Source organism: Odocoileus virginianus, chromosome 28 (assembly GCF_023699985.2).
Source record: "Odocoileus virginianus isolate 20LAN1187 ecotype Illinois chromosome 28, Ovbor_1.2, whole genome shotgun sequence".
In the NCBI taxonomy this organism is placed as follows: domain Eukaryota; kingdom Metazoa; phylum Chordata; class Mammalia; order Artiodactyla; family Cervidae; genus Odocoileus; species Odocoileus virginianus.
The window spans coordinates 40628480-40697968 of NC_069701.1; the positions used below are offsets into that span (position 1 = coordinate 40628480).

The 69489-nt window shown below is 54.1% G+C and overlaps 2 protein-coding genes across 3 annotated transcripts; one reads left to right on the forward strand and one right to left on the reverse strand.

Annotated features, from left to right (window-relative positions):
• The first annotated feature begins 22444 nt into the window (after positions 1-22444).
• CCND1 (cyclin D1) lies at positions 22445-34901 on the forward strand. Its single transcript, XM_020900357.2, has 5 exons — positions 22445-22810; positions 24393-24608; positions 25136-25295; positions 29109-29257; positions 31609-34901. The coding sequence occupies exons 1-5, from the start codon at positions 22613-22615 to the stop codon at positions 31771-31773; spliced, it is 888 nt and encodes a 295-aa protein (XP_020756016.1). The 5' UTR covers positions 22445-22612; the 3' UTR covers positions 31774-34901.
• Positions 34902-43459: 8558 nt separating this feature from the next.
• On the reverse strand, positions 43460-50691 carry LTO1 (LTO1 maturation factor of ABCE1). Of its 2 annotated transcripts, XR_011484426.1 has the most exons (6): positions 50519-50691; positions 49109-49214; positions 47964-48034; positions 45113-45230; positions 44047-44855; positions 43460-43979 (listed from the first exon to the last, which is right to left on the reverse strand). XR_011484426.1 is itself a non-coding variant. In XM_020900359.2 (5 exons), the coding sequence occupies exons 1-5, from the start codon at positions 50566-50568 to the stop codon at positions 44787-44789; spliced, it is 414 nt and encodes a 137-aa protein (XP_020756018.1). In that variant the 5' UTR covers positions 50569-50691; the 3' UTR covers positions 43460-44786. The 2 variants fall into 2 exon arrangements, 1 of the variants encoding a protein (XP_020756018.1); XM_020900359.2 differs by having other exon boundaries at positions 43460-44855.
• Positions 50692-69489: the final 18798 nt, after the last annotated feature.

Here is a 69489-nt window from a genome sequence, read left to right on the forward strand (position 1 = left end):
GTTAGCTGTTTTCGCTCCTGGGGACATCCCCACACCTCCAACCTGAGAGCCGCCTCCTCTGCGTGTCCTCTCTGTCTCTTGATGTTTACCCATTGTTTTGTGATAGTTTGTATAGAAGTCAAGTGTCCATCTGGTTGGATGCTCCAGGCAGCGTGAGGTGGTACCCCAACACCCAACATGCAGGCTTCTCTGGTGGCTCAGCGATAAAGGATCCGCCTGCAATGCAGGAGACGCAGGGTCGATCCCTAGGTCAGGAAGATCCCCTGGAGGAGGGCACGACAACCCCCTCCAGTATTCTTGCCTGGAGAATCCCAGGGACAGAGGAGCCTGGCGGGCTACAGTCCATGAGGTCTCAGAGAGTCGGACAGGACTGAGCGACTTGGCAAACATGCACCCCACTTCGCAGAGTGCAGGATACAGGAAGATGCAGGAAGATGTTCGGGAGTCCTCGGCTGAGTCCCTGACCCAGGGTTTGGGGGGCACCATGGCAGAGGGCAGAGGAGAGGCTGAAAGGGGGCGGGGACATCAGGGGGGCTCCCTGAATGGGCGAGGAGGACACGCCCCTGCCCCTCTGAGACCTCAGATCTGGGAGTAAGGGGGGTCTCTACAGCTGGTGCTTGGGTAAGCTCTGCCCCCCCGCCCTGAAATCTTCAAAACTGTAAAGCCATAAGATACAACAGAGAAGCGTCCTGCATCCATGCTCTGATCCCCCACCACATACAGCCCCAACCAATGTTTTTAGAAAGTCCTATTTGAATCTCTGCACCTTTTCCAGAGGGCAGGGCTGGCAGTCCCAGCCCGCCTGCAAATGGAAACTTTGCCGAGAATGCTGTGGTCTGGTGACCCAAACAAGCCCATTTGCAAATTGGCAGGTGGAATTGACCCCATGGAGATAAAAGGCTTGATTGGGGAACATTTGAAGAAGTTGTTGAGATTTTTTTTTACTGAGTGCAAAAAGCAAGAGAGGGCAAAAAAAAAAATCAAGTTAATAAAAATTGTACTGAATGAAGTTAGACACAATGGTAGTATTTTAAAGCAACAACTTCCACGGAGGCTTTTAAAACTGATTCTTACAAGCTGCTTTTCTCTTTCCTTTTTTTCTTGCTTGTTTTAAACCGTGCTCAGTGAGAAGCCTTCTAAATTGCTGTTGACCACATTATTTTCAATTCTTGAACCACGATTTTTTTCCCGTGCCTGGGGAGGCTCCATCTCTGAATTTACAGACAGGCTGGTTCCCAAAGGACAGCTGCTGTAATTTAGCTCTAAGCTTCCTCAGTGTGAGTCTGCAGAAGCAATTTAACGATAACTGTGATCTCAAGTGACCCCGAAGGCCTTTGATGGGGGACTTAACCCTAGGAGCCCTTGTGATTGCTCATCGGCCCATCTCCACCTCTTCCCAAAACGAGAAGATGGGGTGAGGAAAGACCCGTTTGTGGCAGTAAACCATTTGAGATCAAGAGGAGGGCTGTGGACTGAATGTCTCTGTTGCCCCAAAGTTCATATGTTGAGGGCCTGGGGAGATGGGAGTGAGCTTTATTCACATCGCACCAGAGAGAGTTTGAGAGGTTTACACTGTTCTGGGAAAGGAAAGAGGCGGGCTGGTCCGAGGGCTGTCTGGGTCGCCAATGAGCGGCCCTTGTTGGCCATTATGAGAATGGAACTGCGCCTCCATGCTAGCTGTGGGCACAGGCATCGTGTGCGCGAGTCCAGCCCCAAGCTCCCCCTCCTGCATCCCCCACGCTGGCATCTAGGTGCCACCCTGCCAGAGGAGCTGCCACTTTTGTGGACCATGTGGGAAACAGGGTAAGGGTGTCTCCCCACCCTTGGAATGGTCCTCCTTTTTATTAATTGGAGTAGAATTGCTTTTCTAACTAACTACTCCAGTTAGTTTCCGCTGTATGAAGAAGTGAATCAACTCTATGGGCACATCTATCTCCCCCCTTGTGAGCCCCTTCCCAGCCCACCCCCTCCCACCCCTCAGGTCATCACTGAGCAGCAAGCACCTACTACGCAGCGGGTTCCCACTGTTTTACACCCAGCAGGATATTAACATATATGTCGATCCTGATCTCCCAACCTGCCCCCAGCTCCTTTCCCCATGTCCGCATGTCCGTCCTCTGCATCCATGCCTCTGCTCCTGCCCTGCAAAGCGGTCCATCTCTACCTTCTTTCTAAATCCCTTGCATGTGTCCTCAGGCACTCGGTCATGCCCAACTCTTTGGGACCCCATGGACTGCAGCCAGCCAGGCTCCTCCGTCCCTGGGATTTCCCAGGCAAGAATACTGGAGTGAGTTGCCATTTCCTTTTCCAGGGGATCTTCCTGACCCAGGGATCAAACCAATGTCTCCTGCATTGCAGGCGGATTCACTACAACTGTGCCCCCTGGGAAGCCCACATGCATTAATATAGGATATTTGATTTTCTCTTTCGGACATACTTTACTCTGTATGACACTCTAGTCCATCTACCTCTCTACAAATGACCCAGTTCTATTCCTTTTTATGGCTAATACGGAATGCCCTCCTTTAAATACAGCCCCATCTTGCCTACCAGGTCCAACTGTCTGTACTTCCGGCTGCTGTCTGCAGGCCCTGAGGTCTGCCCTGGCCTCCGCTGCCCTTTCATTTTCACACTGTCCCCAAACCAGAGTGAGTTACCCCTCCTCTGAGGGCGGAGAAGCCCCGGGCTCCCTGTGTCAAGGATGTGCTTGCCCTCTGGAAGGAGAGGAAGGGAACAGAAAGGAAGCTCTCATTCCTTTGGATTCTTCTAGAACAGCCTGAACACAGATGATTATCACCATATGGAACCTTCCCTGTATGTCTGTCCACCTGTCTGAATCACGGAAAATTCATATCCTTCAAGGAAGAAATAGTTCTTCTTCCATTCAATAGACTCTTATACATATATATATGGGTGGGGGACAAATTAGGAGTTTGGGATTAGCAGGCATAAACTTCTGTATACAGAATAAATAAGGTCCTACTGGATAGCACAGGGAACTATATTCAAGGCCTTGTAATAAACCATAATGGAAAAGAATATGAAAAAGAATATATATGTGCAACTGAATCACTTTGCCTTACCCTAGAAACTAATACAGGGTTGTAAATCAACTATATATATATATATATATATAGAGAGAGAGAGAGAGAGAGAGAGAGAGAGAGAGCGCGAAAGAGAGGGAGAGAGAGAGTACATTATGTAAGTATAATACAAATAGAGTTTTGAGTCAAACTGAAAAGAACAGAGAAAAAGTATAGTCTAGCCTCAATCATAAACATAGACTTAGGAATGCAAACGCTAAGGAAAACTAGAAAAATCCAATGAAGCCTGAAGTTCAGTTTACAGCAATGTCCTGATGTCAGTCTCTTGGCTTTGACGCACCTGCTGTAGTTATGTAAGATACTAATAACAGATACTTCACGAGGGATATATAGGAACTCCCCATGCTATCTAAATTATTCTTAAACAAAAAGCATATTTTAAAATTCTAAATATGAGCAAAGACTTTCAGCACTTAGAAATATGAGTGTCTACAGCAACCAAACAGGGTTTGTCCCAAAATATTGGTGGCAATAAAGCAGGAAAATGATTCATCATATCAGCATAAGAAATAATAAAAGGTAATTGAATTATATCAGTAGATATCAATGAGCCACTTTGGAAAAAAATCATTATTTAAAAAGTTGTAACAACTAAAATTTTTTTATTTTAAACATGATGAAGTTGTGGATTTAGAACCAAAAGCCGATATCACTTAAGTAATAGGTCATGAGCCTTAAAGATCAGTCATCCTGTGATGTGTCCTGTCTCATGATTATTCCTATTTTAAAATAAACCTAGAAGTACCATAGAAAGCTATTTAATAAGGAAAAGAAATAAACATAAAAATGTAGAAAAAGGAGACATACAAGCATTCTTTCTCTTGTGGTCATGAGTGTAAGGGCTTCCCTGGTGGCTCAGAGGTAAAGAATCAGCCTACCAATGCAGGTGGCGAGATGTAGGTTCAACCTCTGGGTTAGGGGAGATCCCCTGGGGAAGGAAACAGCAATGCATTCCAGTATTCTTGCCTGGAAAATCCCATGGACACAAGAGCCTGGCAGGCTACAGTCCATGGAGTTGCAAAGTGTCAGATATGACTTAGTAACTAAACAACAATAATACCATAAGTATAAACCTAGGAAAGCAACCAGTAAACCACTCTGGACAATATGGTATATAAAAAAACAATGTTTACCAATTGTGTATTGTTCTAGTATCAGGCAATTAGAAAAATGCTTATAAAATAAGAGATCCCAAGAGCAATAAAAAAAATCAAATAATGCACTTTTAATAATTTTAACTTAATTGTTTAATAATTTCCTTGCCATTTACTTGAGAATACACAACATAGAAGGCTCTAATAGGAGGGAAAAAAAAGGAAGGCAAAAAGCAGAAGTTTATTATGCTCTTGAGGAAGAAGAAGCACAGTAAAGATGATGGGTCAGTGGGCAGAACTCAAATGTTAAATATTCAGGAAATTTACAAGACATTTGCCACATCTCAAAGAGCTTGAAATCAGCCATGTTGGCCACGATGGGTGTATTTACACCGAGGGGATCACCAAGCATCATGAACCAGGTCTTTCCTTCCTGCAGAGCCATTTTCCTAAACACCACCATGTTTGGTAACGACAAAAGATTTTTACTGGTACTCTTAGCAATGTGATTAATTGACTTTGAAATTCCAAAATTCCAGGGGAAGCATGTACGTGCCCCTGTGCTCGGGAATGTATATATGCGCGTGCATGTGCATGGGTGTGACCACTTAAAAAAATTAAAGTTAAAAATTTTTAACTCGTGTATGAACACGAGGGTTTCACAGGTGGCTCAGGGATAAAGAATCTGCCTGCCAATGCAAGAGATTCAGGAGACGCAGGTTCAATCCTTGAGTCAGATTTCCCTGGAGGAGGCGTTGGCAATCCACTCCAGTTTTCTTGCCTGGAAAACCCCATGGACAGAGGAGTCCATGGGGTCGCAAAGAGTCAGACATGACTTAACGACTAAATAACAACGAAAAAATAGAAAATCCAAAAAGATCTATAAAGAATATTACCAATGCGAGCTGGGTGGTGAGATTTTAGATCCTTATTTATTTTTCTTTTGTTTATTTTTATTTTCCATAACAAACGTCTATTGCTTGTATGATTAGGAAACCCTTTTTCTTTTCTTTTTTTCAGGTTTTAACACGCTAGAAGAAAGCAGAGGAGTATTTTTTTTCCCATCCATGTAAAAGAAATTCTGACTAAAAAAATGGAAACATCTCATTGGAGACAAGATGGATGGGTTTGATTATGTAAAAAAAAAGAAAGTTTAACTTCTTTCATTATCATATATGCATGATAAAATTTTAAAAGAGCAATAGCATTGGAAAAATGTGTAATAAACAAATAAAAGTTAACTCACCAGGTATAAGAGGTATCCATATGAAACATACAAGATCAATATCCAGTTTCAACTTAATAAGTGATCAGAGAAGGAAATACAATTAAATTTATACACCAGAAAATTATGGTGACACATTGTCACACAGGAAAATGCAAAGCGTCTCTACTAGCAATTAAAGAAATAAAACTCTAAACAATACGAAAGTATTATTACACCCCTGTGAGTCCAGCCGAAAGAACCAAAATGGTAAGATTCTCTTGGAAGAGCTGAGGGAAAACTGTATTTTTGCAAACAGCTGATGGTGGGACCTGTCGTAATCTGGTTATGTCTGGTGAGGATTCTGACTGAGAGGATCTGGCGAGGATGTCTGATTGAGAAAAAGAGACAAGCTATTTATATTCTCTTATATCATGTTGGAAAATATGCTATAAGGCAGGGTTTCCCAGGAAAACTTCTGGAACCCAGCCAAACAAGCATGTTTCTACCCTGCAGGACTTTTCAGTGCCTTTACATGCAAGTGGACGCCACGAATTCCCAAGAGTATGTGATATTTATCCAAGTAATGGGCCCTCAGAATCTTTTTTATGGTAACTTTATCAGCATCCCACAGCACACGAGGCTACTGGAAATCAGACAGAAAATAAGAGAAACGTTTTGTCTGAAGATGTCATTTCTTAAAGTGAAATCTTTGAGACAGTCTCAATTTACCCAAACACGGGAAAGGTTGTCCAATTCACTTGTACCTGGTAAGAAATCTTTTACGTGGAAGTTCCCTCTTGTCTGCCAGGTAAGATAAGCAGGCTTTTTCGACTCCTAATTGAAATCATTGAGAAAGACTTGAATAGGACAAGAGCCCTGAACTTCAGTAGGGTTCCATTTCCTGAGATGCGTTGCTCAGGGATCCTTGTTTCATTGGGAAAACCAACTGGACTCCATTATCATCTTGTCCAGAGATATTATCAAAAATCACATGCCTTACTGCAGGCAGACCGGAAAAGTATTCTCGGCTTTAGATGTGTGCGTATCTCGGTTAACCCTCAGAAAGGGGAAGAAGCAGAAGCCTGGTTCCCCATTGATGGTGTCAGCTCAGCCAACTGACCCCTGATTAGATCTTAGTTCGAGTTAGGATCAGAAAGTTGCACTGCATAGACGCATGCACATCTTCTTCAGTCTCGTATTCTGCCAATGTGTTTGCCTTCGGGTTTCCTAGAAAGCATTCCTATTTGAAAGTGTCCAGTCTTCTCCCAGCCACGTGGAAGGAAAGAGGAAATTCACACTGCTTTGGTCACTGGTCAGGGTGGGGGATTGAACCAAAGAAATATAAGTGGAAAACCGGAGCATCAAAGATTCACCCACAGGTAACGTACGTTTACAAGGGCAGTGGTGATAAATGCAGCCCATGTGACCCTGCAGGGACAGAGAGGCTGGGGACCCACAGCCGTGGACAGCACTCCCCCCACCCCAGCCCTCACCTCTTTCTTGCTAACTCAGGAAGCAAGAGAAAGTACCAAAGTGGTCACTAGCCAGAGAGAACCCATGTGTTCCCAGCAACATTCAAGTGACCTTGGCCACCAGGAAGACCTCTTGGGGCAGACCCCAACCTGGGATGACCCCCGAAGGCCGTCACTCTTCAAACCAAAGACAGACCTGTTCCCCTTCGTCTCACTCACTCCTCATTCCTTGACCCAACACATCAGTGCAGAGCCCCTCAGTGTGCATGACCCCAGGACAGGGTGAGTTTTCTGTCTCCCCTCCTGCCTGCAAATGTATATGGTCTAGGACACGGAGAATCTCAAAGACCCATGTCCAGCAAAACTGAAGCTGGCCAGCTGTGTGCATTTAGGACGAGAAGGCAAATGAGACTTGCATTTCCAGGTTTCCAAAAGCAGCCACTGAAAGGGCCGGTCTCCACGGCCCAGGAAGGCTCAGCCTAGCCGGCCTGTCGCGGCTGCAGGAGAAGGGCCTGGGTGCCACTGGCCTTGATGGCCGCCCCTGGGGGCCGTACTCCGCGGCTGGTCACCAGCGGAGGTTTGCGAGTTTATCACATTAACTGTGTCTGATCCCCGAATCCAAATTACAGGCCAAAGCCACAAAACTGTCTCCCAATCAGAGGCCTCCTGCTCAAGGCCCCACAAGCACCAACCCCCTTAATCAGGACCCAGGGGACGGGCCAGGCACTCTGCAATGGGGAGCACACTCATTTTTCTCCCAATTTTGCAGAGCTCCTCTGCATCCTCCCTCTAATTTTCCCACTCGGGTTCTTCTGAGGAGGTTTTGTGCCTTGGGAGCCGGAATCCTACGGCAAGCAGAACAACAGCAGCAACAGCAAACGGCCAAGCCAGAGCCCTGGCGGGCCGCCAGACCAGCCTCCACCCCTCAAGGGCTCCTGCGAGCTGGGCGTTCATGTGGCCCTGATGCTTTAGTCCGGGCATCTGACCACGAGACGCTCGAAAGCTATGAGCTCCGTGCGTCTGCGTGATTTCCAAAGAGCTACCTTTGCGGGCAGAACCCCACCTCCCTGCATCCCAGCCCTGCATCCAAATTCAGAGGGAGACAGCTTCCCTGGAGGACAACCTGGGTTTCTTTTTCCCTTGAGCTCCTGGCAAGGCCAGGATGGTGGTGGGAGGCGGCGAGTGGTCACAGATTCTAAAGGAAGCAACCTGGGCACAGCCACGTGGGTGGCCCCCGCAGGGTGAGCGGCAGACCGCAGAGCGGCCTTTGTGCACAGCCCTGGGGTCGCGCGTGAAGGCCAAGCGGTCATGCATTTGGGCCCGGAGGACCGCTGCAAAGGGAGGCTGAACGCCAAGGGCAGAAATAGAGGACGCAGGGCCTCAGGTGCGGCCCGCAAGGAGAGTGGGGAAGAGGAACAGTTACACCCAGAGCAGTGGAACAGTGCTAACGTCAAGCCAGGCGATCACTACAGTAACGACGCACACCTTACTCTCAGTGGTGGCTCTGCGTGTCTGCATAGCTTTATATTAAGTCCTAAGGACAGTAGTATCAGTCCTCAGACTTTATTCTTTACACCGTGCTGGTTTCTGCCTGTCCATGTAAACTTCAGAATCAGTCTGTTGATATCCACAAAAAAACTTGCTGGAATTTTGATTAGATAGCCTTGGCTCTCTAGACCAAGTTGGGAAGAACTGATATCTTGAGAAGTTTTTTTTTCCTAAACATGGAATTTGTTTATTTTGTTCTCTAATTCTTTTCATCAGAGTGCTGTAGTTCTCCTCAGATAGATCTCATACAAATTTTGTTAGATTTATTACCTGAGTATTTTATTGGGGAGGGGGTATGCTAAAGTAAGGGCTTCCCATGTGGGCACTAGAGGTAAAGGACCCACCTACCAATGCAGCAGATGTAAGAGATGTGGGTTTGATTCCTGGGTCGGAAGATGCCCCTGGGGGAGGGCGTAGCAACCCACTCTAGTAGTCTTGCCTGGAGAGTCCCACGGACAAAGGGACCTGGTGAGCTACGGTCCGCAGGGTCACAAAGAGTCAGGCATGATGGACGTGACTTAGCACGCATGCAAATATAAACAATATTGTGTTTCCAGTCTCAAATTCTACTTGTTCATTGCTGGCATTTGGTAATCAGGACTGACTTGTATACTGCAACGTTGCTACATGCCTTTGCTTTTTAATGACTCAACCCAAAATTTTACTCATCACTCTTACACAGAATTTATTGGCTAGGACAAGTCACATGGCCACACCAGCAGCAAGGGTGACTGGGAAATGTAGTCTTTCAGCGAATAACAGGTGCCGAGGAAAAATCCCATTTTTGTAGGGAATGAATATCAGAGGACGCAGTGATACCTGCCCCCTAGCCTCCTCCCCAGGCAGTCTCTCCTTGCATGATTCTGTCTACACAGTGTCCTTGTTAGGATTCCAGCCCCCTTCAAGATGTCTTTATTTGTCCTAGTAGACATCAGGTAACACACGTGCCTCCCAAGTTCAGTTCAGTTGCCCAGTTGTGTCCGACTCTTTGTGACCCCTTGGACTGCAGCTCTCTAGGCCTCCCTGTCCATCATCAACCCCTGGAGCTTGCGCAAACTCATGTCCATTGAGTCGGTGATGCCATCACCAGCTTCCAAGGACCACTTGAATTCTTAGAGATAATGTGGCCCTGCCCACATCAAGGAGAGGACAGCCGCCCCTGCTTCTCATTCATACTCTCAGCAGCAGCCCGGCTGTCCTCAGAGGGAAGAGCATTTTACACATTAGGCTCTATCTGCAGGTTCCTCTTTGCATTTCCTCCTGCCTTCAGCCAACACCCTGCATCTTAGGAGGCAGAGTCTGGATCTCCTTTGCTCTGAAGTGGTCACGACCCAGTGGTGATCATACTGGCTATTTGTTTAGAGCATCGTCTACCCTGGGACCCATCAAACTTTACCTAAGGCACCAGCTTCCCACCCCTTTGTCTGCTGGAGTCCTGAATTCAGGCTCCTCCTGACCTGCTACCTGGGATGGTCCTTGGTGACAGAGAGAACCCCGTGAGGCCGCTTCCTGATGAACCACAGGGAGTCTGGCTCAGGTGTCGCAAGGGCAGACAAAGGGCCCGAGGGTCTGCAAAATGCCTGGGTATCCTTTGGAGTTGTTTCAGGTTTGATTCTTTTTTTCTGGCTTTACTATAAATATTTGCTCATAAGAGGATAAAGTATATGGAAAGGACATGATAGAACATAGAAGGAAGGCGGAAAAAATCAACCTTATCAACCCCTCAAGGCTCAGCTCCTTCCATTTTGTGATATGTCCTTCAAACCAGCTATGTATGTCTGACAGTTGAGCTAGTGTGCTACCTGTGCATCTGTATCTTGCTATATTTCAAACTCTGGATATTCCATAATCCACCATCCTGTATGATTGGACATGAGATCATTTCTAGGATGACTCTTGTAAGTTTCTTGTTTGGCAGTGAAGTCATAGGTCTTCATGCAAGCTGCAAATGTGCTCAATCATAGCGTTCTTCTCATCCAAGTGTTTGGTTGCGAGCAACTGAAACTAATGCTGATGGGTTTAAGCAAAAAAGGAAAACCAGATGGAGAAAACGGGCAGGGACAGGGGAGGTAAGGCCGTGTGAATTCCGAGCAGACCGGGCCGCGATCCTGTCTCGGGAGGAGCCTGCACCATCCCCAGCACTGGACCTGCCCCGGCCCAGACCCTGTCAACAGACCCTGCGACCTCAGCCATCGCTATGCCTGAACCCGGATGCCTTCCAGCCCGACAGTAGGGAGTTCCTGCCTCTTCTGGTCCTGTCCATCACCGGTTCCCATTCAGCACAACCTCCGCTGCGGCTGAGGGGACAAAGCAGAGGGCCGCTGTGTGGACACACCCCAAACCTCTCCCCGCAAGGGGGGCGGTGATGAGCCTCTGCTCCGAGATGAGCGGTGTGTCCTGAGGGCTCTGCAGGCTGAGATCTACAAGCCGAAAGAGAGAATAATCTTGGACCTGCTTCCAGATTCTTCCCTTTCCTCCGTCCCAAGTCTGGAACTGTGTTTAGGAAAGTCTGGAAGTGTGTTCAGGATTTTACTCTCCTTTTACAGGTTGAACCCTCTGGGTTACTCCTGGGATGCTAAAGCTGTGGGTTTATTTGGTAAGAGACAGAGCTGATATAGCCCAGATGACTGCCAGGGTGAGACCCTGGGGAATGCCTGGGGAATGCCTCACCCTCACCCCCGTCTTCACAGTGCACGGACCTGTGCATGGCTAATTAGGACACGTGCCCATCCTGTCAAGTTTCTCAATGTCACACACACACACACACACACACAATCTCTGACGCATTCTTACTCATGGTTCTAGACCTTAGGACCTCCCTGAAGAGGGAACAGAAAAGAGGAAAGAGAGAGGACAAGAGATGGAAGGGCCAGGCAGGAGGTTAAAAACCTCTGAGAAATCCTCTTTGGATATGTCTGGATCTCTACTCAGGCCCAGAGAATAACACGCCACCCCACCAAAGACTGACCCTTCACTTGATTGTATAGAAAAGACAACCCCGGATACACAGAGAAATGAAAACATGAATGTTGAGACTAGCATTATGCTCACAGTCCAAACACAGAAGCAACCCAGATGAATACATAAAACATGGTACATCCATACAGTAGAATATTACTCAGCCGTATAAAGGAATTAAGTACTGAAATGTGCAACAAAACATTGGTGAACCTTGGAAACATTATGCTAAATGAAAGAAAGCACAAAAGCCCCCATATCAGAGGACTCCATTTATGGGAAACAGTCAAATTAGGTAAATCTATAGCAATAGATAACAGATTACTGGTTTCCTGGGGTTTGACGGGGTGAGGGACAGAGGAAAAGGGTGTGTCTATTAATGGGTTCATGGCTTCTTTAGGAGTGATGAAAATGTTCTAAATTAAATAGTGGCAATGGTTGCAAAGTTCTGCAAATATACTGAAAACCACTGACTTACACACTTTAAATGGGTGAACTCTATGGTATATAAATTATATCTCAATAAAGCTGTTTTTAAAATGGTGAACACTGAAGTTTCTGCTACTGCTAAGTCACTGTTTCTAGGGATTTCATAATTTGCCGTTCCCTCCCCTGGGTTTTAGAGTCCGACAAAGCCAGAGGCACCCCAGCTTTGTCACAGCTAATGACCCTGTGGGCCTCGACTTCCTCATCTGTAAAATGGGGGTGAAGTGACTGTCCTCAGAGGCTGATGTGAAGATGAATCAGCTGCTCTCTGTAAAGATGTTGTGTGGGTATAGAAGACTGTGTGTGTGTGCGGAAGGAGAGGGGTTCCTAACTTTCCTTCCTGCTCCCACCTTCCTGATCTCTGGACTCCCCACTCCTTCCCACCACCTCCAGGCATCGCAGTCACACCTTCTTTGCCACCATCCTTATCTTTCATCTCCTCTTTCCAAACAGCCTCTTTCTATGACTTTGAAACTTGCACGGGAACTTGCTGGTGGGTGGACTCCAAGCTTGGACTCATCAGCCAGGAAGGGCAGGAAAAAGGGATGGGTGAGGCTTGGTAGGGGGCCGAGAAGAGCCTCCCAGTTCTCCCTCTAGGAAAGCCCAGATTCCTCTTCCCGGAGAGCTGCTCTAATGTCACCCCCGTGGCCCCCGACCCGGCCCTCTGCCCTCCGTGACCCGCAGTGGCTCCCTTCCTGCTGTTGTAATCCCAACCTGGGAAGCCACAAGGAATTCTGAGACCTGTTGTTTCCAATCCATCCAAAAGCACAGAGCAAAGAGTGCATTCAGCCAGGGCAGGGCAACAAACCCAGCTCCTGGGTATTTCCTCCATGTCTGGAAGGCTACCGACTTGGCCTAACAACTCTGCTGCGTCCCTGCGCAGAGCGGGGCACGCTCCAGCTGCGGTGCGTGGGCTTCTCATTGTGGTGGCTTCTCCTGTTGCAGAGCGTGGGCTCCTGGTGCGCACGCTTACTGATCTTATTGGCAGTTACAGAAGCTTCCGATTGAAAAAATGGGGAGATGAGTTGGTTGTGACGTAATGAAGGGGCAGTTTTTCACACCTATAATTTTCAGATTTATTGTGAGTCTCAGGGCTTCCCTAAAGAATCTGCCTGCAATGCAGGAGACCCAGGTTCCATCCCTGGGTCAGGAAGATCCCCTGGAGAAGGGAAGGTCAACCCAGTCCAGTATTCTTGCCTGGAGAATGCCATGGACAGAGGAGCCTGGTGGGCTACAGTCCACGGGGTTGCAAAGAGTCAGACATGACTGAGCGACTGCACTTTCACAGTTGATAACGGCTGCCTCCCTGTGCCATCTGGATTCACCCGCCCGAACTCATTTAGTCTCTGTGAGAACGCTGTGAGGTCAACACTGTCCTTACAGGGACCCTCACATCCACGGGTTCCCCATCGTGGATTCAATCAACCATGGGTCAAAAACTACGCCAAGAAAATGAAAATTCCAGAAAGCTCCAAAAAGCAAAGCTTGAATTTGCCACAAAGTGGCAACTCTGACAAAGCGTCCACAGCGTGATCAAGAGACAACTTCAAGTGTATGGGAGAGGGGCTTCAGCGGTCTTCAGGGGGGCTTCAGTGGTCCAGCGGTTCAGAATCCGCCTTCCAGTGCAGGGGACTCAGGTTTGAGCCCTGGTTGGGGAACTAAGATCCCACTTACTGTGGGGCAACTAAGCCCGAGTCTCCACTAGAAAGCCTGCATTTGGCAACCAGAGAAAGCCTGCGTGCTGCAGGGAAGACCTGGCACAGCAAAAAAAAACAGAAAAAATTTAAAAATGAAGTATAATGGGAAGCTGTGCGCTGGTTATATGCAGACACCACACCTTTATAAATAAAGGTCACAAGTACTGGTGGATTGCGGCATCTGAGGGGCTTCTAGAATCGGTCCCCTGTGGATAATGACAACGATTTATCTCTGTTTCCCCCCGGTCTCAATCTGCTTTAAATGGTTCAGAGACTCTGCTTTTCAGCCAAGTGTATACCCTGCAACTTCTCCTTGCAAGGTTTCCTTTATGCTGTTCAAACATCTAGGACATTGTCTCCTCTCTCTTAGCCTTTCTCATTCTTAGATAAAGCCTTTCTCTTTCCTTCTCCCTAAAATTCTAACTGTGGGACTTCCCTGGTGGTCCAGGGGTTAAGAAGATGCCTGCCTTCCAGGGCAGGTGACGTGGGTTCGATCTCTGGTCAGGGGACTAAGAGTCCACATGATGCAGGGCAATGAAGCCCACTCACTGCGACTCAGGATCCTGGAGACCACGATCCAGGTCATACCCAGGTCTCCCACACTGCAGGCAGACTCTTCACCGTCTGAGCCACAAGAGAAGCCCAACTAAGATCCTATGCAGCTAAAAATAAGTAATATTTCTAAAGGAAAATTTTAATCACAACCATGCCGCTCATGACTTTTCCCTGTCTGTCTCTGCAAAGGAGTGAAGAGGACACGGATAGTGGTTGCCTATAGAAGGCATCTGCCTATTTGGCCACAAACTCGCATTTAAAAATAATGTTTCCATGTATCGTTTCTCAGGCCCCCAGTGGAAAGCCCTGGAAGACACACACCATAACTCAGTTATGTTTGGGCCCTGTCCCCCTGCCCCTAAATATCTACCAAAGTCTGACACAAACCAAGACCTTATCAAACACAAAGATTTGATGGCAGAGTTTAAGCTTTAAGACCCGTCCCATCTTTGCTCTTCTTCCCACCTGTAGTGGGCTGAACGGTGGCCCCCAAGAGTCATGTTCACCTCTTGACCACCAGAGCCTGTGAATTTGACTGTATTTGGAAATAAGATCCTTGCAGAAGTAATAAAGTTCAGGATCTTCTTGGATTATCCAGGTGGCCCCTAAATCCGATGACAGATGTCCTTATAAGAGACAGGAGAGGACAAGACGCACAGAAAAGAGAAGGTCTCGTGAAGACGGAGGCAGACACTGGATTGATGTGGCCACAAGTCAAGGGACACGGGAGCCCCAGAAGCTGGAAGAAGCAAGCACTGTTCTCCCCAGGATTCTGCAGAGGGGGCAAAGCCCTGCCAACATCCTGATTTGGGACTCTAGCCTTCAGAACTGTGAGAGAATCAGTTGCTGTTGTCCGAAGCCCCCGTTTCTGGTCCTCTGTTACCGCAGCCTGGGGAACCCATACACCGCCTGACTCACCAGGGCCAAAGGGGGGCTGAGGCTGATGTGGGAGGGCGGAGCGTGACCAGCCATCTCACCTCACAAGAGCTCAAGGAGCATGAATTTGCCTGTTGGCCAAGCTGCTGGCACTAAGCTTGCATTTTGCTCGGAAACTTCCCAGCTGCAGTATCCAGTTTCCTCTTTGGGTTAGAAAGGTGATTAAAACCTTCTAATCACCAAGAAAGAAAGTGAAGTCGCTTAGCCGTGTCTGACTCTTTGCGACCCCACGCACTGTAACCTATCAGGCTCCTCTGACCGTGGGATTTTCCAGGCAAGAATACTGGAGTGGGTTGCCATTTCCTTCTCCAGGGGAATCTTCCCAACCCAGGGACTGAACCCAGGCCTCCTGCATTGCAGAAAGATGCTTTACCATCTGAGCCACCAGGGAAGCTCCATTCTAAAGGCTATGACAAACTCAGACAGCAGCATATTAAAAAGCAGAGACACTTTGCCAACAAAGGTCTTTATAGTCAAAGCTATGGTTTTTCCAAAAGGTATGTATGGATGTGAGAGTTGGACCATAAAGAAGGCTGAGCACTGAAGACCTGATGCTTTTGAACTGCGGTGCTGGAGAAAACTCTTGAGAGTTCCTTGGACTGCAAGGAGATCAAACCAGTCAACCCTAAAGGAAAAATCAACCCTGAATATTCATGGGAAGGACTGATGCTGAAGCTGAAACTCCAGCTCTTTGGTCACCTGATGTAAAGGGCCAACTCATTGGAAAAGACCCTGATGCTGGGGAAGGTTGAAGGCAGCAGGAGAAGGGGGTGACAGAGGATGAGATGATTGGAGGCATCACTGACTCAATGGACATGAGTTTGAGCAAACTCGGGGAGATAACGAAGGACAGGGGAGCCTGACGTGCTGCTGTTCATGGGGTCACAGAGTCGGACACAACTGAGCGACTGAACAACAATCACCGAAGGAGCAAAGGAGAAGGGCTGACCAGAGTCCTTTGGGCACCGGGATGCCCTCCAGACTGGTGGTCCAGGAGTCCTCTCTTCCCAGTAGGCCCAAGCTGCAGCTAAATGTTTAAACCAGTCTCCTCTCTCCTTCTCCCCTTCAGGGACACTGATGGCAGCCTGTGCCCTGGCCACGGGCTGATGCTGTCAGCAGCTTCCAGTTCGAGGGCTTCCTGACACTTCTCCCTCTTTGCTTCCGCCAGTGTCAGTGACCTGCATGTTTGGTCAGTTTCACTTCTGATCACCTCTCCCCCACCCCCACCCTCCTTTTTTTTAATGACTCTGGGCCCCCCCTATCCAAAGACCTGGGTAGGGCCTCAGACTGTCCGCCCGCTTTGACCACCCAGAAACCCCACTTTTGGTTTCTGACCCTCAGCCTTGCCTTGACATTTTAACCCTTAACTAACGTGCTTCTTTTTTTAATCATTGGGGTTTCCCTGATGGCTCAGTGGTAAAGAAACTGCCTTCAATGAAGGAGACAAAGGAGACGTGGGTTCGATCCCTGGGTCAGGAAGATCCCCTGGACAAGGAAATAGCAACCCACTCCAGTACTCTTCCTGGAGAATCCCATGGACAGAGGAGTCTGGTGGGATATAGTTTGTGGGGTCACAGAGAGTTGGACATGACTTAGTGACTGATGACAATTTTTTTAAATTAACTTTTTTACTTCTTTTGCATGTTGAGAAGTAAAAAGGGAAGATTATCGTGGTTAAACTTTATTTTTTATGCGTGCTCTAGGATTTAAATCTCTGTCTGTAAAAGGGAGTATGACTGTGTGTCTCATGTCCACAGATAGCTCAGGAGAAGTCAGCAAATAAAAGTGAGTTTATAGACTATAAAGCCATTTTGTAATCCTCTTTCTGAATATAAACTGAAATGTTTAATTAATTCCACATACAGCGTGCATCACATGGCCTTCATTCTGCACAAGAACAAATACATGAATGAATAAATCCAACAGGCCTTGACATATGCCAGGCCCCACGCGAACGCCCAACACGCGTTACCATAATTACTCGTCTCCACAGCCTTCCAGACACACAGTCATACTCCCTTTTACAGACGGAGAGAGATTTGCCCGATTGCACAGCTACTGGCTGATACAGGTCTGTGTGTGATACTCTTCCGCAACCTCACAGATGCGCTTTCAAACTTCCTGGCACCCTGTAAAGGTGGTTTGGTTTTGCATGAATTTTTGAAAAGTAGATCATTATCCTGGTTCTCAGAAAAAGAACCCTCAGGATTTTTTTTTTTTTTAATAATATAGGCAGCAACCCACTCCAGCATTCTTGCCTGGAGAATCCATGGATAGAGGAGCCTGGCGGGCTACAGTCCATGGGAGTCGCAGAGTCGGACATGCCTGAAACGACTGAGCATGCAGGCACTGACGGTGCAGCGGGTAAAGAATCGGCCTGCAATGCAGGAGATAAGGGAAATGAGGGTTTGATCCCTGGGTCAGGAAGATTCCCCTGGAAGAGGAAATGGCAACCCATTCCAGCATTCTTGCCTTTAGAATCCCATGGACCCAGGAGCCTGACAGGCTACGGTCCATGGGGTCACAAAGAGTCCGACACGACTGAGCAGCTAAATACAGGCAGCTTTATGGACGTTCCCTATGCGCTAAGGACGTCATAGGTTCGGTTTCCCAGCCTCACTGGGATATTGGGTTGAGCCACCAACTGATTTGAAATAGTCAGAAAAAGAAGAAAACCCTCCTCCGCCTGCTGCAAGTCCTCCACTAAGCTCTCACCGCTGTGAAAGCAGAATGGTCAATGGTCCGGTTCGGTGACGTTCCTGAGATGGACAGTCATCCTCCTGACATACCAGTGGGACCTACTAATAGATGTGTCACAACTTCAGCTGTACGTTCCTTGTTATGTAAAAAGGAGCAACCTCTGGCTATTCACCCGGACAGACTGGGCAGGTCGCGATTCACCCTGGGAGGTCCGCAGGCGCGCCCAAGCTGGGGGCGGTGTGCGCCTCTCTTCTGAACTTTACGGTAAGCACGGCGCGCGCTGCGACCACGTGGCGGCGGAGCCGAGGCCGGGCGGGAAAGCGCGGAATGCGCGGCGCGGCCCTGGAGCCCCGGCCCGGGTTCCCGCGGCGCGCGCTCCCCCCCCCCACCTTCCCCGGCGGGGCCGCACCCCAGTCCCCAGCTTCGTTTTCCCGGACTCCCAGGGCAGGCAATTCTAGCGCAAGCAGGCAGGCGGGGCGTGGGGACAGGGCGCGGCCTTGCGAGCCCCCTAGAACCCCGAACCCCAGAATTCCCCAAAGCCGTGTCCCGCCACTAGCCCCGACGGCGCGAGGCCAAGGGACCCTAGGAAATGCGTGCAGCGCGCTAAGTACGCAAACCCTCTCTCCGCACTTGGAACCCTGCCCCCGCCCCCACCCCCGAAGCAAGAGTTGGGAGCCCTGGAATGTCTAGACGACCCTTAACTAAGACCCCCCCCCCCCCCCAGCCCTTCCCCAGGGCCAATTCGAAGGATGGGAACGTTTGCAGGGCGTTTCCACGGCACAAAGAAGCAGGCTGGAAGGCTCGAGTACAGGGGGTCCTCCACGCGGACACTCTTCGGAAAAGACGAGGACAGGGGCGCTCATGACAAGTCCTGAAGGAGGCGGAAGGGGTGCCGCGGGAGCCCGCGGGGGTCTTAGAGAGGCTCCTTCCAGCGGAAGTTTTCCGACACCTCGTGGGTCTCTCTCTGGGCGGAGGTTGGGCGTCCGGGACGCGGGGCGGAGGAGGGGGCGAGGGGGCGTGGAGTGGTGTCCTGGTCAGCCGCGGGCAGGCTTGGCCGAGGGAGACGCGGGAGGGGTATGGCCTCCTAGGTCGTTATCCCCACCTGCCGCCCAATTCCTTAGCCTTGGCGGGAGGTGGTTACCTGTCTAAATCTGCCGCGGCGCCCGCTCCGCGGCCATTGGTTAGAGACCGGCCAGGGGGCCTGAGCCTAGAGGCCAGGCAATTCTGGTGAACTCTGGGGGTTCGTATTGCTCAGGGCAGCAGGCGGTGCGTTTTGAGGGGCAGAGGTCAAGGAGTTCGAATCTCCTTTCATCTCTGAGCGTGCACCTTCTCCCTTGGGATCCCAGAGGCTTTGAGGGAACCGGGCCCCGCCCCCCAACCTGTTGGGGTTTGCTTTTAGCTCCCTTAATAAGCCCTTACGAGCTGAGGGACGGTGGTCCCGTCCCCCGCTACCTGCCCGATAGCTTGGGGCGGTGGGAGGCGAGGCTGCCCCAGTTCTCAGCCCGTGATTGTCCGGGTGGGCCCTGGGGCAGGAGTTGGTTGGCTCCGGCTTGTTCCGCAGCTTTGGGGCGCAGGGGATCCGCACCGCGTATCCCTGGCGGAGCTGTCTCAGCACGTGGACCGCCGTACGCGCCCCCTAAAAGTGAGCTCTTTGTGGGGGAAGTGAAGCCTCCGGAACCCCGCGGCCCGCACTCGGAAGCGTTTTCCAGAACGACTTAAGGGCTTAACAATGGAAAACTCGCAGAGCTGGAGCCAAGTCCTTTCAAGTCGCCGCCAGGTATGCGGCTGCAGGTGACCCCACCTGCACGCGCCCGCCCGCCAACCAGTCCTCTCCGGGGAGGGCGGGGGCCGGAGTTCTACGGCCGAGAGAAGGTCTCCGCTGGGCCCTGCACCCCCTCCCCAGAGCCCCCCGGCCCGGCGGCGCGCAGCCGCGGTGCGTCCCGGAGTCGGCGCTGCGGCGCGCTGTATCCTGAATGAACGCGCTCCCTTCCCCCGCCGTGAATGAAGGTTCCCACAGCCAGGGACGGTGGCGAAGGCGCCCGCCGCGGAATTGGCCCTCTCGGGGCCGGCGTCCCTCCCGGCTTGCGGTAATTTCGGCGAGGGGACCAGGGGGCGAGGAAAGCGAGAAGGCGACCTAAGTGACTTTTGCATTTTCTTCCCGACCGACTTGGTTTCCCGTTGAGCCACTGGCCCTTTGTTTCAAAGGGTCACCAAGAAATAGCACAGAGCACTCTCAATGAGCCCAGAACTTGTAGTTCCTGCTTCGTGGTGGGTTTTATCAAGGCCGTGCAAAATTAAACCTTAAGCAGTGAAGTTTTTAAAAGTTGCTTTTCTCTCTCAAAAAAAAAAATTAAAATAAAACGCGTCCCCTGCTCTTCTATAAGCAGCCTTTCTTAAAGGCCCGAAGCTGTTGCCACCACCCCCACCCCCACCCCGGTTCTCCAGGGAACGCGGATCTGGGCTCCCCGGGGTGGGGGCTGGGCGGCGGGCTCTCCCCACCGGGCACCAAATTCCAGCGCCTCCCCCTGCGGGTTCCTGGACGGCTCTTCACGCTCGGCAGCCGGGCTTGCACTTTTGCGCCCGTCCCTGAGCGGGGAAATCAACGAAGTTCCTCGTCTAGATCTGCCCGGCCCGCCTAGTAACAGCGCCGCGCCCCCATTGGCTCATGCTAATTCCAGTTTCCTCCGTCTTTCTCCGGGGTTAGGGGGAAGCTCCCTCCTGGACCTGGAGTCCGTCCCGCCGGAGTGGGCGATCCTCTTTACGACCCGCTGCCCCTCGCCGTGGCCAGCTCGCCTCGGGCCCGGGTCCGGGCACACGCGGGGCTCGGGCCCCTTCGCCTCCCGCCCTCCGGGACAGAAGCAACCCGGTGGTAGCGCGCAGCCCCATAAATCATCCCGGCGGCCGCCGGGTCGGGATTTTATGAATGAAAAGCAACCCTGCCGCCCTCGTGCACGGGCTGATGCTCCGAGGCTCCCGCGTGCCGGGGGCCAACGCGAGCCTGGGTGCCCAGGGAGGGGAACACGGCGGTGGGCGCTCCCTTGTCTTGCCATCCGCTCCTCCCGAGGCGTGAGCCCAGGGTAATTACCCTCCTGGACCCGGAATATTAGTAACCCTGATTCTCGGCGGGGGAGGGGCGCGGGAAGAATCAGCTCTGAAAAGTGAGGGGGTCTTGTCCTGTTGTGTGCGCCCTTGCGAAGGGGAGGGGGGCTTTTTAATCCGTTTTCTTTGAGCCTTTAACGTTAGGCTATCAGATGGTTTGATGACACTAGACTATATTCAGAGGGAAGTTAATGAACAGTTTTCTTAATTTGGGACAGGTAGAGTAAAAATTAAAAAAAAAAATGTTAAGACTGGGTAAGATGTCCTTTTATTTTAAAAAATAAGCACCAAAGAGACTGAATCTCTTCATTTTAAAAAACTATTTTCTTTTATATGTCTTATAAGTTTGCGATTAATATTGGGGACTCGCGTATAGCCACGAACATATATAGGTTTTGTTTAAATCATCAGATCAATACACCTATTTCTTTAACTTGTAATTGTTCTGATTGTTGCCAGACCCCCGCCAACAGCCTCAGGCTCACGAATGCAGCCCTTGGGCAAATTCTAAAGGTGGAGAGCGGTCCACACCCCCAACGAAGCCAATTAGGAAGTTTCCGGTGGTCTTGTCCCAGGCGGAGAGGCGACTAATATTTCCAGCGATTTAGCTTAATTTTTAATTAAAAAAATGAGACAGGACAGAGACCACTATTTTGCAGCCTTCCTTTCAGAGTGTTTTTCTAGCTGTTAAAATTGCCGGCACAGGGCGAGGGCGGGGGCGGGGGGGAAGGGTTGGGGGCCCCCGCAAGAATGGACTAGCTAAGGTAGGAAGACAGCGCGCAGATCCCCCAGGAGAGGAGGACAGGGCAAAGGAAATGCTGGCCACCATCTTGGGCTGCTGCTGGAATTTTCGGGCATTTATTTTATTTTATTTTTTGAGCGAGCTCATGTTAGGCTGAAAGCCCTTTAACTTTTGGGGTTACCCCTCCGGCATTTGCACAGACCCCCCTCGGTGCGGGAATGAAACCTCCACCGGCGTTGTCGGCTCTTCCCTGAGTCCCTGAATGGTAAATGGTTCCTGAAATTTACACGTGTTAATGAAAATGAAAGAAGATGTAGACGCTAAGATTCCTTGGCTGCCTCCGCCCGTGGGTGCCCTCGTGGCGTTCTCGGAAATGCGCCCATTCTCCCGGCTCAGAGTGTCACCGAACCCCAGCGTCCCCCCTCCACGCGGTCTCCCCCAGCTGCGTGTGGCCTGCCCGCCCTCCTAGTTGGCCCCCTCTGCAGAGCCACCTTCACCCAACCCCCCAAATCCTGCGGGACCCACTCGGGGAGGACAGACCCCCCCCCAACCCCCGCTCCTGCACCCCTCTTCCCCGGCGGGGATAAAGGCAGCCTTAGGACGGTTTGCATTTCTATGAAAACCCGGCTTCGGGGGCAACACCGCGCGGTGCAGGCGCGGCGCCTCCGGGATGGCTTTTGGGCTCTGCCCCTCGCCGCTCCCCGGCGCTCGGCGCCCGCGCCCCCTCCCCCTGCGCCCGGCCCCCCTCCTTCCCGCTCCCATTCTCTGCCCGGCTTTGATCTCTGCTTAACAACAGTAACGTCACACGGACTACAGGGGAGTTTTGTTGGAAGTTGCAAAGTCCTAGAGCCTCCAGAGGGCTGTCGGCGCAGTAGCAGCGAGCAGCAGCGTCCGCGCGCTCCGGCGAGGGGCAGACGAGCTCGAGGGAGCGCGGGGCAGCAGGAGCCCGAGCCGAGCGCCGACCCAGCCCCGGACCCACCGCCGCCCCCAGGCCACCTAGCCGAGCCCCCAGCCATGGCACACCAGCTCCTGTGCTGCGAGATGGAGACCATCCGCCGGGCGTACCCCGATGCCAACCTCCTCAACGACCGGGTGCTGCGGGCCATGCTCAAGGCGGAGGAGACCTGCGCGCCCTCGGTGTCCTACTTCAAGTGTGTGCAGAAGGAGATCCTGCCGTCCATGCGCAAGATCGTGGCCACCTGGATGCTAGAGGTGCGGGGCTCCGGGCGGCTCTCTTAGCACTTCCCTGCGACTTGTTGCGCAAACCCACTTTTCTTTGCCACTCATCTCCCTCCCTTCTCTCCCACCCGAACTTTGAAGTTTGCCAGAGTGTTGCTAGGAATCGTAGTTCCAAAATATATAGATATTCAGGGTATTTTTTTTAATAAGGAGGGGGTGGGGGTGGGGTCGTTAGATAATTCCTTTCGTGGCAGGGGGAGGGAGGCGGCGGCGGTCGAGGAGGGGTACCCTGGGGGAAAGCCACTGCCCGGGCACCCCAGGTGGCTTCAGGGTGCGGGCCCGCAGGCTGGGCGTCCTTTGTGGCCCCCGCCGGCAACGCCACCGCGCAGCCCCGCTGAGCCTCCTCTTGTGGCCGCGCGGCTGCTGAGCCGCCAGCTCCAGGGGGAGGGGGCAAAGATTTGATTTTTAAATTAATATCCATGGACACGTATGCAAGGGCCGCTCGTGCCAGTATTATGCGCCATCTTTGTTCTTTTATTGCAAAGCAAAGTGTTTATTAATAATTGGGGGCAGGGTGGGGGCGGGGAGCGGCCGGCCAGGCGCTTGGGGCCGCCGCGAGGGGCCGCGCCGCCACAGGGAACCAGCGGGAGGGGCGCGGGGACAGAGCTCGGGTAGTTGTGGGGGGACCCCTCTCGGGAAAGGGGCGCCTTTGTTCAAGCAATGGGTCCCGGGGCGTCCCGCAAGGCCAGCTTGGGCCGGAGAGCACGCCGGGCTGCAAGGTCGCGTGGCCCCCAAGACGCTGGGAATGGACCCTCATTTGCTGGGGTCTCAGCTTGGGGGACCTGTCTGGAGCGAGCTGGGGGCCAGGGGCACGTTTTCGGGCCTTCAGGGAGCTCCCCGGGTCACCGCAAGTATTTTAAAATAATTTTTGAAAGTGCGGCGTGGTGCCCTTGCGAGAGGGAAACGGCGCCCGCGCCCAGGGGGAAGGGGGGCCCCCCGAGTTTGAATTCCTGGGGCTCCCCCCTAAGCCCGCAACCAGCTCCTGACTCCCGGCCTGGGTAAAGGACAGTCTGAGGGTCATTTTCAGGGGTTTTTTATGTACCCACTAAATTTTTTTATATTTTTAAATATTTTTTGAAAAGATGACGTCTGGGGAAATGCGGCGCGGCGGCCTGGGACGCCACCTTTGTGTCTCGCAGGCGCTGCGAGCGCGGCGCCCAGCCCCGCGGCCCTCCCCGCGGCCCTGCGCCCCATTTGGTGCCGACCCCAGGTCTGGCAGCTCCCGAAGCACCCACGAGGGCCGGGGTCCCCGGGGCCTACAGCCCGCGAGCGGCACACGCCGCCCAGCCGTGCCCGCTCCCGCCCCCACTGTGCCAGCCTAGCTGGGACTTTCCCTTTCAGTTTCGGGGTGGGTGGGTATTGGGGACTCCCGGGGAAGGGGGGCGCGGCAGCGGGCGGCTTCTGCCGCCCCCCTGCCCCGACCCTCCGCGCGCTCGGGGACCCCGCAGTCCAGCCGCCCTGGCGCGAGTCGGGTCGGGGGGGCGCGAGGTCTCTGCAGAGGGGGCCGGGCGCTCCCTGCGGTGGCGGCGGTCACGGCCCCCGGTGTCCCCCGCAGGTCTGCGAGGAGCAGAAGTGCGAGGAGGAGGTCTTCCCGCTGGCCATGAACTACCTGGACCGCTTCCTGTCGCTGGAGCCCGTGAAAAAGAGCCGCCTGCAGCTGCTGGGGGCCACCTGCATGTTCGTGGCCTCAAAGATGAAGGAGACCATCCCCCTGACGGCCGAGAAGCTGTGCATCTACACTGACAACTCCATCCGGCCCGACGAGCTGCTGGTAACCCGGGGACCCCCGCCACGGGTCGCGGACGCCCCGTTAGCCGCGGGACCCTGGGGTGGGGGAGGCGTGGGGATCCCCGGCGGGCCGCTGAGAGACCCTCGGCCCCCAAGGAAGGCGGCCGCATGGGTGGGGCCCCGCTTGAAAAGCGGTGGGGACCCGCATCGCCCCGCAGCCGCGCCGCCGCCCCCCTCGCTTCTCTGACTCCCACCGCCTCTGCGCCCCCAGCGCTGCGAAAAGTTGGGGGCGCGCGCCCTCCAGCGGCGGCGGCGGGGCGGCGCCCGCGCGGTTGACCCGGCCCCGCGTTCCAGGTGTGGGCGGGCTTCTGGTCTCCGCTGGCCCAGGGTGGGCTGCATTTAGGGCAGGACCCTTGGCGAGCAACACCGTCCCTGCTCATAATGTGGGGGCGCCCGCTGTCCCCCTCACTTCCCGGACCCTCCAGCGACCCCCGTCCCCTCTCCTCGCCCCCTGCTCCACTATGGTCCGCTCCTGCGCCTCTTGACGCACGTTTTCCCCCGGGTCCACAGCACATGGAGCTGGTCCTGGTGAACAAACTCAAGTGGAATCTGGCAGCCATGACCCCGCACGATTTCATTGAACACTTCCTCTCCAAAATGCCGGTGGCCGAGGAGAACAAGCAGATCATCCGCAAACACGCGCAGACCTTCGTTGCCCTCTGTGCCACAGGTAGGGTGCTGGCCCCCGCCGCTGTGCCCAGGAGGAGCTGCGTGGCCCCCGCCTCAGTTTCCCCGTTGGAGGAGATGGTCCCCGCGCCCCTCCCGCTCTTGGAAGCACTCCTCTGTCCCCTGTTCTGGGGAGCAGAGAGGGCTGGGCTGCTTTTAAGGACTCCAGGGAGGGGGCGTCGCCTCCTGGGCGGGGAGAGCAGAGGCTGGTCTGTTACCACCCAGTGCCTGTGGCCGCAGGGGCGGGTGGCCAGTCTGCCTGTGGCCAGCTGCTGTAGCTTCTGCTCCCCACGGCGGCAGGGGTCACTCCATGCGGAAAGAGGTCTACCTCGGCTGTCCAGCCTGCCTCCACCCCCCCACCATGCCCCCCCCAACCCGTTCTTCCTATGTCCTCAAGGAGCCTGAGCTGCGGGGGCCCCCTCCTGGCCTCTCCCGGACTGGGCCCCTTGCCAGGGGCGCCTCCAGGGGTGGGGAGCGCCGGCCGGCAGTGCCTGGACCACGTGCTCTGGGCCGCCGGCCGCGGCCCTTGCGCGGGGGCGGCCAGCAGAGGCGCTTGGCTGCCTGAGGCCCCGCCAGGGGCACCGCAGGCCGGCTCCCGCTCCTTGCTCTCCCTGGGAGCGGCTTCAGAGCGCCTGGGCTCAGGCCGCTGCGGTTGGCAGCAGGAGCCCTCCCCCCACCCCACTCCCCTGGCACCCTCTGGACCGTCCCTGGGGGACCCTCCCTGGCAGGGCCCTCTTCCCAGCCCCCAGGCGGCCAGTCACTCAGAACCCAGGGAGACACACGTGCTGCCTCCTGCTTCTCCCAGCCCTGCTCCATGAGCCCTGTGACCCCTTCCTCCCTCGGATCCCATGATCTGGGCCCAGGACCCCTGGGGACCCTGACCAGGCACCCATGCCCCATCCTGCCCAGCTCTTCTGCAGGCTGTCTCTCCCCCTCACCAGGCCTCAGCAGTCAGACCTGTTTGGGGCTCCCTCTGAGCAACCTGAGGACCATGCTGCACCAAAGAGGGGTTGACATCTTTCACCCCCTCCCCAGAAGGGGTGGGGTCCCCCGCGCGCCATGTGATGTCACCCTGTCCGTGTCCAGGGGCTCTAGTGGTGGCTGAGGTTTCCAGGTTAGGGGAAGTGGAGAGATTCTGCTGCCCCCTTCTTCTGCCTGCTCAAGGCGTGAAGTCCTCTAAGAAGGACACCTCAGAAGTCCTGCCAAGTGAGCTGTGGGGTGGGGGCAGATGAGAGGCCCAAAACATCTCAGCTTGGATGAATCTGAGGGGGGAGGGTGCCCCCTCCCTTGGCTTTCCTGCCCCGCAGCACCCGCCCTTGGGCAGGGACCGTGTGGAAGGGGGGGCTCTCACGCGTGTCTCCCCGGCCTCCAGGGACCAGCCCAGCCGGGCAGGGAGGCATTCTCTGGCTGGGACGCCTCTGAGAAGAGAAGCCTCCAGAGATTTGCAGGCAGCCTTTTATGGAGCTGAAAGCGGTTCAGAGAAATGACCAAGTTTCCCGCAGATAATGCAAGGAACGGTTCTTGCACGCACTCCCCCAAGGATAGCTGGGACAGCCCGGAGCCCCTCCCCCCAGCTCCCGGGACCCTGGGAAGCGGGGTGTGTGACCTGGGTGGGGTGCAGACAGCGCAGAAGCTGGGCACAGAGGCCATGCCTGTGTGCGGTGCCCGCGCTCTGGCAGCTGTCTGAGAACCGGCCCAGCCAGCGCCCCTGGCCTGGAGTCATAGATACCTGGGCACACCTGGGGCGAAGGTGGGGGGATGGCCCAGGGTGACTCAGCATTTCATCTGCAGCAGCATCGGGGGGAGGGGCCCGGGGAGCAGCACCCCCCAGCCGGGTCCTGAGCTGTTGAACTTACGTGGCGCAGCTGTGTGCTTTAGTCACAAGGCGGGGGGTGAGGGGGGGTCTCTTAAGATGAGAAGGGCATGTTACAGCCTCAAACTGGTTTTGTGAAGTGGAGGCATGAGTACGTGTCCCAGGAGTTGCTTTGCTCTCCACATGGCAGGAGTCCCTTTAAAAGGTGCTGGGGAGGGGGGCGGGCGTCTGGCAGACCTAGGTTCCTGACTAGGTGCCCAGGGGTGGGGGCACGTCACCCACACGCCGGGTGGGGTTCGCTCTGCTTCTGATGTGTGTCCACGTGTGCGCACTGTGCGGTCAAGTTGCTCAGTCGTGTCCGACTCTTCGCGACCCCGTGGACCATAGCCCACCGGGCTGCTCTGTCTGTGGGCGTCTCCAGGCGAGAATACTGGAGTGGGTTGCCGTTTCCTTCTCCAGGGGAATCTTCCCGACCCAGGGGTTGAACCTGGGTCTCGTATCACCTGCTCTGACAGGCAGATTCTTTACCAGCAGTGCCGCCTGGCCCACGTGTGTACGCAGTGGAGCGTTTCTTGTGAGCAGCGCCTCCTTGAGGTCGGCACGGCACCAGGCTGAGAGAACAGGCCCGAGTGGGGTCGGTGCCGACGCCCACCCCGGCTGTGGCCCACTGGAGTCGCGGCCGCTCAGTCGCGTCTGACTTCACGACCCCGTGGGCTGGGCAGCAAATAGGAACAGCTGTTGGAACCTCCGGGTTGAAATCTGTGCACCCTCATCTAAGCAGATAAGGCCCCCAGGGTGCCTGCAGACGTGCGCACACGTGTCATCCCTTCCCTGCTGGACGGGGCTTTCCAGGCGCGGCCAGTCAGAAGCTGTGCTCCGGCCACAGCGACGTCTGAGATTCTGATGGGCCCTGATGAAATGCTCTCAGGCTGGGTGGACCTGCTCCTGTTTTGGGGGGGGGGGTGCACAACTCGCAGGGGCGTTTCTTTTTTAAGTGGTTAGAGCGCCTAGCCCCAACTTTGTCTCCCCTTCAGGGCTGGCTGTCTTTTCCCCTCCCAGCCCTTCTGTGGGCTCCTGCTCCCTAGAAGAAGACCCGGATGTTTGCTCTTACAATGAAGTCTCAAGCCAGGCTGCAGGGCGGGGGAGTGCCCCCCGGGGGTCCCACTGCCTTTGTGCCCTGTCCCCTCCCACTCAGCTCAGTGGGGCAGGGTGAGGCGGCGGGGACTGACCTCCTAAGGGCCCAACTCCAGGCCAAGAGGCCCCGCCTTGTGCAGATGCTGAAATCAGCGGCCTCCCGCCAGTCATTCCTCACTGAAAACGACAAAGGGGTAGCCTGCAGGCCCTGTGGCTTTTCCGCCTCCCACCACACTGTTCCCCCTGAAGGGAAGCCAGGTGTCAGCACAGCAGGGAGTGGCCGACAGGTGACTGACCAGGCGCCACCAAGGGAGCCAGTCTCCCCACCACCACCCCACCGCCTGGGGTGGACACTTGCCCAGCAGCGTGCGGAGAGCTGCTGAGGACAGGCGGATGCAGTCATGAAGTCACGCTGCACCCCTCCCAAGTCCCTGGGGGCGGGTAGATGGAGTGAGCATCTGGGCAAGTCTCCCCGCGTGGAGGATGGCCGCCCCGGTGCTTGGGGTGAGCGTTGTAGAGACGCCACCCTCCTCCTGGGTGTGCCCCACCTTCTTACGACTCTTCTTCTATATGCTTGTGTGAATAAACGACCCATTCATGGGCTTACGTGCCAAGAGGCCTCCGCCAGCGGTTTTCCTGGTCTGCTTTTCTGGTGTCTGTAAATGAGCATCGCGGGCCATGTTAGGGAGCCTGAGCTGACTTCTCTCTCTGCCGCCCAGAGTGATGATCAAGGCTGAGGCATGGGGAGCCTCGCCTACTTCCTGACCATCCCTTTGAAATCTGCAGGACAGGCCGGGGCGGGGGGTGCTGATCACAGGGTCCGGGGGCATCCCCACTCAACCCCTTTGGTACTGTCTCCCCCTGCCACAGACGTGAAGTTCATTTCCAACCCGCCCTCCATGGTGGCCGCCGGGAGCGTGGTGGCCGCGGTGCAGGGCCTGCACCTGGGAGGCGCCAACGGCTTCCTCTCCTATCACCGCCTGACACGGTTCCTCTCCAAGGTGATCAGATGTGACCCGGTGAGTGACCCGCTCCCGCGTGGGCAAGGGGCCTGCCCAGCTCTGGGTGCTAGAGGTCGTCAAGGGCCTGGGGAGCAGGGGCCGCGTGAAGGATGGACGGACCGGCTGCTGTCTGCGTCCGGCCGGGGCCAGGCTGCAGTCCTGGCAGAGTGCCTGCGGGCATGCCACGCCCTTTCCCGGGGTTGGGGAGGCGGGGCTCCTTTGGGGAGAAAAGACTCCGGAACTTGTCAGTGGGTAGGAGGGTGGTCCCCGGGGGGCCCCCGGAGCCTAAACCCCTCCCGGGTGGGGGAGCCATCCAAGAAGAGGGGCCACAGGCAGGCGGGGTCAACGGTCCGTGCCCTAATGCCGTGTGGGGTGGGGACCGTTCAAGCTTTGTCCGGGGGACAATGTGGATGCCCGATAAATGGACGCTTTACAAGGGCTCCTGTGAGGTCTCCTCCGTGGTGAGCCTGCTCCAGACAACTTGTTTTTATGGCCCCTTTTGAGAGGCTGCTTCTGTGAAAGCCAGAGTCCATTGTCTCTTTCTCCTTAAAGGTGCCATTGTCTTATCCCCCATTCTTTTCCTAAACAATTAAAGTGACAATTACAAGGGTCGGGGGTATTTACCAAATTAGACCAGCAAGGTTTGGTTCGGGGGGAGTCACACCGGCCCTGCAGGGTCCCGTGGGGGAGCCAGTGACCGCCTTGACCCTGGCCCAGGTCCGGCTCGGGCTGCTGGTGGTCCCCTCTCGAGCAGGCGGGAGGCAGAGGAGAGCGGGGTGTGGGGTGGACGCTCGCCTGACCTCTGCCAGCAGCGCTTGGCTGCAGCCTGCGTGACCCCCAGAGGAGGAAGCTTTCCTGTCTGGAGGCATGGGCATCTCGGAGAGGGAGCCCCATGGAGAGGGAGCGGGCATCTTGGCCTCACTGCCAGGGGTCAGCCTCGGCTAGAAACGCCACGGACGGTGCTGTCCCCAGACAGTTGTAAGAAACGGCTGCGTGACCCCTGAGTTGAATAGAGATTGTTGTAATTAGACCTGAGACAAAGGCTTCCCGGCTGAAGGACGGGGCGGTGGGGGAGTCGTTAGTCTGGTTACCGGGTGACAAACGGCACTGAGCTTCAGACCCAGAAAGTTCTCGGTGGTGGAGGCGTGGCCCCGTCTGCCTTCCACGGGATGAGGCTGTGAGGCTGAGGGGGGCCCTTCCTGTACCCCTCTTATCTAGCTCCACTGCACGGCCCCCCGAATTACAGGGGCAAGTGAGCTATCTCCGGGAGGGGAGAGGGGGGCTTCCTGCTATGGTGGGGAAGTGGGAGGGCTTTCCGGAGGCAGAGGTGGGTGTCTGGATGGGAGTCTGAGGGGGGTGTCGGCAGTCTTGGGTCCCCTGCCCAGTTTCCACCTCTGTAAAATGGGGCCATGTGCACATACATGCCTTTTTCCTTTGCCGTGATGAATATTGAAAAGGTGTCTCGGAAAGCCTCCCCAGCCCATAATGCCTGTATCTGTGGGAGGTCCCCAGGGGTTCACTCAAGCCCTCCTGGTCCAGCTTCTCTTCTCTGGGGCAGTGTTCACCGCTTCCAGCCCCACCTAGGTGGATGCTGGGGGTGCCTTCCCATGCCGAGCCTCACTTTTGTGGGAACGTCTTGGGTCTGGGTTCTAGGCTGCCCTGAGGCCTTCTCCTGGTTCTAGGAGAGAAGCCCCGTGAGGCCTCTCTGTTCAGCCCTGGAGCCGTGGCCAGGGACTGCCAGTGGTGCCTTCGAGCTGCGGGGAGATCTGCCCCGGGCGGCTCCTCCTGCCCCTTGAACGCGTGGGGTGGTCACTGCAGGAGGAGGTCTGTGGCGGGCAGGAGCCGTGCTCGGCCGGAGCATCTCCAGGGATGCAGGTCCAAGCAGGAGAGGATGGCGGTAAAGGACCCAGGTCCCCCAGGGCCGCCCAGCGTTCCTCCTGGGTCATGCACGGCCTAACACTTTTGACAGCCATTCATCATGTGAGGCTGGGTTCACCTCCAGGGCTGACACAACAGAGGTTAAGTCCAAGAAGCGGGGGCTCAGAGGGCCTCCGGTCCAGGCTCAGATGATGGTGCCGAATGTGCTGAGGGGGCCGAAGTGGGGCCAGTGGGAACCTGAGGTCTGGGCTCTGTGGGGGCTCCAGGCAGGCCAGGCAGGTGGGCAGGGTCACCTGTGTCCACCGGAGCCCCTGGGTCCTGAGCGGGCTCGCCACCACCTGGGTGATCTCTGGGCTCCTCAGGCCAGGGCAGGGGGCAGCTGGTGGCCAGAGAGGGTCGGCACTGTGGATCCTGGGGTCGGGGCAGCGTCCTCAGCATTTGAGGTTAGTGGAGACCCTTCTGAGAGCCCCGTGCCCACCCCCCTCTCCCAGGACTGCCTCCGCGCCTGCCAGGAGCAGATCGAAGCCCTCCTGGAGTCCAGCCTGCGCCAGGCCCAGCAGCAGAACTTGGACCCCAAGGCCGCCGAGGAGGAGGAGGCGGAGGAGGAGGTGGACCTGGCCTGCACGCCCACCGATGTGCGCGACGTGAACATCTGAGCGCCGCGGCGAGGGCAGGGCAGAGCCGCCCGGCCTGGCCCCTCCTCACCGTCCTGGCGTTTTCCTTCGCTCTTTCTCCCTTCCGTCTCTGACTTAAGCAAAAGAAAAAAAAGTACCCGAAAAGCTGTCTTTAAAAAAAAAAAAAACGAAAAAGGAGAGGAAAAAAAAATAGTATTTACATAACCCTGAGCTGGAGAGAGGGGAGAGGGTTGTGCTACAAAAACAGGATTTTATGCCCCGTAATCAGCTAGCTTTGATATTCATGTGTTTGTGTCTCCGTGTTGTAAGAATAGACATTAACACAAGGAGCGAGTCTGCGGGAGAGGATTAGATTTGATTCTTTATGTGTTTAAAACAAACAAAAAAAAGCTTAAAAATGTTTCTTAAAAAAAAAGTAATAGAAAAAAGTCCACATCCCATTTTTAAAGTAGAAGAGGATTTTAGGTAGGGGAGCATACTCGTGTGCTTTTCTTAAGGACACGGCTTTAAAGCAGTTCTAGGCATCCTGTATCTTGCTTACGCATGTAGTCACTTTATAAGTCATGTGTTTATTTTATTTTGTAGGTAGGCGTGTAACCTTCACCTTGTCAATGGTTGATGTAATATAACCTCTCAGCTAGGGTAGCATTAGAGCTCGGCATCTTGGAAAGGCTAATCCTCTTTCTCCCTGTGGACTGACCATCAGAGGAGTTTGTCAGGCGCCGGCTTGCATCACGGTGATGGAAGGCCGCCGCCAGCTCCTCGCGTCCACTATCAGAAAGAGAAACTGCAATAGTGACCTAATATATTCTATTTTTATAATCTTCATATTTTTGTAGTTAACCTGTTTATGAGATGCTGGTTTTTTTTTTTCTCACTCAACAGACCTGCAGCCTGCTTATATCCAGGTGAAATCTACAGCTGTTCTGTTTTGTTGTGTTTTTTTTTCTTTCTCGATATTCCAAAACCATTCCATTTCAAAGCACTTTGAGTCTCTAGGTGACATCTCTGCTTCTGTGGTGTGTGGAGGGCGGGGAACAGTTTCCTAATGGAATGGTTTGGGGATATTCCAGTACTAGGGTGCAGGCAGGACGCAAAGGCAGGTGCTTGACACTGTGGTGTTAGCGGGAGGGGGTGGTGATACTGTGGAGGGCTAGGTTCTGGTCGAGGAGAAGAAAGTGTGCATTCATTCTTCACGTTGCCAGGATGGTGTATTCCTTTCCTTTTCTGTAGAGAAGCTGAAGTTTAGGAATCCTTCAGTGCCAACTGGTGTTTGAAAGTAGAGGCCTTAAAGGTTTACCTAGAGAACCAGCAGTTTCAGAGTTAACTTTAGATGTTTTGCAACGGAAGGTTTTTAAACACTAAAATATATAATTTATAGTTAAGGCTAAAAAAGAATATTTATTGCAGAGGGTGTTCGTAAGGCCAGTATGATTTATAAAGTAATGCAATCTCCCCTTGATTTACACACACACACACACACACGTACACACTTTTCTGCCTTAGATGTTGCAAGTGTAGGACAGTTTATTAAAGTTAGATCCTTTTGTAGGAAAGGGGGGAAGAAAGTCCCGAGAGAAAAACACAAAGACGTGAATTTAGCTGATCTGGCCTGTTTGGCGTTTCCCAGAGTGATCCAATTGGAGAGGCATCAGTTTCAAGGACAAGTAGGATGTTTGGAAACAAGTTCAGTTCTAATACGATCTCCGACCCCTCCTTTCATAAAAGAAACTTAGCAACAGATAGGTAATTTGCACATCTTGGCTATGTACCTTTTTTAATTATTCTGTAGGGAGTGTTTGAAGGGAGCGAGGAGGTGAGGGTGGACGTGTGCAGAGGGGAGGTGGGCGGGGACCACGCGAGGGACAGGCTGCGGCTCCGTTTTCTTTATTCGCTGCTACCGATGACTTCCCAGAACAGTTTGGAAACATTCACATTGCTTCTCTTTATCTTTCACATTGTTTTGCTGCTATTGGAGTATCAGACTTTTTTTTTTGTTTGTTTTACCATGTCATATACTAGCCATGTTCTAGTTTGAATTTTCTCATAGAAAAAAAAATGTATTACGGATGCCTTTTTTTTGTAGGTTTTTTTTTTTATGTGATCAATTTTGACTTAATGTGATTACTGCTCTATTCCAAAAAGGTTCCTGTTTCACAATACCTCAAGCTTCACTTAGCCATTTGCAGACCAGGCGGTCAGGCTCTGTCTGACCCACGGCCTCCTGCTTCGGCAGACAGACACGTGGACGAGAACCCAAAAAAAGGGGCCCGGTGGGGATCCCCGACCCCCGGCCACGTTCACGAGGACCCCTGGGCGTCTCTGGAGACAGGCCGCGTCCGTTTCCTCTGCCCTGCGCCTGTAATGCTGGACTCTCCACCTGAGATTGGCCATCCAGTAGGTTTTTTACGGCTGTATCGTTCTTTGCGTATAGCTATGAAAACTGCATTATTATTGTTGCTGTTGTTGTAACAAGTGTGTCTTCATGTGCCACGTGGTGCTGTGCTGTAGGACTTGGTCATTTGGCATGATTGCAATCGCCCCCGGACCGTGCTTCGGTTTGGGGTGTGTTGTGTGTGTTATATTAGTGTTCTGTTTGTGGTTCTGGTCATTATAGCAAAAAAAAAATAATAATAATTGCTCATTTAAAGAGACTTCAGATCTCAACGATAAGCCAGCTAACGGGGCTGTATGCCCGAGAGCCGCCAAGCACGCTGCCGAACCAAAAGGACTTGCACCGTCCACCGCGGCCCCAGGCGGGGCAGCGGCAACCCCCAGGCCCCTGGCTGGTGCAGCCCCCCCGCCCACCTGCAGCCGACCCGCTTGCGCTTACCTCAACCCTCCTGGCTGCGGCACCTCTGTCTGAACCAAACGGGGTCCGAGCAGGACAGTCTGCCGGTGGCGGGGGGTGGGGGAACGTGTGTGCTCTGAGGCCAAAGGCGGGGGCAGGTCTGGGGGCACAGGCAGTCTGTCCTGGGACTGGCAAGTGGGCGGGGGCGGGGGGGTCCGGGCGGGCGGGCGCTTGGGGGTCTGTGTGTGTTTATGGTCGCACACCACGGTGTTTCCCAGCACAGACATGTAACCGGCACGTTTCCAGCAGGAAACAAGACAAACGTGAAAAGTCTAGAAATAAAATTGGTAAAATCCCAGCGCGGCGCCTGCTTGTCTGTTTCCTGGGGCGGGGTGGCAGGTGGGTCACTGCGGACACTGGGGCCGGGTCCTCTTGTGGTGGGGGCCGCCCCGGGCGCCGTGGGGTGTTGCGGGGTGTCTGCCCACCTCCCTGGCCTCCACCCGCTAGGTGATAGGACGTCCAGTCGTGACAGCCAAGAATGCCTCGACGTGTCAGCGGTCCCCTGGCGAGAAACAGGAGGGAATCCAGACCAGAGGTCTGCGGTGGGGGGCGGGCCACGTGGGTCCCCGGAGATGGGGGATGTGCCTACAAGCGGCCCTCACCGCTTCAGACAGCAGCTGGGGGCCCAGTCATGTGACCGTACTGTCCCCCGTGGATCAGCCCACGTCTGGCCAGTTCGCTCCCTCCAGTTATTTGCAGATAGTCAAGTAAAGTTGGCATTCCTTAACTCTTCTGGCACAAAATGCTGTTTGCTCTAGGTGAATCGTGGCCCCAAGGGGCCCTGAGCCCTTGGGAGTGATGTGAGTGTCCAGTCTGCGGTCCAGTGGCCTCTGCCCAGACCTGGCCACCTGCGAGGCCTGCTGGTCACCTGCGAGGCTGCCCCTGGGCTTCAGAGGCCTGCGAACTGCCCACATTCCCACCGCCAGGTGGACATACTATGTGAATCTTGGTCCCAGCCCTGCGGGGCCTGGGGCCTCTTCTCAAAGCCTGGGGGTCCCTGAGGTACCCTCTGTCCACCCTCTCCCCCACAAGCGTTCACTGAGCCAGGAGCCAGGAGCAGGCCTGGGTCACGTGGCCAGTCTGCCTCTACGCACCAGGTCAGCTCTCTGCAGCCCTTATGAAGCGCCTGCCGTGTACCAGGCTGCAGGGGTGAGGGTGGGGGGCCCCATGAGTCCATGGAGCCTGTAGCTTCTGGGGTGGTGGGATGGAGGGGCTTGAATTGCTGCTTTGCCGGCTGGATTGGGGGATGGAGGCAAGGAGGGTGCTCTGAAACAGTCAGTACTGCAGGGGCGGAGGGATGGAGCTGCAGCGGGGGGCGCCTGAAGGCCGAGGGATGGAGCTGCAGCGGGGGGCGCCTGAAGGCCGAGGGATGGAGCTGCAGCGGGGGGCGCCTGAAGGCCGGGCCAGTCTGCTCCCCTGCGGTGGCTCACCCCGGGGCGTGCCCTGGGGCCCAGAGACATCGATGGTCTGTCCCCCCAGACCGCAGGCCTAGAGGGGCCCAAGCGAGGCTCTGACACCATCAGGGCCTGGGGGATCTTGAGGGGCAGTTTCGGGGGGAGCAGGGGCTTCCCTGTTAGCTCTGTGGGTAGAGAACCCGCCTGCAACACGGGGGACTCAGGAGGCAACAGGTTCAGTCCCTGGGCCGGGAAGATCCCCTGGAGAAGGAGCTGGCGACCCACTCCAGTCTTCCTGCCTGGAGAATCCCGTGGACAGAGGAGCCTGGCTGGCTGCATCCATGGGGTCACAGAGAGTCGGACGCAACTGAGTATACACCTTCCTAGAGGCAAGAGTGATTGCAGTAAGTTCCAGTGAGAATCGACAGGAAGCTGTGGGCGCAGGGGGTGGGGGGCGGTGGACGCCGGGGCGGCCGGGGCTGCGGGCTGTTGTATGGAGTCTAGGGTTTCAGGTGGAAGATGTGTTTGTGGGCTGACAGGTCAGACAGTGGAAGGAGGAGGGTGTGATGGGGAGGCGGCCCTTGTGTGCGGAGCAGGGTGGGGGAGGCAAAGCCGGGGGCCCGGTGTGGATGAGACGCGCGACCCCCAGCACACAGAGGGTCCGGGCTGAGGGTCCTCCGGGGCCCATATTTCGAGCGGGGTGGGCTCCCCTCAGGTATGCTGCAGCCCAGAGGGGTCCCCGCCTGGGACGGCAGTGAAGGCCCCATCCCCTGGCGGTCTGGCTGCCCCGTGCCTGTCATGAAAACAAACGTGGGCCTTAGAGGGGCTTCTGAGACAAAGCTGTCCAATGTTAGTCCGCCGCCCCCTTCCGGAAGCCTGGTCTCAGTTGGGCCCACAGCCACTCACCTGGCGCCTCCCCGCCTCCCAGCCAGTCTCCCTGCCTCGGCCAGCCCCTCCACCCTCTGCCAGACCTCACTGGGGCTTCTAGCTCCTTCCGGCTCCATCCATGGTCCTGGGACCTGGGCCCAACTCCGGGGCCTTGCCCCCATCTCCCCCAGCCCCCTCTAGCCCCGAAGTTCCTGCCCTCAGGACTGAAGGACACGCCAGATGACTAGACCACCTCCAGTTTTGTGCCTGGAGTCCCCTCCCCCCGCCCTCCCCCAGGCTGACCAAAGACCCTCTGTGAGAATTCCCCACCCAGCCCTGACGGGCGACTCTGGGTGGTCCAGGAACCATCACACGTGGTGCTTCCCCGCTCTGGACTGTGAGCCCTGGAAGACAGCCGTCTGGCTGGTGGGGCGCGCCCCTGGCCTGCATACAGTGGGGCGCGTGGAGATGCAGAGGCCCTTCGGGACCCAGGTGTGGGGGGCAGGCCCCCTGTGTTGCGAGGAATCCAGGGCTGGGGGCTCCCCTGGAGCTGGGCAGCTCCTGACCCTGCTGAGGAGGCTCAGTAAGCCCCGGGACACGGCCTGTGTGCTAAGGCCGGGGGCGGGGGGTGGTCCCTGGGCAGGCATGTTACAGAGGAGGTCACAGTCAGGGACCTGGGTGACCACAGCTGGGGGCCAGGCTCCCACCTCCACCCCACCCCCAGCCTGTCCCCCTGGAAGCCAGGCAGCTGTATCTCTGGGCCCTGCAAGTGCCAGGGGTCGGCTGTCCCACCGTGAACCCAGTCCCAGCTCCGGGGGTCGGTGGTGGGGGGCGCCTGTGTGGGGCGTGTGTCCCGCACACTGGGCCGGCCTCCCAGCGCACAGGGCTCTGTCATCCCAGGAATGCCTTTGATCAGGAGTTGGTGCAGGGGGGACGCAAGCCGGCCCCTGGCCTCTAATCCGTTCCCACAGTCCCCCTGCCCGCCGGCCCCTGCCCCGAGCCACACCGGGGCCCAGGAGACAATAGCCGCGGCCGGTGGGCGGGCAGCTCGGCAACAGGGGCTGGAGGCCCACATCCGGGGGCATTGTCGCCGCCAGCCCAGGGCGCACGGGGCATGGGGGAGCTCTCACCGAAGGGCTGCTGCCGGCCGGGGCAGCTCAGCTCGTCCTTACAAGCTGCAGCTAACAGCAGCCGAGATGGCCTCCCCAGGGCAGTCCTCCAGAACAAGACCCGTCTAGCTGGAAGGTCAGCCAACATCCTGGAGCTCGCCAGGCGGTGGTCCTCCTGGTCCCATCGTGGGAGGACAGTAGCTCAAGTTTACCAGTCACGCCCCGGGGACCAGATATCGTGCTATGGGTCAAACACATCACCTCTCCCTAAATCTTGAAACAGCCCCCAGGGGTTGCTCACAGGCAGGGGGCACGCTGGGGATGGACCCCGCGGAGCCCACGTTCGCTCTGGGAGGTACAGTTACCCCATCTTCCAGGTCAAGGGTTGGCAGGCTTTCCACAAAGGACCAGGCCAGGCAGTGGGCGTTCGGGGCTTCACAGGCTGTGTTCTCCATGCAGCCCCCTGAACCTGCTGCGCGGAGCCCTGGGCACAGCCGGCCTGGGTCTGGGTGAGGGCGGGACTGAGCTGACGTCTGCTGCAGGTGTGGAAACAGGCCCAGAAAGGTGAAGCCACTGAGCCGGGACCACACAGCGGGGAAGTGACGGGGCCAGGCCAGTGGCTGGGTGTGTGTCTCTGGGGCCTGCACCGCAGCCCCCTCCCCCGTCGGTCAGCCTGGCTGCCCTGCTGAGGACACAAGGGCTTCAAAGATGTGCTGGAAGAAAATTCACGAGGCCTTCATTTGCGTATTTTCACCCGAGGCCATTCCTAAAGGAAATCAACCCAGAATATTCATGGGAAGAACTTGCTGAGCCTGAAGCTCCAATACTCTGGCCACCTGACGGGAAGAGCCGACTCATTGGAGAAGACCCTGATGCTGGGGAAGACTGAAGGCAGGAGGAGAAGGGGACGACAGAGGATGAGATGGCTGGATGGCATCACCGACTTGATGGACAGGAGTTTGGGCAAACTCTGGGAGGTGGTGAAGAATAGGGAAGGCTGGCGTGTTGCAGTCCATGGGGTCGCAGAGTCAGACACGACGGAGCGACTGAACAACCACCGCCCTACGCTTAGTGCATCCACTCGGGGCCCTGATGTGCCCAGAGGCCCAAGGGTCAGGGTCAGGTCCACCCACATCCAAGGCTTCTAGTCAGCGGTCCCTGTGGTCAGCGTAGGATCTTGGTGAGTGGGCCTGGAGAATGGAGGCCAGGCGTGCTAGCAGTGGCATCTGATGTGGTCAGTGCTTGTTTGAAAGACACACCCTCTGCCACATGAGCCCGTTCAGAGGAAAAGATCCAGGAGGTGGATGTCAGTTCTGCAGCTTCCAGGCTGTGCGGCTTCTCCTTCTGGGCCTGGATTTCTTACCCAGAAGATGGGGATTGCCGTGGGACTTCCCTGGTAGTCCAGTGGTTAAGAGTCTTCCTTCCAGTGCCGGACACATGGGTCCGACCCTGATCGGGGAGCTAAGATCCCACATGCCTTGTAGCAACTAAACCTGTGTGCTGTAACTGCTGTGCCCTCAACACACAGCTATTAATAGAAGCCCATACACGGCAACAAAGATCCAGCAAAGCCAAAATTTTGAAAAAAAGCAGAAAGAAAGCAAGCTGGCAACAGTCCTGTCTATAGGAATGGAGGCTCCAGGAACGCATGCTAACATCTGTGACACGCCCAGCAGGGAAGCGAGCGGGGCTGTCTTTGGTGCCCGCCTCCAGGGGTGACGGGGGGACCAATGACTCGAGGTCCATGTGGCCCTGAGCACACACCTGCTGCACGGGCCTCACTCAGTAACTGTCCCTGTCCCGCCAGGGCCACCGCCGTCACCCCATGCGGTGTCCAGCTGAGCAAGGAGGCCGCACTGGTCCCCGAGGGCGGTCAAGGCCTGCTCATTACCCTCCCCCGCAGGTCCTGGCCTCCATGCCTCGCTCTTGCTGTTGCCAGCCCTCAGACTTTGCTCAGTGGGAAGCACCATTCTCAGCTCCGTGGCTCTGGGGGGACTGACCCCCTCCCCGGCTCCAGGATAGGTGCTGAGGGGCTCAGAGCCTACGGCACACCTGCCCCCTGGGAAGAGTGGCAGGTTCAGGGTAGATGTGAAATTTAACAGCCAGCGAGATTCCGGGGAGAGATTTTTCTGGAGCTTCTGGCAAAGAGAGTCCTCCACCCTGATCCTTATGGCTCCGGGGGTTGGCACGGCCCTTCCGCTGCCTCGTGGGGGGCGCCCCAGGGAGCTTCAGCCACGGAGTGGAGCCTGAGCGCAAGCTTGGTCAGGCAGGAGAGCAGGAGGGGGCCAGGCCTCCAGGAAAGCTGCTGGATCGAGCCAGCCCCTTTGTTCCGGGAGCCCAGGACTGTTCCTTACCGTTGGAGTTCGTCTGATGTGGCCTTCCCGGCATTTTCAGAGCTTAACTGCTCCATGCTCTGCATGTTTTCGACCTATTTCCAAAGAAGGTCCCATTCCCAGGTGCCAGGGGCTGGAATGTTCTCGTGTCTTTTAGGGGACACAGCTCAACCCAGCAGATGTGTTTGAGCTCTTAAGAGCTAGGGGGCACATTCGTGGAGCACCCCATGATCTCAAGGGGTTCATGTCCACGGAGTAAAATGGAAGTTCAGTAAATCCTGGCTGAAAGGGCGGAGACATCCGCCACCAAGTCTTCAGTTCCGTGGCTGTTTACCGGAGTGAGGGGTTCCCCGCTCCATCCCACTCTTTAGTCGGCAGAGACAGGATCACGTTCAGGTGTCACTACAACCCCGGTGACCCACAGCCCAGCCAATCTGATCACGGGGACCTCCAGGGACTGACCAGCCAGGGCCTGGACTCAGGTGAGGAGTGCAGTCACCATCAGGGCTGCAGGCAAGAAGCGACTGTCCTTCTTGGAACAGTGAAGTCCCCACTGATCCCTTTAGTCCTGGTGGCGCAGACAGGACCCTGTCGCCCTGGGGTCCCGGCCCGGCATCTGCACGCCACTCACGTCCTGGGGAACTGAACACAGCGCCCGCTTTGCTCTGCTTGATCAGACTCACTTGGGGACTCGTTTCCTGGGCTGCAGACCAGTTCCTCACTTCACTCACTAAGGACTGGAATAACTGTGGAATTGGGACCAACTTGCCTGTTAACTTGCAGGTTTTGACTCTCCAAACTACAGGGTGTCCCCACGTAGGGTGGAAGAGACACTTTCCGGGGTGCTGAGCTCAAACGAAAGCTCCCAAAGTGAGCCGTGCCAAGGTCACCTCCTCCAGGAAGCCTTCCTGCCCTCCTTGCCACTCCCTTATTCCCCAGGCGGAGCTGAACACAGCACCCCGCACACACACACTTCCAGGCTCCCCGCCCATACTCCGTGAGCCCTGCTTACAGGGTTGGGCGCAGGTGCTGGTCCGTCCCGTTCCCGCCTCTACGGCCACAGCCAGCGCGGGTGCCGTCCCATAAATCCGTCCGCCTCCACCCCAGTCAGCTAGATGCAAGACTGGTCACACAGACAGGCTGTGAGTTATCAGGAAAATGAGGCTCTGTTCTGGCTAAGAGTAACTAGTGCAGACCGCCCGATCCCTGCTGTGCTCAGTGAGGCCTGAGTCTGGCCACTTACTGCAGCCGTCGGGTTCGTCACTCAGCTCAACTGGGTGCCCCACGCCTCCATCTGCAGGGGGGTGGGGGGCCAGGGGGGACAGTTGCCCCACCTTGCAGGCTTTGTGGACGCTTCAGGGATCTGAGGAAGGTCAAGGCGGCCCCGGGCAGCCACACGGATAAGTTGAGACTTCTCTTCCGTCCCCCAGATCCCTCCATTCTCTCCTCACCACTGGGTGGAGAAACACAACGGGCTAAAGGTGAAATAACTAAGTGTGGCGGGCTGCAATCCCACCTCGGGTGGGTGCAAAACCCTTCAGCCATCACAGTGCCTGAGAGCGTAGCCCCAAAGGATAAGTTCAGCTGGAAGGTAGATTAGTCTGCTTATTCCCAACTATAATGTTCAAGAAAAACCAAACGGAGTAACTTCAACTTTTAAGTGGAATGGCGTTCTTCTCTTCCAAGTTAAGTCTGTCCAGGCAGCCAGACAGGGTGGATCTTATGGGCTGAATGATGCCCCAACCAACATTCATGGTGGAGAATGGATCCCCAGGACCTCAGAATGTGACTGTATCTGGAGATGGGAACTTTGAAGATGTCATCAAGGTAGACCCGGACCCAGCAGGGCTGCAATCCTGAAGAACACAGGACGCCCACGTGAGCACATGGGGAGGAGACAGCCATCTGCATGCCCCGGAGAGAGGCCTCAGGATGGACCAGCCCTGCCAACACCTGGGTCTTGGATTCCAGCCTCGACTGGGAGACAGCAGATATCTGTTAAAGGCTCCCGGTGTGGGGCATTTGCTGTGGCAGTCCTGGCTGACTGGTAACGCGACACAGAACACGCCAGGGGATTTCCAATGGGGCAAGGGTGAGCAGGCCTTGGGAAACCTGAGCCCCCCAGAGAGGGGGTGAACCCTTGGTGAAACCTAAGGGTCAGGTGGACAGGAAGAGATGGGACGGGATGTGGCAGATGGTGAGCAAGGCATGGAAACCCGACTGCAGAGGCATGGAATTTCCCAGGCAAGAAAGACAGGGGCGGGGCGCCATTTCCTACTCCAGGGGAACCTTCCCGACCCGGGGATCAAACCCACGTCTCTCACGTCTCCTGTATCACCAGGCAGATTCTTTATACCATTGGCACCACCCGGGAAGCCCAGAGCAGGGCATGCACAAGGCTCCTGGAACTCGAAGTCGGCCAGTGGGCACCTCGGGGGCTGGTTGGCACAGCTCCTCGTGACAACATCAGGTCAGGGGGTCCTCCTGGCTCGGCCCTGCCAGGCACAGGGGTGGCTCCATCAGGACCTGCCCGTCAAAAGTCTGGTATCACATCCCCATGGGACAACTTCCAAAAGAGATCCCGTCTCCTCAAGAGTGAGGTGACCTTCCCCGGAAGCCCCCCAGCGTCCTCCACCATCTCATCACCCAGAAGAGCAAGCTTTCTGGACTCCATGGCTGGAGGCGGCATTGTGGGGTCAGAGTGCGAGCAATGGGGCAGGGACTGTTTGTACGATCCAGGACGCCTCTCCGGTGACCGAGGGTTCCCGGCCATGGGGTATCGGCTCTCGAGGAAAGAGCCGGGCGGCCACAGGGCAAGCTCAGGGTCTAGGGGCCCTGAAGACAGTGACAAGGCAGCTGAGCCCCTCGGGATGGGGGAGAGGAACGGGCTGCTGCGGGTCTGCCTGACACGGGGCCACGGAGAGGCCAAGACGGGGCAGGAGGGCAAGGGGGCAGCGGGGACGCATGCGAGGGGCTGGGGGCTGGCGGCAGCAAGACCGCCCTCCTACAGAAGCCGCCTCCACGTGATTAACTAAAGCCGGACACAAACGCAAGAGGGGGCTGCCCCGTGCGACCCTGGTTCCTCCCCCCCCAAATACCATGGAAGAAGGAACAAATTCACTAGAAGTCACATCAGAAAGGTCCCAACCAGACTTGGGCTTTAAAATATGCTGTTTATTTTTTTTTCTCTAATTATAAAAATAATACATTATCCAAGGAAACACAAAATTCTGCCCAGGAACACAACAGCGCCCTCTACCCCGCTGGACGGAGATGAGCTGGCGGTCTCTGTGACGACGGCGGGCTGAGGCCCAGCCCACCCAGAGCTAAGAGGCTGCAGGCCAGGAACACATGGCGAGACGCGTGGATGGCGAGCTGGGCAGAGCCGCAGTGTGTCCACCAGCCTCGAGAAGCCGTGCCTCCCTCCTCGGCGCCCGGCCAGCCGAACGTCCAGGCCCCGCAGGGACCCTCAGCAGCTGCCAGAGGAGCAGAGCGCACCCAAATGCTCTGGGAGGATTGTAAAAGCTGGAGTGGACTCGCAGCGACCCCAAGGTGTCTGCAGGCGGAGCAGCGGCCTTCAGATCTCCCCCCGGGACCGTTCTTAACGGCAGGGTACCTCCCCGCACCCAGGGACGTGGAAGGGCACGTCCCTGCTTCTGGGGACAAGGCTGGCCTCTCCTCCTCTCCGCCGGATGCTCGCGTCCATGGAGGTGTCCTGGCTCCCCAGGGACAGGGCCGGCCTCTCCTCCTCTCAGCCGGATGCCCACGTCCAGGGCACAGGAGGCGATGAGCACAGCGCGGACTGTGGGTGCGGGCGTGTGTCCCAGGCCGGGTACCAGGAGACACGGTGAATGCCACGGCCAGAGTCCCAGCCCTTGGATGGGGCAGTCTCTCAGGCCTCGGGTTCCTCTATAAACCGTGCATAATGCCCACCTCGTGGGCTCCCGAAGGGATGAAATAAAACACCAGGAGCAGGTCCCAAAGCACTGGCACATCTCGAGGCTCAGTACACGCCACAGTACCCATCACTCCTCCAGAGCCAACCCTGTCTCCTCATTTTTAAAAAACGGCCCCTCTGAGCACTGACCAAGGCCTAGGGAGTAACAGGGGTGTCTCTTCCATCCAGAGCCAGGTCTGGATCCAGCCAGGCCTGCCAGATAGATGGCGGGGACCCATGAGTTGGCGGCCTGGACCCTGGAGCGGAGATGAGCAGCCTTTGAGGTCTCTACCAGGGCCGCGCCCAGACTGCGGGGCAGACAGGACCTGACCAGGGACGGGCTTGTGCGGAGGGGCCCCTGGAGGGTGGGGGACGGAGGCCACGCAGGGGGACCTCAGGGAACGGGGCCGTTTCACCGGCCAGACTGGAACCGACCCTGCAAAACGATGAATCCTCCTCACTGAATGCCTTTAATCACATTTTTCAACACTCAACACACGAACATCTGCTCCTTGATGTCCTGTCTTTGTTCATCTGTCGTCCTCAGAATGAAAGTCCAGAACCTTCCGTGCTGATTTTAAAGTCGGGCTGAACGTTCAGTAATGAACAAAACTGGAAACACAAGAGGAAAAAGGTGGCTTTTTAGATGAGTGCAGACTTCTCTTTCGAGGCCACCACCCTCCACGGGGTCCTCGCACCTGCTCCCCAGATGGATCTGGTTTCCTCACATCAAGGTACATGAGAACTTGCTTTATGGACCAAAGACACGGCATGGGTGGCCCCAAAACTGTTAGCAAAGGGGGCCCCGGGGCACCTAGCCACGTCTAAGACAGGCACCCCGATCAGCAAGAAACACCCGGGACACAAACCTGCTTAAACTTCCCTCTAATTCTGTCTAAGTCTTCGTGAAGTCTGTCGTAAGTAGGGTCGTCGTAAGGGAACTTCTGAATCATCCCAATCAATGCCTCTAAGACCTTCATCTTTTTGCTGTAAGACACAGAAAGAAAGACCTTCAGTCCCCGGCACGGCAGGCTCGGCCTATGCAGCCAGGCGCCAGACGCGCTCCTCAAGGCAGTGGTGCTGAGCACGCCGGGGTTCAGGAGCTGGCGGCTAACTCAGTCATCACTCAACAACCTTCCCTCACCTGGCAACGGGCGCCTGCCCACCCCTGCACCCGACGTCAAGTGAGAACCGCCCTCGCCGGGCCGGCTGCGGCCTGGACCAGTGGTCGAGGCGACGCGACGAGCACCCAGGTCACCAGTCCCCAGGCCTGACCCCGGAGCACAGGACCAGAAGGAAAGAGCGCAGGGCATGGCCACGCCTGTTCCCATCTGGGGGGTTTCTCGGATCTAGAACCTTCACACTCAGGCCCTCGGGGAGTTTAACAGCAGGTAAACACCAAGCCTGCTCCATCCACAGTGTCTGCTATCTGAGTTCAGCCCCCTTCCCCAGAAAAACGAGGGGCTCAGCCTTGAGCAGGATCGCCCTAAGGAACTCAGGGACTTCACGGCTCTGGGCCTCGGCATCCTCATCTGTAAAATGGGGCCCTGACGGCCACCTCCCAGGCTCAGGAGGATCAGTAATTCAGAGAAAGCCCAGGACCTGTCACAGAACAGCGCTGAGTAACCGTCAGTCTCCACCACACCCTGGAGGCCAGGGCTCCTACTGGGGAGGGCAGGCGCCCTTCTGGGTCACGGGCAAGCGACCCTGCCCACCTTCGATCACCGGGCGTCAGGAGCATACTAGTATCTGTTCCAGGGAATCTCGAAGGACTCATCCTTGGGATGAAGCGACAGCCATTCAAAGCGACCAGGACCGCTCACATTTGCTGCTCTTAAACCAGTTTACAGAATTGCAACAGCTGCCTCTCGGGGAAAACACAACCGCGTAGCATCACAGCGAGCGAAGGAAAGCGCCGAGGCACTCAGTCTCCAGCAGATGGAAGGCAGGTGCCCACACGTGGGGACGGCTGTGCGTGTCTGGACGCGGGGACCACCACCCACTCTCAATTCCGCGAGCAGCCCCGCCCGACAGCCGGTCACCGCAGCTGCACCAGATGCACTCAGCCCAGTGAACGGTCAAGGCTGGTGCACGCCCCGGGGGTGTGGCCCGCTCAAGGCTCCAATAAGGAAAACGGGGCTCCACCGGCCTGCGGGAGGGCAGGGGCATCTCGGGGAGGGTCAGAGAGCCAGGGTCACCCACTGGACACCCCATCCTGCAGGCTGAGACAGGCTCCCACCACCTTCTCCAGGGTGAAGAGTCCCCGGCTTCACTGAGTGAGGACATCCAGGGCTGGCGTTTCTCTTTTAACATCATTACTTGGAACATAAAGCAGCGGAAGGGCCTCTGCCCGCCTTCTATCTTTTTTTAAAAAACTATAGAGACTCAGAAAATCCAAAAATCACTCCTCTAAGATAAAGGGGTTTAGGCTGCGGTTCAACACCACCAGGCTCTGCTGGTGGGGTGGGGGCAGCAGGGCTCCCACCAGCCCTGACACAACCCACGCGACCCTCCGTCTGATGGAGCCTGGGGGCACGGCTCTAGGACAGGGGGGCCCCCTGCCCCGGGTGTGAGTTGGCAACCCCCAGGTACAGGAACCTGAATGCCCTCCGTGAGCTGCAGACACCAGCGCAAGGAGAGCGGAGGCTACTGGGGAATTCCATTCCAGGTGCGTCCCGCCCACCTTCGGGACCGGGAGTGCAGAGGCACCTTCAGCCCTGACCGCCCCCAGGGCCGCCACCCACCGTCCCAACCAGATCATTGGTTACCCCGCCACCCCGCTGGGTCTTTAGAGGAAAACCCCCTAGAGGTGGCCTTGCATGACAGACGAGTCTGGTCAGCTCCCACTTGCTCAGTGATGGGACAGCTCAGACAGCAGCGACCCCAGGATCACCCAGACTCTGTCTCGAGTATCCCTGCTCCGACAGGTGAATATGGTGGTGACACAAATTCTAGAAATTCAGAACATTCCAAATGACAAGTCACATGGACGGGGGAATGCCAGCTTCTGCACTCTGTCACTCACACTCCTGGAGCCTCTTCCCGGCCAGGCAAAGCCACCGGGCATCCGAATGACGCAGAGCAGCCACTGAAGCCCCACGTCCACTCCCCTGAGCAGCAGGACAGACTCGCACGGAAGGGTGAAGGGTGAAGACCGCAGGTGGGGACACGGTCCCGGGGCTTCGGGAAGCGGCACCCCGCAAGAACAGGTTCAGAAGGCTACAAACGCTACAGAGGATAGCTAAAGGCTCCTTAGTGCTTCCAGGCTGATACGGCAAAACACATGGACCTTCTGGCTACATTAAAAGTCCCGGTGACGACGGAGTCACCATTTCTGAGCCTGGATCACACCCAGACTACTGTGCTCCGTTTATCAAAAGCTCAGGGGAAACGAGAAGATGAAATCGTTTCCAACCCGCCTTGACTGGCAGGGCCGCTGAACGTCACCGAATGCTTGGAGGCCTCCAGGGAAAAGGCGGGGGAGATCAGAGGACTCTTGGGAAAACAGTAGGTGTTCATCCAACACCCAAAACGGGCCCAGCACCTTCCAGGTACTATTTCCTGTAAACCTCGTAACAATTTCGTGAGGTTCCTTCAGCCCGATTATCTTCTCTGTGCTACAGACGAGGAGACGGGGACTCTAACCACCCGAGATCAGGGTGCACCATGGAGCTGCAACTCCGGCCCCAACGCAGAAGAAGGAAGGAGGCTCAGCTCTACCTGTCTCTCTCAGTGGCGCGACCGTGCAGGAGGCCTCTCCAAGCCAACGCGAAGCCTCGGTAGCACCCGATCTGTGAATTGACGAGACATTTAAGAGTGTGATGAGTAACCGAGCGCTGTATGTGATCTAATTATCAGGCTCTCAAAACTAAGGTGGCGGAGGGCAGGAGGGGGCGCAAGGGCGTTCTTCTCGTACTGTCCTGGAGCAGGAAATGGAAGTCAGAGGTCAAGTCATCAGCGGGACAGCCAGCCTCCAAGGTGGCCCACTGGGCCCCAGCTCCCCGCTCCGCTGGTACGTGTGCCTGCGAGGTCTCCCGACTGTATCGGGTGGCCATGATGAGCAGAACACAGAAGAGGAGGCAGCATGTGACCTCTGGGTTTAGGTGTTAACAGGCCATGTCAGCTCTGCCCTGCCCACCTGGGCCATCCACACAGGGTCAGGAGGACACTCGGGCGGCCCTATGGAGACGTCCACGCGCTGAAGACGGCCGAGGGAGCGGGCCACCTGAGAAGCACCTCTTCTGGCCCCAGGCAAGCCTTCGAGTGGCTGGCAGCCCTGGCTGACTCTTAGCTCCAGCATCAATGCCCTGAGCCAGAACCAGCTGGTTCAGCTGCTCCTGGACCACGGACCCCCAGGACCTCTGTCAAATGAGTAACACTGGTTGTCTTAAGGCCACGTGGCTTGTGCTGATTTGCTTTGAAGCCGAAGATGCCTAATACAGTTCTGATGGCCTCTGACTTGGCTGTTTATGGCCAGTTACCTGGAAGTGAGGGCCTATCCAGCACAAAAGGCAGGAGAAAAGGAAAATCGGGGACTTTATGGAATTCCAGTGTGAATACAAATGGCATGCTGTCACACGACACAGGGCGCTCACTCTCTGCAGGAGGCCTGACATCCACTGAGGTGACGGGGGACTTGTTTTCCTCCAGCCCACCCGACTGCGTCATCGCCACACAGCCACATGCTCTGCAGGCTCTGCCCTAGGATATGAATCCATCACATTCTATCTGGCCTACTGCCACTTTAAGAGGCCTGAAACTGTGGCTTCTGTGGCTTGATCATACCGACCATCAAGGTAAACTGTCAACAGTAAAAGAACAGGACTCCTTTCTAAGTGGGGGGGGGGGGGGGGGTCCCCACTCACTTCAGATCCGACTTTAGCTCCATGGAGCGTGCCGTGCTGTCTCCCTTCAATCATACCCAGACTGCTTCCTTCTTCATAGCCTTCCCGGTACCCTTCCCTGTGAAACCTGCGATGGAGAAGCAGCAAGACTGAGTAAATAAACAGGAGAACGAGGATTCTTCCTGGAAAAATTCTTCTCCTCCACGCGACCCAGACTGCAAGACGAGACCTAGTATCACAGAAAACAAAAGAAGCTGAGCCATAAAGCTTAGGTCCAATGTCAGCTCCGCCGCTCCTGAAGCCTCTGCTTCTCAAGCTGCTGTGTGCCTTGAAGCCAAATTCAGCTCTTCCACAATGAGGAAGCCAGGCTGAATCAGGGACTCCCAAACTGGGCAGAATACTGGAAACAACAGGAAAATCCCAAAGATACAAATTCAGGAGCCTCGCCCCTCATGTTCAGTAAAGCTCAGGAACCTGCTTTTTCAAATCTCCCCAGTGACTTAGTCAGCAACCCCAGTTCTGTGAGTCTGTAAGCTAGACTGTTTGCTTCAAAACAAACAGACAAAGGAAACTGCTGTCTGCACCAGGCTTTCCATCACACCTCAGGAGCCAGGCAGGGAGAAGTGCCATCAGGTCACTGCAAAGCGTACCATGCCTGCAGAGACTGCGGGAGAATAAAGGCTCTGACTTACAGGGGCCGGCAGTGGAACTGTCACCAGCACAACCCACGAGCCACCAAAGTGAAAGGGGCAGGCTGGAGCCCCCAGTGAGGCCAAGTGTGTCACTCCCACTTATCCTGGCTCCCGCCCTGGGAGTGACCTTGCCTCCCCATCTCAAAGACGGGATCTAGTTCACAAGTAGGGATAAAATAGATAACGGGGGTACAAGGCTTAGTTCAGCATGCAGCTCACAGCAAGTTCCAAATGAACTGTCAGCGACTGATCGCTTACTGCTCCCTCTTTCTCACGGTCGTCTATCGATGTCTCAAGCGGGCCAGGCACTGGAAGACGGCCATCAAAGCAGCCAAGAGCCCCGCTCCTTGTCATAGCCCCTAGGCGCTGCCCAGGGGCTGAGGAGGGAAAAGGATGACGCCTGACACCTAGATGAGCCTGTCCGTGAATACGGCCGTCTGTCCACCACTGAGGAACAAGAAAGAGGTGGGCAGCGCCCAGATGGCAGAGGTCCGCCCCACCCGAGGACTGGGCGTCTATGGAGGGAGGCAGTCACGAGGCCGAGCAGATGCATGGAGGCAGCCCCGGAGGAGCAGCTGGGTGCCTGGCGCTAGCCCGAGAAGCCGACGAGTAAAGGGGAAGTAACAGCATCCTGGGCCCTCCCGCGCCGGCCGCCTCTGCGGCTTCAGGGCGCTCCCGCAGGGCCGCACCCCAAGGCTGAGAGCCAACACGCCAGGGCGGGGGGCCCCGACCCACCCACCTCTCATCTGCCATCACGACAGCGTCTAACAAGTCCTGCTCCCCGGCCATGGCGGCCGCCGACCAGCCCCCGCCCGTCGGGCTCCGCCGCCCCGCGATGGAGCCGCGGACACGCGAGGCCACACCGCGCGGAAACCCCGGCCACTCGCGACGCCGAGTTCACTTCCGAGGGCGGCCGCGCGGGGCAGGCCGGGTAACGACGGCACGCCGGAGGGCCCAGCAGGCGCCGGCGCGGGCCCAGGGCGCGTGCGGCGGCGGCGGCGGCGGCGGCGCTGGGCGGGGCTAGGCGGGGACGCGGCCCCGCCCCGAGGCCCCTTGCCCCGCCTCTCGGCTCGGGCTGCGAGCTGGTCGGTCTGTCCCCGCCTGGAGCATCTACCTGGCTACGCCGGGCTGACCCATGATCTCACTTTCCCAAAACCAGGCAGAGGCCACCGAACTGCCAACAGCGGCTCAGAAAGGACCAGGGAAAGAAAATTTATCAAAGAACCAAACGCCTCCTGGAACTCTGGCTAAGAGGCTCTGGGCCCGTGGGGTTTGAGGGGGGAAAAGTTCCAGGAAATGCAATTCGCGGAATGGAGACAGTACCCAGAGAAGAGTGGCCCGGTCCCCTGCCGACCCCGATCCACAGCCAAGGGCCACCCTCCAGGACCAAGTCAGACTTGAGACCCCCGCCTAAAAGACCACTGAATCCACGATAACAGTATTCCAGGGCCTTTGGGCTTTTGTTTGTTCGAGAAACAACGCAGGGCTGACCAGACCCCCGGGGAATCTGAAACAGCAGCAGGTGAAAGGAACAGCCTAGGTCCTCTTAACACTCAATGAATAACTGTTGGCATCCGTTTAAAAAACTTTAGAGTTCTTTGAAAACTAGAAATAAAAGTGTTTGTGTTTTTATTCTTGCGGTTGTTTTTAAAGCAAAAGCAGAAACAAAGTGAAAGTGTTGGTCGCTCAGTCGTGTTTCTTTGCCACCCCATGGACCGTAGACTACCAGGCTCCTCTGTCCATGGAATTCTCCAGGCAAGAATATTGGAGTGGGTTGGTATTGCCTTCTCCAGGGAAATCTTCCCAATCCAGGGATCGAACCTGGGTCTCCTGCATTGCAGGCAGTTTCTTGACCATCTGAGCCACCAGGGAAGCCCCAGTAAAAGCAGTGAGTGAAAGTGGCTCAGTCATGTCCGACTCTTTGCAACCCCATAGACTATGAGTTCTCCAGGCCGGAATACTGGATTGGGTAGCCGTTCCTTCTCCAGGGGCTCTTCCCAACCCAGGGATCGAACCCAGGTCTCCCACATTGCAAGCGGATTCTTTACCAGCTGAGCTACAAGTAAAAGTAGAGCTATTCACAATTCAGGCAGAGAGTCAAGAATCAGCACAAAATGATTTGTAATTAGCAGCCCCCAGAGCCCTCTCTCCAGCTGAAGACATCCCCCCCTTAAAAAAAAAAAATAGCTTTTAGTGTTAGTCCTCCCATTTGTCATTTCCGTGGCATGTGCTTCCTGGACACAGTTTTTAAAGGTATGTCAAACTATCAGCCACAGTGGAACACAGATATGAATTACCAAAAGCTTTACCATTAAAATCAGGAGTAAAACAAGAATGCTTTGAACATAGCTGGTAGACCTAATCAGTGCAATAAAATTGAGCAAGAAGTCTTAACTATCTCTGGGGAAAAAAGACAACAAAGTGTCATTATATGTAGGTGTGGTGGTCCATCTAGAAATTCCAAAATAAGCATGTAAGACCCTCTCAGAATTCATAATACAGTTCAGTAAGTAGCTCTGCAGTTGAATCACCAAAAAAAAAATCACTTGCTTTTTGTTATTCTAACAATAATTAGTCGTGGTCTGAGCAGGGATACTCAGGAAATCCATTTTACCATGGTCACAATAAATTTCTTAGAAATAAGATCTGAGCAGAACCTATGCAAGGATAACTACCCCGCCACCCAAGACAGAAAGAAATGCAACCCCAGTTTCCACATGATCTGGGGGAAATGTGTCAAACTCTAAATTCTATCTGGGAACTCCCCTGGTGGTCCAGTGGTTAAGAATCCACCTTCCAACACAGAGGATGCAGGTTCAATCCCTGGTCAGGGAACTAAGATCCCATATGCCATGGATCAACAAAACCCTTGAGCCACAACAAAGACCCAGTGCAGCCAAAGCGATAAAAAATTAAAATAATAAATGAATAAATTTCATCTGGATGAACAACTTGATAAGAATAACTAAGATGCTTTCGAAAGAGAGAATGATATGGGGGACTTGCTATACCTGATGTGAAAAAAGAAAGTCTCCATAAAAGTATGGCTTCCCAGGTGGCTCAGTGGTAAAGAACCCACCTGCCAATGCAGGAGACATGGGTTCTGTCCCTGAGCCAGGAGGATCCCCTGGAGAAGGAAATGGCAACCCACTCCAGGATTCTTGCCTGGGAAATCAGTCCCATGGACAGAGGGGCCTGGAGGGCTGCAGTCCATAGGGTTGCACAGAGTCAGGCACAACTTAGTGACTAAACAATAGTATCCATAAAAATATTGTAGCATGTTTGTTCAAGAATAGACAGATGAATGAAATAGGGATGGAATGACCTGGAAGGGAACTCAGGAAACATAAAACCTCCCCACAGGATGAAAAGCACCACGAATTAATGGGGGAAAGGGATATTCATCAATCACCAAAATGGGAAAACTTGTTGTCTGGGAAAAGTCAAGTTCCATTTATATCTCATGTACTCAATCACTCAGCCCTGTCTGACTCTTTGTGACTCCATAGACTGTAGCCCGCTAGGCTCCTCTGTCCATGAATTTCCCAAGCAAAGCTATTGGAATGGGTTGCCATTTCCTTCTCCAGAGAATCTTCCCAACCCAGGGATCAAACTGGTGTCTCTTGTGCCTCCTGCGTCTTCTGTGTTGGCAGGTGGCTTCTTTACCACTATGCCATCTGGAAAGCCTTTATGTCTCATACCATTCATCAAAATAGTTCTAAATGAATTAAAGGCTTTTTTTAAAGAAAAAAGCAAGACATTTAAAAATTCAGGTGGAACATTCAGGTAAGTATGGAGATTCGTTTTTAACACATGAAAAGCCACAGGGGAAATCACAAAGGGAAAATCAATGCAAATTTATGCAAGTCCAAGCGTGGTAATAGGACTTCCCAGGTAGCTCAGGGGTAAAGAATCTACCTGCCATGCAGAAGGCGCAGGAGACATGGGTTTGATCACTGGGTGGGGAAGATCCCCTGGAGAAGGGCATGGCAACCACTCTAGTATTCTTGCCTGCAGAATCCCAGGGACAGAGGAGCCTGGTGGGCTACAGTCCATGGGGTCATAAAGAATTGGACACAACTGAAGCAACTGAACACACACGCACGTGCAAACGTGGTAATGAACAAAATTAAAAACCAAAGAATAATCTGGGAATATATTGGTCATAATATTATAACTAAAGGAATAATATTTCTGGTTTATGAAGAATCTATTAAAATTGATAAGAAATTAATGCATCTTAACAGGGAAAAGCATGGTCCAAGGACTTGAATATACAATTCACAGAAAAGAAAAACACAGTTTGCTGGCAAACAAAAGCATAGATAGCAAAGACAGACTTACTAGTAGTAAAAAAAAAATGTGGATCAAAAGAACAAGCCTCATTTTTTACCTTTTCAAAATGGAAAAAAAAAATCACCATTTTTAGAAGGAAAATACTGTCAATGCCCACAGATGTCTAAGTTAAAGCTACCTTTTGGTCTAGCAGTTCAAAAAGATAAGAAGGACATTTTAAATGTTTTTACCCTTCTACCTAGCAATTTCCTTTCTAGGACTTCAGCTCATGGAGAAAAGTGAAAATTTTTGTACAGTGATGTCCAATGCAGTATTATAGCATGAGCTACAAAAGCCAGAAAGAGAAAGCAGCTTATGATGACAAAGTGAGGTTGATGGCACATATGGTAGGATATTCGCAGTGAAGACTTTTAAGCGCCCGCCAAAAATAATATTTGAGATAAGAGTAATGTCACAGAGAAGGCTCCTGATGTTTAAAGAAAAAGAGAAAAAAATCTAGTACACCTAAAACATGATATGGCAAATCAATGATACTTAAATAAAAAATACAAATTAAAAAAAATAGAAACAAAGGGTAAAAAATAAAGAAAAAACTCTACATATACTCTGATTCCAATGACATTAAATAATTATGCTTTTAAAATCTAAAGTAAGTACACCCAAATGTTAACAGTGATTATATCTAGATTTTGGAATTACAGTAATTTTAAATTTCCTCTTTTATATTTTTTTTCTGAATACTCCATGTTCACACAGTGAACCATGAGTTACTTAAATAAAAAGTCCAACAAAAATATATTTGTGAAGATGAAGTGAAGTAGACTTTGTATTATTTTGTTATGTTCTCTTTGTTAGCTTTTTTGTCCATTTTTCATAAACAAATGAAATCACAAAACATTTGGGATATAAGAAAAAGGGCAAAACACGCAAGCAAACAAATCCACTCTGGTCACCGATTCATTTTTGCTAATTTTGTCACATTTTCCCCTTTGAATTTCCACAAAAAAATCATCTTCATATATGTACAACTTTACATCCAGCCCTGCAAACACTTCATATTGTATTGCAAACATGTCCCAAGTAAAGGAACTGTTCTCTTATTATTACATACATAAAATACACGTCATGATCATAAACTATTGTCTGCTGAAAGAAAGTAAAAGCTCTGTCTTTTGGCAGAGGGAAACTGATATGTGATGAGAAAAAAAAGAGACCAATTATACTGTATTGGGAAGATCCCCTGGAGGAGGAAATGGCAACCCACTCCAGTATGCTTGCCTGGAAAGTTCCATGGACAGAGGGGCCTGGTGGGCTACAGCCCACGGGCCCACAAAGAGTCGGACACTACGGAGCACCCACACAGCCATACGGTAAAACTCACGGGTATAAAGACTTGTACAGAGGAGCACGAGTTAATTTCAAGCTTTAAAGACGTGTGCAAAACTTTGAAAGATTGTATGTGTTACAAAAATCAACATTACTGACTCAAATTGTTAGTCGGAAAATTAAAGCTTTACAGGGATTCCCCCCAACCACTGCATTTATTTCTCTGGTTGTGTTCCTAAAATATTGTTTTGAACACAGATTGTCTTAATGTTGAAGGCCAAGAGTTTGATTACATTATTTTGGCTTTTTAATATTGTTTTCACAAATTGCCTCCTTTTCTAACAAGGACCAGACTTTAAAGCTAGGGCCTTGAAGGCAGAAAAAGGCTGTTTTAAGTTCAAATATAATTTATTGCAAAAATTTTAGCTAAATTTCAAATTTGGTGTCTGAGTTAGCAACTGAACCCATAAAAAGCAAGCAGGAAAAATCGGAATTGACCTCTCTCCTTGTTAAATTAGTTTCTGAGAAAACGCTGTGATGATTGCTTGTATTTATCTTAGGAACTGAAATTTCTCCATCTAATTGAATGGAATAAAAAACGGTTTGGGGAATTCCCTGGTGGTCCAGTGGTTAATGCAGGGGACATCCAACCAGGTTTGATCCCTGGTTGAGGAACTAAGATCCCACATGCCACGGGGCAGCTAAACCCAAGCGCCACGACAGCTGAGCCTGAGCTCCAGAGCCCGTCGTCTGCAACAGGAGAAGCCGCCAGCGAGAAGCCCGCGCACCCCGACTAGAGAAAGCCCATGTGCAGCAGCGAAGGCCGAACACGGCCGAAAATAACGAATGTAACGTTAAAAACAAGGGAAAACTATCTAAAAAGGTTTTCAAGGGTATAGAAACTTCTAAGCTTCCATTCTTAGTTTCCTCGGAAAGCTGCCTTAGCTGCACTTATTCCAATAATTTCAAAACATTAATATTAAATAATTCATAACGAAAATGTAAAGGAACTGGTATAATCAACTCCCAGTGAAATGAAAGTCGCTCACTTGTGTCCAACTCTTTGTGATCCCATGGACTATACAGTCCATGGAATTCTCCAGGCCAAAATACTGGAGTGGGTAGTCTTTCCTTTCTCCAGGGGATCTTCCCAACCTAGGGATTGAACCCAGGTCTCCCACATTGCAGGCGGATTCTTTTCCAGCCGAGCCACAAGAAAAGCCAGGGATCTACCAAATTAACAAATAAAACACAGTCTTAAAAATAGAAATGTTTTGCATTTTCCTCTCTCAAAGAGAACCAAGTGGATATAACTGAAATGAAAAACTTCATCAAAGTTGATTGGAAAGTGTTGTCTTATTGGAAATGATTTTTTTTTAATTTTTATATTCACAGTGAAATAGTAGGCAACCTCCAAAATGAACCAAACCAAACCTGATCTGAGCTCTATAGTGGCTGAACTGGAAACATGACCATTTTATTAGAATGAAAAAAAACAAACCAAGTTAAAAACAAAATATGTCATTTGCTCCTGTGGTGGTTGGAGAAGGAACCTGCAAGTATACTGACTGTTTTTAATATATGTTCAAAACTAATTTGCAGAGTTGGGGTCCCTTTCCTAGTGTAGATTAATCCTATCCAAGTCCTTGAGTTACAGAACTCCCTCTCTGGGGGATAGGATTGATGAGATCGTGAATAATATTTATTTTGTATGTTTTTATGAGTTTGTTGTTTTTTTTTTAAATCACAAAGTAGCATAGCCTTTCATAAGCAGGGGGAAAAAAAACAGATTTCAATGTCTTAAACAGAAGTCATTAGATGACAACTCTCTTCCAGGAAACAAATCTCCGTCTTGAACTACAGGCATCACAAAGTGAAAGTGTCAGCCGCTCAGCTGTCTGACTCTTTGCGACTCCACAGACTGTATCCTCCGTCCACGGAATTCTCCAGGCAAGAAAACTGGAGTGGGTAGTATTCTTCTTCTCTAGGGTCTCTTTCCAACCCAGGGATCGAACCTGGGTCTCCTGCATTGCAGGCAGTTTCTTTACCAACTGAGCCACCCATTAGTGAAAGCACAGCTGGAAAAAGAGATATTCTCCAGGCTTTCATCCAAATGTGACCCGCTGGGGAGGGGGACCAAGAATCCAAGGGTTGAGTCCCTTCCAGCCTTTCTGGCGGAGTCTCTTCTGCTCCTTGTCTGCCAGAGGCGCTCTGGAGCCTGCCTGCAAGGGCCATTTTCTGCCTGCCTCCGCAGGAATCCCCCGCAGCCACGGAGCAGGAGACGTGTGGTGCGGTGGGAGCCTGCGTTGTGACCAGTGACCACCAGTAGGGGTCCCCTGAGCGCCTTAAATCAGGGGTCCCCAGTCTGCGACCTGAGGAAGGGGATGCACAGCAGGAGGTGAGCGGTGGCAAGGGAGCCATCAGAGCTTCACCTGCAGCGCCCCACTGGTCCCCATCGCGAGCATTGCCTCCCGAGCCCCCGCCCACCCCCCCACCCCCCCCACCTGGTGGAAAAGTCGTCTTCCAAGTACCCGGCCCCTGGTGCCAAGAAGATCGGGGATCGCTGCTCTAGAGAAGGGCCCTGGCCAGCAGGGCTCGGTCTTTGCCCCCGAGGCAGCGGAGACCCCTGCGTGGTCGAACCGCCCAAGCCAGCGCTCTGCAGGACAAGCTCTGCGATGCGGCTCAGACTGCGTGCGCCCAGCCCCCCAGCTCCCGGTCGTTCATCTTTCTGCCTCTACTCTGGGATCCACAGAGGCAGAGCCTTCCATTCCAAGCGCTGGAAGGAGAAGCAGGGTTGACCGCCACTTCCTGTCTTGAAAGGAGAGTCCCAGCAGGCAGGGCCGGACTCCTTGCTTCCTCAAACCCAGGCGGGTCCCCGAGGGTCACGCGCTGATCGAGGAGCAGGGAGGTCTTGGGGAGAGTGGCACAAAGCCGGGGCAAACACCTTGTGTTCGGCTGAGCTAGGCTGGGCTGCGTGGGTAGAGAAACACCGCTGTCTCAGGGGCCTGATCGGGGAAGGGCTACTTCCCACTTTCACAGAATCCATTACCGGCCGGGCAGTGGTTACTCCAAGCCCAGGGGCTTCCCAGACGGTGCAGTGGTAAAGAACCCGCCAGCCAGTGCAGGAGATATGAGATGCGAGTTCAATCCCTGGGTCAGAAGACCCTGCCTGGAGCAGGAAATGGCAACCCACCCCAGTATTCTTGCCTGGGAAATCCCACAGACAGAGGAACCTGGCGGGCTGCAGTCCATGGGGTCGCAGAGTCAGGCCCGACTGAGCAACTCAGCCCAGCAGAGCACGAAGATGGCAAAGACGAGACGAACACTCTTGAGTGTAAGTATTAATAGATACCAAAACCGCAGAGCTCGTTTCATGCGGGATCTAGCACCATGCAGACGCCCAGGAGATGGTTGCTGAATGAGTAAGCAAGAGGCTGTTGAACAAATAAGTGAGGGGACCCAGGTGGCTGAGAAGCAAACCCTCAGCCCCTCGGAAGGAGGAGGGGCCAGAGGCCGCCATGGCTGGGTTTGCCCACGGAGCCTTCCCGAAACAGGTAGGGTCCGAGCTCAGAGATCTCCCACCAGGAGGGGAGGCAGCCCTCTAGGAATGTACTGTACCTGGAGATGCAGGGCCTCGGAGCAGGCAGTGACCGGTCCAGCCAGGCATGGTGTTCCAGAGAGGGAAGGGGCCTGCTGAGGTCAGATGATGGGCGAAGGCACACCCAGCCGTCCTGCAGGGCACACGTGACTCATGGCCCCAGAGTGAGGGCCCTCCAGCATCTCCACGTGGCTGACACCCCTTCCTTTCCTCAGAGGGGCCTCAACTCTGGGCCTGCAGTGTCTGCCTCCCAGCTCTGTGACCCCTCTGGCCTGGGACCCCTCTATGGATTTTCCCGGGGCCGCAGCCCTTCCGCCTCTAGGCAGCCCCTGCCCCTTCCCCGTTCTTCCCCAGCTGGAGGGTGGCATCCAGAAGGCCCCCAGTCAGGCCCAGAGTGGAGTCTCTGGCAACAATGGTGGGGTGGGGTTGGGGGGGACGGCCCTCAGCAGGCTGCCCTTCCCTCCTCCTCTCTGCAGCAGGAAACCAGCTTTGGCGGTATCTGAATGGAGTCTCACCCACTGGGCGTTTGTAGAATTCCCCTCCCCGTGCCTCAGTGTGCCCGTCTGTAAAATGGGAGGGATATTGACACCCACTTAGGAGGGCTGATAAAAGGGTGAGTACTTGGCAACTGGAAAATAGGATGAATTCATAAATATTATAAATACATTTTTAATGTCAGGTTGCAGAAGGGATGAAGCTTTCCTCTCCTTTCACACTCTTCTGGAGTCCATGATAGGAGACTCTCCCACCTCCCTGGGTTGTCTGTGAAAGAGTATGGGTGGGCTGCCGCTGATCAACCCCAGGATGAGATCTGAGCTCGAGGCTGGAGAGGATGGTGCGGGAGCGGGCAACGCGAGCCTCGGGATCTGGAGCCGCCACCTGGGGGCACCATTGCGCTTCGGATGGGCTCCCGCCTCACCCGAGCTGCCGCAGCCCTGGGCCAAGGCTCCCGTACCCCCCAGTTGTTGCCAGCCTACGGGTGCTGGAACATTCTACTCCCCAGCTTCCACTTCTCCAGCCCGGAACCATAACCACGATAAGGATCCACTGTGTGTCAGACCCTCTTCTCAGGTTATCACTGTCATCTTGAAAGCAGACGTGGAGACGGAGTTTATCAGCATTACTCATAGAGGCTCCGGACAGCTACCGGGCTTTGAAGAGGCAAATGTCCAAGCCAGGGCAGGGGGTGCAGCCACGTCTGCTGCAACTCGACTCAGCCCCCTGACTACCTGGCCCCCACTTGGGACTGATCACGGAGCCCTGGCCCACTGCCCCTGTTGGCTCAGGGCCCCCAGATCACACATGGGGAGAAGAAAACGTAGGCCAGGGAACAGGTCACCCGGTTCTGATGGGAGAAGCCAGGTTATGGAGCCCCGCCTTCCAAATCCCCCAGGGATGTCCTGGAGCCTGGTCCAGCCAAATAGCTTGAGTCTGAGTCCCACTTCAATCCAAAGTCTCAGAGTCCTCATTGCAGGCTGGCGCTGGGGTCCAGGCTTCAGCCTCAGTCACTCCACCTGGGGCCCCGGGCCCAGGATGGAAGAGCTGAGAAGGAAGGAGGTGACCCCCATGCTCGCCAGCCTGCCGCAGGCCCCGCCAGCCCTTGCCGATGGGGACAGCAGGGCCCCAGCCCGGGCTGGCGTGGGCGGTGGGCGAAGCTCTGGATGAGGCACCGTCGCTACATGTCCTCAGTCTCCCCAAAGTAAATGGAGGTCGGGGCTTCTGAGAAGTCCGCCTCTGCGCCCAAGCGCGTGTGAACGTCACCCCTGGATAAACTGAGGATGCAGTCTGACAGCCTCTGGCAATGTTTTAAATGTGCATGCATTTTCCAACACAGGGGCTCCCCTGGTGGCTCAGATGGTAAAGAGTCTGCCTGCAGTGCAGGAGACCTGGGTTCGATCCCTGGGTCGGGAAGATCCCCTGGAGAAGGGAAAGGCAACCCACTCCAGTAATCTTGCCTGGAGAATCCCATGGATGGAGGAGCCTGGCAGGCTACAGTCCAAGGGTCCCAAAGAGTCGGACACAACTGAGTGACTAACAGTTTCCAACACAGCAATTTTACGAATGTCTGTCCATCAGTCGTGGGTTGGATGGCCCCCAAAAGATATGATTAAGTCCTAACCTCAGAACCTGTGAATGTGACCTTAGTTGGCAAAGTGTCTTTGCAAGCATAAGGCTCTGACGGCAAGAGCACCGTGGTTACCCACAAGGCCCTGAATCCAGGGTCCAGTGTTATGTTGTGACACAGAGAGCAGACACGCGGGGGAGAAAATGAGGCCACGTGAGGATGGAAGCAGAGGCTAGAGGGACGCGGCCACGAGCCCAGGGACTCCTGGACCCCCGGAAGCTGGAGCAGAGCTCTGCCCACACCTCCATCTCAGACCGCTGGCCTCCAGAGCTTGCTGTTCAGTCCCTCAGTCGTGTCCGTCTCTGTGACCCCATGGACTGCAGCACGCCAGGCGTCCCTGTCCTTCGCCATCTCCCGGAGCTTGCTCAAACTCATGTCCATCGAGTTGGTGATGCCATCCAGCCATCTCATCCTCTGTCGTGCCCTTCTCCTCCCCCCTTCAGCCTTTCCCAGCATCAGGGTCTTTTCCAATGAGTCAGCTCTTCACATCAGGTGGCCAAAGGATTGGAGCTTCAGCTTCAGCATCAGAACTGACCCCCAGAACTGGGAAGGACAGAGCCATGCTGTTGCGATCTGGTGTGCTGGCCTTTGTTGCGGCAGCTCTAGGAAATGACCCCAGCACCCTGGAGTGCTTGCTGCTGAGCATGGAGGTGTGTTCCAGGACGTCTCTGCTGATAAGGGCGAAGCATCACAGCATCCATGGGCTTCCACGGAGCGGTCCGTGCATGGGATGGAAGCCGGTGTAGACAAAAGGCGGGCTGGGTTAGTCAGTGTGGTCTGGAAGGTCTGCATTGAAGTGTGGGGGTGAGATGACTCCAGGCAGAGTCTAAGGGTGAGGGTCAGGAGGGAGAAGCTGTGGGGAGGCCAGAGAGGCTGGCGGAGAGGTGGGCGGTGGGGAGGGGGAGGGGGGCAGGGAGAGGAGAGGAATGAGGCAGGGGTGACATGGACTTGGGACCACAGTGGTGCCAACCACATATGTACCCATGCACTCAGTGGTCCAGAGTGGTGAGAGGGTGGGCAGCAGGGGGTGACAATGGGGACAGACTTATTCTCTGCCCATAGAATTTGCTCTTTCACAAAAATAACTCATGCATCATTGTTCATGTAATTAAATACACACCTTTCTGAAAGGAGAATCACGTTGAATCTAAAGACCCAGGTTCGAGCCCCCATTTTACAGGTGAGAAGGTGGAGGCCCAGAAAGAACAAAACTCTGCAGCTGATGTCAGAATTGTGACTGGTAAGGACCCTTCACCAGGCTCCTCACTCCCCCTAGTTGCCCATCAGCCTCCCACCAGAAGAGAAGCTACACCCTGCAGGCCTGGAGCGGGTACAGGTTCCATGGGCTTACGTACTGGGAGTCTGCAGGTATCCAGGGGCTTGGGGGGTACAACAGGGACTGAACATTAACACCTGCCTCGAGGAGCTTACGTGCCAGGAAAGATGTGATGTGTGCAGGTTAAATTCTCTCCTCTGGACTGTATTCTCAGCAAAAGTAAGTGGAGATTTTTATTAATTTGCTAAGTATGTCATGGGCTTCCCTGGTGGCTCAGTGGTAAAGAATCCACCTCCGAGGCAGGAGACGTGGGTTCGATCCCTGGGTCGGGAAGATCCCCTAGAGAAGGAAATGGCGACCCACTCCAGTATTCTTGCCTGGGAAAGCCCACGGACAGAGGAGTCTGGTGGGCAACAGTCCATGGGGTCGCAAAGAGTCAGACATGACTTAGCGACTAAATAACAAGTGTATGCCATAAGAAAATTACCCTGGAGTCCCACTTCTGGGCACATATCCGGAGAAGACTCGAATTCAAAAAGACACAGGTACCCCAGTGTTCACCGTAGCACTATTTACAAGACCTGGGAGCAGCCTAAATGTCCACTGACAGAGGAATGGATCCAGAAGACATGGCATATATGTGTATAATGGAATAGCATCATATTCAGCCATAAAAATGAAATAATGCCATTTGCAGCAACATGAATGGACCTAGAGATTTTCACGCTAAGCGAGTAAGTTAGAAAGAGAAAGACAAATACCATATGATATCACTTATATGTGGAATCTAAAATATCATACAAACGACCTTTACAAACCAGAAATAGTCTCCCATAGAAAATGAACTTATGATTACCAAAGGGAAACGGGGAGAGAAATTAATTAGGAGTTTGGGATTAAAATATACACATCACTATGTCTAAAATAAGAACTTACAGTATAGCACTGGAAACCATCTTCAATATCTTATAATAGCCACTAATAGAAAAGAATCCATTAAAAAGCATATGTACACAGATATCTGTATATATGTGTGAGTGTGTGTAGAACTGAATCGCCTTGCTGTACGCCGGAAACTCATACAACGTTGTAAATCAACTATTTCAGTAAAACCACAGCCGAGGGCCTGCAACAGCAGAAACGTCTTGTCCCTGTTCCCGAGGCTGGAGGGAGGAGGCTTCGCTCCTCCTGAGGCCTCTCTCCGCGGCTGGCAGCCCGTCTGGCCCCATGTCCTCTTGTGGTTTTTCTCTGTGCGCGTGTCTGGTGTCTGTTCTTCTCCTTGTAGGGACGCCGGTCATGTCGGACGAGCAGCCCACCCTAGTGACCTCTTTTTAGCCTCTTTAAAGACCTTATCCCCTCATACAGTCCCACCCAGAAGTACACCGGGGGTGACAGTGTCAACACGTGAATTTGAGGAAATGCAATTCAATCCATAATACAGACACATGTGCAGACTCTATCCTCCAGTTCCATGCTGTGCGTACTTCCTTCCGGAGAGGTCCCCTGCACACAGAAGCCTCTAGGAAGGATGGCAGTTGGTGACATTTGCCTTAAATCCTAGACGGGAGGAAGAGAAAGTAAGCAGGAAGCTTAAAGTTATCAAGGAAGCTAAGAGGGAGGGTGGAAGGAAGGAGGGAAGGAAGCTTATATAGATGTTATGGGTGGATGGAGGGATGGAGGGATGGAGGGTTGATTTAGATGGATGGATGGATGGATGGAGGGTTGATTTAGATGGATGGATGGATGGATGGATGGATGGATGGATGGATGGATGGGTGGATGGATGGATGGATGGGAAATGGATGGTTGGTTTAGATGGATGGATGGATGGGTGGAGGATAGGTGGTTGGTTGGACAGATGGATGATGGAAGAACAGATGGATGGATGGATGGATGGCTGGATGGAGGATGGATGGGAGAGGAAGAGGGAAGACGTTGAGTTCTATCTTGTTCCAGCGAGGCCGCCCCAATAACAGAATTACAAAGACCAGATGGCTCCAAATGGAAGGAGGACAGACATTCTCAGATGAATGGAAACTAGAAGGATTTGTTGCCAGTGACCTTACCAGTAAAGAATGGCTAGAGGAGGTTCTCTGAAGATTCAAAGAAATTAGAAGAAGGTTTGGAACTTCAGAGAGGAAAGAAGAGGATCAAACTGACCAGATATTTGTTGCACCAGGGGGTAAATATTAAGACATGAGACTATCCTTCTCAGGTGTTTCTTAAAATCCTGTTTGATAGGTTTATCAAAAATGATAACATCTGGTGCGGGACTCAACATTTGCAGAGAAAATACTTAAGGCAACTGTATGTAGAAGGTGAATCAGGGAGCAAAAGATCTAAATAAAAAGACACTTCCTCCCCTCCACTCACATCATGAAATGCCTGGAATCTCCTTTCCCCCAGCGGGGACCCCCACAGTGAGGGGGGCTGTGTGTGTGTCTTGTGACACCCAGAGTCTCTCTCTCTCTCTGTCTTTCCCTCTCGTTGCAAAACACACGCCTCCTCTCCACATTCCTGTAGTCGAGACTCCTTTCTGGTGCCCCGATAACGCGGGAAGGGAGTCTCAAAGTGGGGCTGGGAGGTTGTCCTGCCCTATGTGACTGGGCTAGCAGTTTCTGCATCCTGGCGAGGGGCGGCAAGGGGGGTGCCACATTCACCCACCCTTTAAATCTCCCGGTCTTCTGGATCCTTTCTAGATGGCATGTCCTGACCCAGAAGAGAGACGCCCAGCCAATGGAGCACTAAGTGGAGTGTGTGTTAGTTGTTGAATCGTGTCAGACTCTTTGCGACCCCATGGACTATAGCCTGCCAGGCTCCTCTGTCCATGGAAACACCCAGACAAGAATACTGGAGTGGGTGCCCATTCCCTTCTCCAGGGGATCTTCCAGACCCAGGGGTGGAACCCAGGTCTCCAGCATTGCAGGCAGATTCTTACCATCTGAGCCTCCAGGAAAGCTTCAGCCCTAAATGGTGGATGTCGGCATTTAGAGGGAATCTCTGCCCCCCTGGGTTTTCCTCTAGGCAGCCAATCCCCCCTCCATCCCAGAGCTTCATGGGGACGACTCCTCCGGGGGCTGGAGGAAGTGACACAGCGCTGGCCAGCCAGAGCATCTTGGCCCCTGGCGGTAGAGATCTGGTGCGGAAAGAAGATGGACATGATAAGGGTCCACCAGACCTGATTCTGGGACTCCTGCAGGAGCCGTTGATAGGAGAAACTTGTGCGTCACCCCTACTGACGCGGCAGGAGGATGGAAGAGAAGCCGGCACCGCTGGGGACGGCCTCGTCATCACGGAAGAAGGAGACGCCTGGGAGCAGGGACGAGACCCTGACCCCGGATGCTGTCTGGGCCCAGACCCAGCATGCACAGGCCTTGCCTGGGTGTTAAGACTCTCACTTTACAGACAGGAGCCGGCCCAAACAAAGAATGGAATTCTACGAAGGGTGCCCTGCCTGTGGGGTCATCTGGATTCTGCTTCTGGGCTCTGATCCATGGACAGGCTTGTCCAGATAAGCCACTTTCTGCCCCTGGTCCTCCCGCATCATTTGACCCCATGTCAGTGGTGAGGAGCTAAAGCTAGGATGGCCAGATGAAACCCTGGACATCAGTTTTATGTGAATTTCAGATGAACAATCAATAATTTGTTATTGTTGTTCGGTCGCTAAGTTGTGTCCGACTCTGTGATCCCATGGACTGCAGCATGCCAGGCTTCCCTGTCCTTCACCATCTAGAGTTCACTCAATGGACATGAGCCGTCCATTGAGTCGGTGATGCCATCCAACCATCTCATCGTCTGTCATCCCCTTCTCCTCTGGCTCTCAATCTTCCCCAGCCTCAAGGTCTTTTCTAATGAGTTGGCTCTTCACATCAGGTGGCCAAAGTATTGGAACTTCAGCTTCAGCATCAGTTGTTCCAATGAATATTCAGGGTTGATTTCCTTTAGGATTGACTGGTTTGATCGCCTTGCTGTTCACAGGACTCTCAAGAGTCTTCAGCACCACCATCCCAAAGCATCAATACTTCAGTGCTCAGCCTTCTAAAATAAATTTTTAGTATGTCTCAAATATTGCATGGGACATACTTATACTAAAAAAAGAGAGACAAAGCTTTGCTTATCTGAGATTCAAATTTAACTAGGCATGCTGGACTTTCTTTGCTAAGTTTGACAACACTATCTAAGCAGGGAGGGGAAAGACAGCAAGAGAGCAACCCACCTTTCTAGGAGGAGGCAGGGCCGCGGGGTGGGTGGTGAGTGAAAATCAAAAGTGAAAGCCACTCAGCTGTGTCTGACTCTCTGCGACCCCATGGACTGTAGCCTGCCAGGCTCCTCTGTCCGTGGAATTCATCAGGCCAGAATACTAGAGTGGGTAGCTGTTCCCTTGAATAAACAACAAGGTTCTACTGTATAGCACAAGGAGCTATGTTCCACATCCTATGATAAACCATAATGGGAAAGAACATTAAAAAGCAATGGACACATATGTAAGTATATGTGTGTGTGCATGACTGAATTACTGCTGGGGACCTTCCCAACCCAGGGATTGAGCCTAGGTCTCTCACACTGCAGGGCAGGGGGGTGGGTGCTGAGAGGCAGTTTCAAAAAAGTAACCTTCCCCATTTCCTGACAGTCATCATGACTCTTTGGCCTCTGGGTCAAGTGAAAATGTGAGCTGGAGAGAAAGCACAGCAACCATCAACACTTTAGTATAAATTAGTTAACAAAGCTGCGCATTTACTCATTGTTAGCTATGCTGTAGGGAAAGAGGCTCCAGGGAGGGAGGCGCTTCATTTTCTCCTAGAGTGTCTGTCTCTAGAATACGAAGGATGGGGTGTAAGATGTTTCTCTGGTTCTCAACCTAGGCTGCAGAGGAGAACCAAGGGGGAGATTTAAAAAGTCCCTGTGGCCTTGAAAAGAGCTTTGTGGTTGCTAAGGGGGAGGGGTTTGGGAGAGGAGCGCGGTGGGAGGTTGGGGTTAGCAGATGTAAGCTATTAAATGTAGGGTGAGTAAGCAACAAGGGCCCACTGTGCAGCTCAGGGAAGTATGTCCCATGTCCTGTTATAAACCATGCTGGGAAAGAGCATTAAAGAGCAACGTACGTACATGTAAATATATATGTGTGTGTGTGCGCACCACTGAATTACTACTATCCAGCAGAAATTAACACAATGCTGCAAGCCAACTATACTTCAAGTTTTTTAAAAATCCCTGTGTCCAGACCACACTTATTCCAATTAAACCAGCATCTCCAGGGATGGGGTTAGTCATCCCACCCCAGGGGATTCCAGTGCGCAACCTGTCAACTGAAAAGATACACCACCCAGAAGTTGAGGATTATGTTCTACTCCACGGACTTGTTGAGGACTTGAGCCTCTCAGACAGCTCTGAGGGACTGCTTTAAGAAGACCCAAAAGACAAACAAAACCAGGTACTCACATCAAAACCTTAGACATCAAAAGATTACCATTACAGAAAAACCAGACATGTCAAGTTAATGAATTTAGCAGTTTTCTCTGTATGGGCAGATGCAGGAGTCTGGGCTAATTGAAATCACTTCTTTGAATCTCAGCTCTCTGGGGCCAGCATCCTGCTTTTCTCCATCCTGAAACCCCTTGGGTTGCACAGTCTGGGGTGGCCGCCGTGACTGAGGGCTTGGTGGCTGCAACACCCTTTGCTGACTGATGGGACAGGTGACATTTTTGTATCCATAGTCAAATCTGAGGACCTGTAGAAGTAATGGTTCAGGGTAGAGAGTTCTAGCCTCGGTGAGGGCTGCTGTTGCTAGCAGCCTGCTCTGTATCAGGATCTTTCCCACATAATACTACTCAACTGCAGGGGCGTCCCTGGAGTCTCAGAGGTAAAGAATCTACCTGCCAATGCAGGATTTGATCCCTGGGTTGGGGAGATCCGCTGGAGGAGGAAATGGCAACCTCTCCAGTATTCTTGCCTGGGAAATCCCATGGAGAGAGGAGCCTGGTGGGCTACCGTTGATGGGGTCGCAAAGAGTCAGACATGACTCAGTGACTAAACAACTAGGTTTAAAAAAAAAATACTCAATGTCCTCCAAGAGTCCTGCAAGGCAGACGTTGTTAATCTCACCCTTCTCACAAGGGGCAGGCTCAGAAAGGTGTCAGCACTGACTCAAAGTCCCACAACGGGTTAGCGGCCTGAGGACTCCTTGCCGGGCTGGCCTGACCCCACAGCCCTTCCATCACCCCACCTCTGGGCTGTGCACCATGGGGTGTGTGCCTTCCCCTCGCTGGTTCTGCACCCCCTCATCTGTAAAACAGGGCTACAGGGTGATGCATCAGCCACCAGGGAAGCCCTGATGTGCAAATGGCAGGGGTCGATTCTGAACACCTTGGGCATGTCATCAATGTGAAAGATGGTTTAGAAGGTGGGGACCCCTTGCTGGTGCAATGAGAAGGGCCCAGTGAAATAGCTTCATAGACTTTAACAAGGCTTCCCTGGTGGCTCAGATGGTAAAGGATCTGCCTACAATGCGGGAGACCTGGGTTCAATCCCTGGGTCAGGAAGATCCCCTGGAGGAAATGGCAACCCACTCCAGTACTCTTGCCTGGAAAATTCCATGGATGGAGGAGCCTGGTAGGCTACAGTCCATGGGATTGCAAAGAGTCGGACACGACTGAGCAACTTCACTGACTGACTGGCAATGCAGGAGACCCGGGTTCAATCCTTGGGTCGGGAAGGTCCCCTGGAGAAGGGAATAGCCCAGTTCAGTTCAGTTCAGTTGCTCAGTCGTGTCCAACTCTTTGCAACCCCATGGACTGCAGCACACCAGGCCTCCCTGCCCATCACCAACTCCTGGAGCTTGCTCAAACTCATGTCCATCGAGTCAGTGATGCCACCCAACCACCTCATCCTCTGTCGTCCCCTTCTCCTCCTTCAATCTTTCCCAGCATCAGGCTCTTTTCCAATGAGCCGGTTCTTTGCATCAGGTGGCCACCCACTCCAGTATTCTTGCCTGGGTTATTCCATGGACAAAGAAGGCTGGCAGGCTACAGTCCACGGGGTTGCAAAGAGTCAGACACGACTGAGCGACTAACACTTCAAACATAATAAGAGGCT

Excerpts from the sequence above, each read along its gene's own strand:
- CCND1 (XM_020900357.2), top strand. The coding sequence starts at position 22,613 with ATGGCACACCAGCTCCTGTGCTGCGAGATGGAGACCATCCGCCGGGCG. Across the intron at positions 24,609-25,135 it reads TCCGGCCCGACGAGCTGCTG|CACATGGAGCTGGTCCTGGT; the intron begins GTAACCCGGGGA and ends CCGGGTCCACAG. Across the intron at positions 25,296-29,108 it reads CGTTGCCCTCTGTGCCACAG|ACGTGAAGTTCATTTCCAAC; the intron begins GTAGGGTGCTGG and ends CCCCTGCCACAG.
- LTO1 (XM_020900359.2), bottom strand. The coding sequence starts at position 50,568 with ATGGCCGGGGAGCAGGACTTGTTAGACGCTGTCGTGATGGCAGATGAG. Across the intron at positions 49,215-50,518 it reads GTCGTGATGGCAGATGAGAG|GTTTCACAGGGAAGGGTACC; the intron begins GTGGGTGGGTCG and ends TCTCCATCGCAG. Across the intron at positions 45,231-47,963 it reads CGCGCCACTGAGAGAGACAG|CAAAAAGATGAAGGTCTTAG; the intron begins GTAGAGCTGAGC and ends TGTGTCTTACAG.